We start from the raw sequence: 72089 nt of genomic DNA on the forward strand, positions 1-72089 counted from the left end.
TTTATTTGTTAATAGTAAATATTAACGTAAGATTATCCGTATTTGTAACGGATATTTTCCAATCCGTGTATTGATAATTGGCAGCCGGATAATGGTCTTCCCACCATGAAGTGCTTGCTCCACACACCATGAAGTGCTTGCTCCACAAACACTTAATGCTTGCTCCACCATGAAGGGTGGACGTTTTGGTCTTGCACTCCTTCTTGGTTGCTATATAAATGAGCAGCAATGTTGAAGGAAAAAAAAAACAAGAACTCAACATACAATTAGCTATACATTGCATTCCTTCCTCTCAGCATTTCCATTCGATTTTCTGAGTATCTCCTCCTTTGTTCTGCATTGTTTTTAAACTTCAAACAAAGCAACTGTAAGTGTGATTTGCTACCGAACTTTGTGTTCGCCGAAACACTGGGGTTTGAAGTACCGCTACACCAGTGTGTTATTCGTTCTATCCTGGGAGGAAATAATCCATTACCTTGGGTACTAGGAGGGGATTAAATTCCTTAAGGAAACACTGTGAATTCAGTGGGCTCGAATTCATTATTATTGTTTCATTACGTTAACTTATATTTTGCAGAATTAATATTTACAAATACAGGAATATTGACCGGGAATAACAATCTTAAGGAATTTAATATTTATTTCTGTATAACAATCTTAAGGAATTTAATATTTATTTCTGTACTTGTGTTATTCTTATTATTCTGCAAACTAAAACCTTTGTGGTTTTGTGTACTCCCGTTTTGGAGAGTAAAGCCTTCGTGGCGTTTTGTTGGATATTAAAATCTACGTGATTTTTACTCCAGTTTGAAAACGTGTATTAAACGTTTGTTTGTGTCATTCTTTTACAGAAAAGATGATGACTGAAAACGAAAACCAAGCTGTTCCGATGGCGACTGCCAACGCAACGACAAGCCGAACACCGGCGTTGGCACCGGCAGAAAAACCCGGAAAATTTTCCGGGATTGATTTCAAACGCTGGCAGCAGAAGATGTTCTTCTACTTAACTACGTTATGTTTACAGAAGTTCATCAAGGAAGATGTTCCTGATCTGCCGGATAAAACTCCAGATAATGAACGCTTTCTCGTGATTGAAGCGTGGAAGCATTCTGATTTTTTATGCAAGAATTATATTCTTAGCGGACTGGATGATAATCTGTATAATGTATACAGTAGCATGGAGACATCCAAAGAATTGTGGAATGCGCTTGAAAAGAAATATAAGACTGAAGATGCCGGGATGAAGAAATTCGTTGCTGCAAAATTTCTGGACTACAAAATGATAGATAGCAAGTCTGTTATTACTCAAGTCCAGGAATTGCAAGTGATTATTCATGATCTACTTGCTGAAGGTCTTGTAATCAACGAAGCATTCCAAGTAGCAGCAATGATTGAGAAGTTGCCTCCGTTGTGGAAGGACTTCAAAAATTATTTGAAACACAAACGAAAGGAAATGTCCCTTGAAGATCTCATTGTTCGGTTGAGAATCGAAGAGGACAATAAAGCTGCTGAAAGGAGAGGCCGTGGAAATTCAACAATAATGGGAGCAAATATTGTTGAAGCTAACAAAAAGAGGAAGAAGGCTTCTGGTCCGAAATACAACCCAAGCAAGAAGCGGTTCAGTGGAAACTGCTACAACTGTGGGAAATCCGGACACAAATCTACGGAGTGTCGTGCTCCGAAGAAAGACAAGAAAAGGGGTCAAGCAAACATGGTAGTAAACCATGATGATGTTGATAACTTGTGTGCCATGCTCTCTGAATGTAACTTGGTGGGAAATCCTAAACTGTGGTGGTTTGATTCAGGAGCCACTCGCCATGTTTGTGGAGTTAGAGAGGCTTTTGCTACCTATGCTCTTGCTGAACCCGGAGAGACAGTTTATATGGGAAATGCTTCAACAGCAAAAGTTGAAGGATATGGGAAGGTATTTCTAAAAATGACTTCTGGCAAGGTCATGACTTTGAACAATGTCCTTCATGTTCCCGAAATGAGAAAGAATTTAGTCTCTACTGGACTTCTTGTTAAGCACGGTTTTAAGTGCGTTTTTATATCCAACAAGGTTGTAATTAGTAAGAATGGAATATTTGTGGGAAAAGGTTACCTCACCGAGGGCCTTTTCAATCTCAATGTAATGGTTGTTGAAAATAATAATAATATTCCAGCTTCTTCTTACTTACTTGAGTCAAATGATTTATGGCATGTACGTTTGGGTCATGTCAATTATAAAACCTTGCGGAAAATGATTAACTTGGAAGTACTGCCCAAGTTTGAATGCGAAAAATCAAAATGTCAAATATGTGTGGAATGTAAGTATGTTAAACATCCTTATAAGTCAGTTGAAAGGAATTCGAATCCTTTAGACTTAATTCACACAGATATTTGTGACATGAAGTCAATACCATCTCGCGGTGGAAAGAAGTATTTCATAACTTTTATTGACGATGGTACTCGATATTGCTATGTTTACTTACTGAATAGTAAAGATGAAGCAATAGACGCATTCAGGCAATACAAAAATGAAGTTGAAACGCAACTTAACAAGAAAGTAAAAATGATAAGAAGTGATAGGGGTGGTGAATATGAATCTCCTTTTGAAGAAATATGTTTAGAATATGGAATTATTCATCAAACAACAGCCCCTTACACGCCCCAATCTAATGGGATTGCGGAAAGAAAGAATCGCACATTAAAGGAGATGATGAATGCGTTGTTGATAAGTTCTTGTTTGCCACAGAACTTGTGGGGGGAAGCCATTCTTACGGCTAATCGAATATTAAATCGAGTGCCCCATAGCAAAACACAATCCATTCCTTATGAACAATGGAAAGGAAGGAAGCCCAACTTGAATTATTTTAAAGTGTGGGGGTGTTTGGCAAAAGTGCAAGTTCCTAAACCCAAAAGGGTAAAGATAGGACCGAAAACCGTTGATTGTGTTTTCATAGGATATGCGACAAATAGTAAAGCATATCGATTTCTGGTTCATAAATCAGAAAATCCCGAGATTCATAATAATACGGTTATAGAATCAGATAATGCTGAGTTTTTTGAAAATATATATCCGTATAAAAAGGAATGTGAGTCGTTTGGTGAAGGATCTAAACGACCTCGGGAAGAAACAAAATAAAGTACATGTAATCAGGAGAATCCAAGACGTAGTAAACGTCAAAGAACGTCTACTTCATTTGGACCAGATTTTGTGACTTTCTTATTGGAGAATGAGCCTCAAACATTTAAAGAAGCTATGACTTCTTCGGAATCATTGTTTTGGAAAGAGGCAGTCAATAGTGAAATAGAATCCATATTGAACAACCATACCTGGGAATTGGTTGATCTTCCTCCTGGAAATAAACCTTTGGGTTCTAAATGGATTTTTAAGAGAAAAATCAAAGATGATGGCACTATTGATAAATTCAAGGCAAGGCTCGTAGTCAAAGGGTATAGACAACGAGAAGGTCTAGACTACTTTGATACATACTCTCCAGTTACAAGAATTACGTCCATACGGATGTTAGTAGCATTAGCTGCAGTGTATGGTCTTGAAATTCATCAAATGGATGTTAAGACGGCCTTCTTAAATGGAGAGTTGGAGGAAGAAATTTACATGGAACAACCCGAAGGGTTTGTGGTTCCAGGTAAAGAAAAGATGGTATGTAGACTTGTTAAGTCTCTTTACGGACTAAAACAAGCACCCAAACAATGGCATGCGAAATTTGACCAAACAATGTTGTCAAATGGTTTTAAGATAAATGAATGTGATAAATGCGTGTACATTAAAAATGTTCCAAATCACATAGTCATTGTTTGCCTATATGTGGATGATATGTTGATAATGAGTAATGACATTGCCAACATAAATGCTACTAAGCGTATGTTCAATAGCAAATTTGATATGAAAGACTTGGGAGTTGCTGATTTAATTCTGGGAATTAAGATCAATAAGACTCCTCAAGGTCTGGCATTGTCACAATCTCATTATATTAAGACAGTACTTGAAAAATTCAAGCACTTGGGCTTTAAAGTTGCAAAGACTCCAATTGACGTGAATCTTGCATTAGCAAAGAACAAAGGCCAAAGCATATCACAATTGGATTATGCTCGTGTATTGGGATGCTTAATGTATATCATGAATTGTACACGACCAGACATAGCTTGTGCTATAAGTAAACTGAGTCGATATACGAGCAATCCAGGCCAATCTCATTGGATGGCAATGAAACGAGTTTTGGGATATTTAGAACATACCCAGAACTTTGAATTGCACTACAGTAATTTCCCTGCGGTGATTGAGGGATACTGTGATGCAAATTGGATCACCGGTTCAACTGATTCTAAGTCCACGAGTGGATATGTTTTCACTATTGGTGGAGGAGCGGTATCTTGGAAGTCGTCCAAACAAACATGTATTGCCCGCTCTACAATGGAGGCTGAATTCATAGCCTTAGATAAAGCCGGTGAAGAAGCTGAATGGCTCCGGAATTTCTTGGAAGACATTCCATTTTGGCCCAAACCGTTGACATCAATATGCATACATTGTGATAGTCAAGCGGCAATTGGAAGGGCTGGGAGCGTCATGTATAACGGTAAATCTCGTCATATACGACGAAGACATAAAACCGTTAGGCAATTACTCTCTAGAGGAATTATCACAATTGACTATGTAAAGTCAAGTGATAATGTGTTGGATCCACTTACAAAAGGCCTAACTAGAGAGGTAGTTGAGAAATCATCAAGGGGAATGGGGCTATGGCCGAGAACAAGTCATTGTGGCGGTAACTCTACCTAGAAGACTGGAGATCCCAAGATCTAGGTTCAAAGAGATCAAACAAAGTCATTAATGACGGTTCAACATTGTCAAATAAAATTTTAGTCCATTCTCGTGATGAGACAATGTTCAGTACCAAGGATAAAGCATTAAGGCTTTTTAATGATTTCTAAATTTGATACGGGGTATATCAAATAGTGTATCTACAGGATGACACGTTTAGGAATCACCTATTTAAGTGTGAAGTGTGAGCCGCTTCAAGGAGAACTTTGTAAGGCCAGTTCTCTACGCACTTATGAACCAGGCGGTGTTCATGGCTGAAACGAACACAACAATGAGAACCAAAGACGGTTAAGGGTTGATTGTGTGACTTATGGTTGTCTAGGTATACACCAAAGATCGACGGTTCAAAGATATCAAATCTACCGATTGACCGAGTATATCCGGCATAAGTTTACTACGGAAAGTTCAAAGGGAAACCTACTTATCCAGATGCAATTAATCCTTGCTTGTAAATCACACAGTTTTTCATGCATACTTCCGTGATATAGCCATTCCCCATTCATGTGGGGGATTGTTGAGGTTTTATTTTAAGATGTAATATTCTTAAAATGAGGGTGAATGGGAAATGGAGGGAAAATAAAATTTTGAGTAAAATTTTAAGTTTCCCCTCTTAACAATAAGACATTGTCCCATATTGGAAGTGGAAGACATTTTTGGTGGGTATATATATGATTGCTCTTCTTGTAGCTCTTAAAGAGTTAAGAAGAAAGCAAGCCTCGCGCCGTCGTCGTCGCTCGCTCGCTCGGCTCGGCTTCGGCTACGGCTACGGCTACGGCTACGGCTACGGCTACGGCTACGGCTACGGCTACGGATTCGGATTCGGATTCGGATTCGGATTCGGATTCGGATTCGGATTCGGATTCGGATTCGGATTCGGATTCGGATTCGGATTCGGATTCGGATTTGGATTTGGATTTGGATTTGGTCAAATGATCGATTGATTGATTAATTTTTTGGACCAAATTTATTTGTTAATAGTAAATATTAACGTAAGATTATCCGTATTTGTAACGGATATTTTCCAATCCGTGTATTGATAATTGGCAGCCGGATAATGGTCTTCCCACCATGAAGTGCTTGCTCCACACACCATGAAGTGCTTGCTCCACAAACACTTAATGCTTGCTCCACCATGAAGGGTGGACGTTTTGGTCTTGCACTCCTTCTTGGTTGCTATATAAATGAGCAGCAATGTTGAAGGAAAAAAAAACAAGAACTCAACATACAATTAGCTATACATTGCATTCCTTCCTCTCAGCATTTCCATTCGATTTTCTGAGTATCTCCTCCTTTGTTCTGCATTGTTTTTAAACTTCAAACAAAGCAACTGTAAGTGTGATTTGCTACCGAACTTTGTGTTCGCCGAAACACTGGGGTTTGAAGTACCGCTACACCAGTGTGTTATTCGTTCTATCCTGGGAGGAAATAATCCATTACCTTGGGTACTAGGAGGGGATTAAATTCCTTAAGGAAACACTGTGAATTCAGTGGGCTCGAATTCATTATTATTGTTTCATTACGTTAACTTATATTTTGCAGAATTAATATTTACAAATACAGGAATATTGACCGGGAATAACAATCTTAAGGAATTTAATATTTATTTCTGTATAACAATTCCAAATAGTCAAAAAGCCAAGTTTTCAAGGTTGATACTTTTGGATTTACATTTCAGAATATGTCCTATTCAACTCCTGACAAAATTGGCAATGATTGTTTGGTCCAGTTCCTACTGAAAATTAAATCATAATGTAGTCATAAATTTCCAGGTAACTTCAAATTAGAATCCAAAGCCTTTAGTCTGCCGACATTTATCAAGCCTATCACTTTGTAAATTCATGTTCCTTTTTCTTGTTTTGTTATATATATATATATATATATATATATATATATATATATATATATATATATATATATATATATATATATATATATATATATATATATATATATATATATATATATATATATATATATATATATATATATTAAATGAACTTCTGCATAATTTTTCTAACTTTGACGGATATAATTTGTGACATGTATTTTTGAACTGTTACATTTATTCTTTGAAAATACTTTACCAATATGATACTTGTTCTATAGCATCAACGGCTTGGGGAATGACCTTTTATTTAATTTTACTCTATAACTTTAGTTCTAAATGAGGTTGAGATCATTCCTTCTTTTATTTTTTTATTAAAAAAAAAAAGAAGATGAATACCAGTGGGCCGGGGTTAATTGCATTAATGTCTTGGGTTGGAGCAATAGACAAGAAAGACCAATTTATAATACAAAAAATAAAGAAATAAAATCATGAAGAGACCCCTCAACCAAAAAAATTCAAATTCTGCCCAATACTCATTCACAGTGTGTGTGTGTGTGTGTTAAAACTGCGTAAATTTGTAATCCATGCCTTTGGACAACCTTTCAATAATCAATTTTGTTCATTTCCTTAATTTCCATGTTCGTATGATTCGAAAAGGGGTTATGGCAGAAATTGTAGCGGTTGTGAATTTCCCTCTTACCAAACAAAATTTAATTCGAAAAGAGTAGTCCTGTTTTTAACTTCTCTCCTTATTAGCTGTCACAATTGTGAATGATAGGAAAAAGTTAGTGAATTAATTATTTTTGTATCCAACAGTCAAAAGATTGCCATTAGAAGCCTTTCTCCGTTTTCAGATCCTTGAAAGCATATTTTTATATCAAATAGCTATCCAAAACACTTTAAATTTATAATTTGTCCTTATTTAACTGATTAAGAGAGTACACGGACTTCATAGAATTCCGGAGATATAGAATTTGCTAACATTTCTTTTCTTTTAGTGGCACCTTCTCATGTATCAGCTTTATTCTGAACAAATATTTACATTCAGATTATATGCCATGAAAATTTAACACCATAATAGTCTTGATTTTTCTATTCAAATAATTCCATTATATCTTTACTAATAAAACTTGTTCTAACTACTATGTCATACCTAGAAGCAACCAATGAAAAGTAAAATGATGGTTGTTAGTCCATCTTCCTGCAACAGTACAATTTAAATAAAGTGATTGCCTGCAAATATAGATAGATAATTTAACAAATAAAAGTATTACTATGTGACTGAAAAATTTCAGGGAAATTTGTCAGACTACATATTCAGATACCACCAAAATAGAATGATGTAATCCTGTCAAGCTATTTTCTAGTCTACAGAGTTTATTTTCACGATACTGTTTATTCTCTCAAAAAAAAAAAAGAGTAGAAGGTAAAAGTGAAGATGAAGATTCAATAAATTATTTACATAATTACAAGAGGACCATACAAGTCAAAACACCAAGTCATTAGTTCAATTACTATAAATGGAAAAGCATAGTACAACAAAAACAGAATACTACTAAAGCTTAAAAGTCATAGGAGAAGGAACTTTAAATGATAAACAATAGTAACTGTGTAAAAGGCCTATGTTAATGTACAATTTACTGTCATTCATCACACATAAGAATTCATAAGAATTGTCAAATTTCCCCATTTTATAGTACCCATCAATGAAAGCAGTATAGGTAGACCTTCGTGAATACTTTTAAAGGACATATTCAATTCTTGTTCTAATATCCTTTTTATTTTATTTTTGTGCCCGCATATTTCTCTTTGTTTCACAACTTTTTGTATGAAACTGATGAATATCTGGTGCTATAGGTCAGGTAACCAAAGCTCAGCTGTAGCACAACCATAGGATATTACTAATCGATTTGAAACTTTACCAAGGGGAATTAAGTTCCTAAAAATTTACTAAAAGATGTGTAACTATTAAAATAAAAATTAGCTGTCATGATTGTGAATGATATGAAAAAGTTAGTGAATTAATTGTTTTTTGATCCAATAGTCAAAAGAATGCCATTAGAAGAGTGACATAAGCTTAAAAAAAGATTGTGAATGATATGAAAAAGTTAGTGAATTAATTGTTTTTTGATCCAATAGTCAAAAGAATGCCATTAGAAGAGTGACATAAGCTTAAAAAAAGATTGTGAATGCATGATTGGAAATCTTCTTTCTTAAGTATAAAACGTAACTGTTAATACATGTATAGTGGACCCAATGGAAAAAACTTAGTTGTACCAATTGTTTACATTAAACTATACCAACTTATCATGATTAATTAAGTGATTTAATGAGGTGATAATGTATATTAATTAATTACAATTAAGCGAAATAAATCTACATACAAGCACATATCATATATTTATTAGTTTGATGTAAACGTTGAATACCGGTAAATTTGGACCAACCACGTGAGATCATTTATGTGTTCATTAGAGGGGAAGCTGGTAGAGCGCCCATGTATCAGTGGCGAAGCCACATGGTCACAAGGGTGGTCAGTTGATCATCCTTCGTTGAAAAATTGCACTGTGTATATAGGTAAAATATTATATTTTAGAGGTATATATAACACATATTGAATACCCTTTGTCGATTTTTTTTTTTTTTTACGTCTTTTAAATTTGAATACCCTTGGAAAAATTCCTACGTTTGCCGCTACCATGTATAACAAGTTACTTTCTTTAGACAAACATACTAATAGGTGAAGAAGAAATCACATATGTGACTTAATCTCTTCTAGCTAAACCCTAAAGGAAGTCATCCTAGATACCTTACCTAGAAACCCCTTCCATAAAAGGTTTTCCCGACTTTAAGTTTTCATCAAAATGTCTCTTGTTCTTTCTTTTTTTAAATTCAAAATTTAATATTCCGACTAATATGTTTGAGAGAAATTCAAAAATTAGCTTGACTTATAACGGCTGATTGAAAATTAATCATTTTACTATTAACTAAAATTTAGAAATTTTTTCATTCGAAAACAAAATCTAGATAAAAATACACATAGTTAAAATCTAAAAAAATTCTATCATAATATACTAGAGTTCGAATTTCTTACATATGAAATTCCAGCATAATATGCTTGAGTTTTATACGCATAAGTTCTATAATCCTAACATAATATGTTGGATTTTTTTCAGTGTTTTAGCTAAGGATATTTTTGTTCAAATTTTATTTCTGTATTAAATAGGGGCGATTTTTCAATTACTTTACTGATATATTTCAACAATCTAAAAAATGGTCTGCTCAAGCTATTTTGACAATCCGTTTTAGGTAAACTCACGGGGGGTTTCGGGGTGTAAAGTGTTACTACTCCTTATCAAGAGATTACATTTTAATACTCGAAATCGAGATCTCTAATTAATAAAATGTGGAGATCTCAATCATCTCGCTCCTCCTATACATGTTACTACTAGTCCAACTTTGTTCCTTTCCCGAGTTCTTTCACCAATAACAATAGCCTAGACTTTGATTGCTTGGTTGAGAGCCTTTTTTGGGGTAATCGTTGCTCATTTTCTTGCAAATTACGGTTAAGCTAAATTTAATTAGCTTGAATGTAGGAGCAGTTAAATCTATTTTAATTTTTTATTATCTACTTTTCCATTCTGAAAAAGAAAAAGTGTCCGAGGCAAAATCCAATTACTGAAGACAAGACCCAATGGCACGTCGAAGTAGAGACAAAGGCCATTTAGACATTTATTGTAGGAATTAACAAGTTTTACATACATATACTTTCTTGCCATGTGCTATTAGCCAGAGATTTTATGAATAAGTTCTTTTTACTCTTTTCTTCTGATTTCTTTACTTTTGTTTCTGACCTTGTCGTCTTGGTGGCATGAAAGTGACTAAACATAACTGATATCAAACCTTGTCTCAAGTAAAGACACCATTTATCTTTACTTCTTTGTAGTATAGTTTGTGATTTACTTTTTCACTTTGCTAACTTTCTTATTGTTTGTCTATGTTATTTTGCCCAATAGACGACAACGTACACCAAATGCTGTAGTTTCTAGATGAAAGTGTGAAATGAGTGCCAAATATCAGTTAATCAAATTGCTAATAATATCCTTTGTCTGAGTACCCAATTTCTGTGAGTAATATCTAGTCTAGTGTTACTAAGAAGAAAGGTGAAAGGTGCGCTAATCCTCTTCTTTTTCATTGGTAAGAGCAAAAGGTAACCAATTAGAAACGTTTTTATAGCTGTGATCTCTTTTCTTGAAAGGTGGAATAATGCTGAATTTGTTTAAACTCTTGTTGCTTATCTAATAAAGTACCTTGCGTATTTGCCACTATACCACAATATCAGCAATAATTCAAGGGTCTCAAAAGTAGGAAATCTAATAAATTAATATAGTAGTAGTAATAGTAACCATCACCAAAGATTTCTTGGAAAATGACCAAGAATACATTTATTGTCATATTTCTTTAACAATGCCTAATAAATTTCCATTGTCTAAACATATATAGAAACTCTGCTTCTAACTCAATTATTTCACTTGAGTGTATTTCATACGTTAATATCTAGAGTAGATGACTCGCTACTATAAACTGAAAACCAGAAAATTAAAGGAGAGTGACAAAAAGATCGAATAGAGCTCAAACACTTTATATACGTTTCTTATCTCACAACAAATAAAAGACAAATAAACTGTTTAAGTCCTAACAAAGGACTTCAACCAAAGAGAAAAAACAGTAAATCACTGAGACTCTAAAGTTCATTGAATCGCTAACTCCTATATATTGAAAGAGTCTTGATAATACACCCATGACCAAAAGTAAAGAATTTAGACTAGAATAACAAAAAAAAATCTGATTACAAAGTTGGCCCCTTTTGCCATATCTTGAGGTTATTCCACTCTCTCAGGTAAGCAGAGAGATACAATAAGCAAAAATGACTTACAAGCGAAAGAAATATAATGTCACACAACTAAAATGCACTCTAACAAGTAAAAAATATAATCTATCTATTGGCTAATCCGTCTGCTATTTTCTGCTTCAGCATCCGTTGCACCTTTAACAACTGATCCATTTTAAGTTGTCGTCGTCCCGAGTTTTCTGCCCAAAGATGGATGATTTTCTTGAATTTACCATCCAAATGGTTGCAGGGAAAGTACTTCATATAACTAATATTTCTGTGTAGACGAAAATAAACAATTGCTGGCGATAAAACTCTTGCCAGTAGTGGAAAAGCTGCTGCTGCTGCCGCTAAGAGGGGACTATAGTGCCAACATAGCCAAATCCGGCAATGGTAAAGGTAATGACTTGCAGGAACACATAGATAAAGTACACTCGCTTCCCATAAAGAACATCATATAAACCACAGAAGAAAAGGAACACTGCAAATCCCAATTCTTGTGGAAGAATCCTGTACAAATTATAACAAATTGACTGTTAAGATAGAGGCAGATTTAAAGGGGGCTATCGAAAATGTAAACATATAATAAGATCACATTCATTCTGAACCCCGCTGTAACGAGAGGACATATTACAACCATTTAGTGGTATTAAGGAGTGGAGTTTTCTCACCTGTCTCCAAATAGAGGTCCTCGAGCTTTCTTGGCTGGTTTAGACTTTTCTTTGTTCTTGAGAGTATCACCTAGTTTCTCAGTCACAACCCATTCGTTAGCCCTCTTTGCCTCGAGCAAACCAATGAATGTAGCCTTGGTTCGGTGGAAAGCCATCACGTTCTCGAAGAGAATCCAATAGAACAGTAAATGAATTGACCTGCAAATCCCATGAGCATATTAGAACATTGTGGCAGAGTTGGGGGAGAAAAGGGACAACTTGTTAGGATATGATGTTAATAGTAGACCTTGGAGTTCCGACAGAGTTGAGAGTGGTGATGATACAAGGGATGTAAATGGCACCCCATAGTGGGACTTCAACTTCAGGAACCAAAAGGGTCAATGGAAGGACAACACAGAAGAAGAAAAATGTAACCATGTGAGCTATGATCTTCCGGACGAAAAAGAAGCTGTAGATAACATAAAACTTCTTCCAAAAATTCACTCTCTGCAAACAGAAGACAAAAAAAGATTGTTCTTATCTTAGTCATGTTCCTTTGTTTCATATTAAATGTAATACTATATTAGACAGACAACTTACTGACCTTGTTCCTAACAATCTCCATCACCATTTTCCTGAACAAATTGGCAGGGCCACAAGACCAACGATGTTGCTGAAAACGGAAGGCTTTGAATGTACTGGGGAGTTCACTTTTCACCTAGAGTAAAAAACCAAAGAAAACACAAAGGAGTTTATTCAGATTATTCCCTCAAACTAGAAAGTTTTCAAGCATTGTGGTCCAGTGAGGAATTTTATCAAATACCTGGAGGTCACCAAGGTAAACAAACTTCCAGCCCTTAAGACTAGCTCTAACAGCAAGGTCCATATCCTCAACAGTTGTTCTGTCCTTCCATCCACCAGCTTCATTAATTGCTGCTATTCTCCATATCCCACCAGTCCCTGTAAAATATTGAATATTTTCTGGTTACACATTTGCCTAATGAACAAATGCATTACATAATGTGTCAAATTAAGATACTTAAGGCTAGATTTTGATTAATGTTTTTATAACGATAGTGTAATGGCCACTTTTGCGCACCTCAATTGTTTCATTAACTCCGCCCACCAAGATGTGCACCGATGGAAAAAAACACCTTGTATTTTTTTTTTTTACCTCTTCTCGGTATTAAACCATATTTTCCCATAACCTTGATTTCAATTCATCAATAATTAGGCTACACCCTTGAATGCTAGCTTGATTAGAGTTATCTAAAGCTATTCAAGAATATTCATATTTAAAAATTCTGACAGATACAGGTACTCATGATTAATTTTCTTATTAAAACAAATAGAAATGAATTTTAGCTTCTTATAGTTAAAAAAAAAAAAAGGAACAGTTTCCAATTCAATTGGTCATAATTACTTGGCATTAGAACATGTGTGACTACTGCTATGTTTCAATTAATAAGGGGGTCATTTATTAACTATAGATGGAAGTGAAGCATGTGGGTATCAGCTTGATTCTTGCTACAGCTGCAAATGAGTTTAATTAATTTACCCAACTCACTTTTGTTATTAAATTCAGTAGGTAGAATAGTATTGCCAACTGTGAAATATCATAAGGTAATTTTAAAAGCCAATAAAGTAATAGTAGTAATTCTTTTTCATCTCACCATTGAAACCAAAGAATGCATGAGTAGATGAGCCCACTTCTTGCTCCACTGTAAAATGGTAATCTAGTGACATCTCTTGCATTCTTGTCAATAAACACTCATTTGCATTCACTGCAATAGCCATAAAATTAAACAATAAGCTCAGTCCTTTTGTTAACATAACTAAGCAGAGCATTTACAAAGTTATTGAGCTTCGACAGTCCACTATAATTCTAATTATAACATCTTAATCGCTAATTATTTCAATTAGGAAGGTAAAAGACAGGCTCCGCATGTCTAATTAAACTTGTTACTTTGGACTCGAACTATATATATATTTTTCCCAAAAAAAACTTGATGCATAAATAAAAGGGAGTAAAATCTTACTACAAACGAATTAAAAAAAAAAGAGAGGGCTGTAAACAGCAAATAAAGTGTCGGTGAGAGCAGTAGAGTAAGGGAACTGAAAAGCCACGTGGAACTGACACAGTGGGAGTCCACGAAGTGGACCCTGAGGCTCTGAGCAGAGCATATTTGCACGTGGAGCCACTTTAAATGACGAATCTACCCCTCCTACTATCTCACCTCACTGTTGACCGTTACGCAAGTAAAATCCGATTTCGTCCACGTTGTTCAACAAAATGACAAACCTACCCCGGTTATCTAGCAATTCCTCGCCGCTAACTCCGGGAGACTTCGACAAACGGACAGGATAATAACGTCATTACACCACTGCTGATTTCGCCACCGATAAGGATGCTTCATTAAACTAGTATTTTCTTATTTCATTTTAGTATTTAGGCTTCTTAAATGCAAAAACCTTAATTTTGGTGAACATGCATATAATGCTGAACATGCATATAAAGTACTATTAGGAATCATGGGGTCCTCGCTTGGTACTACAAATCATCATCATGTAAGCTACAAAGGGTAGTCCGATACATAAAATATCGAGCAATTACCCAGGGTCAGGAAGGAACGTATTTCGAGGGCATGATGTAAACAATCTATCCCGATATAAACATTAATAACTAATTCCATGATTTAAACTCGCGACAGGTCATATAGAAATAAATTGACCGTTACTCCAAAACTTCAATTCATAATATAAACTATGGAACATACAATTCCAGTATTAATTTCATCATAACTAATTATGTCCTTATCTTTTTTTTTTTTTACCTCGACCATTACTAGAACAAATATCAAATAATTTGCGATTAAAAGCAATTAAAATTGTATATGTGAATTTGTTGGTCTAAGCCCGTGATGTACGGTATGTCAATGGAGAAAGTTAGCTATAAACGTCATCCCAACTCCCGTGACTAATGGAGTATTAATTGGACCCACAGAAAATATGCAGCAAATCTTTCCACGAAATATAGTAACAGTATAATTTACACTTTTTTTTTTAAATTTAGCGTCTTAAAATACATATGCTTAAACGTGCACTACTTAAATTAGCAACAGTGACACTGAACTAGGACCACCGACACTTTCCTATAGCAACAACAAAATGTAGTTAATGAACAACAATATCTCAATTTCAAGTTAGTCGAAATCAGCTTAAATGCAATTAACGGTAATTAGAAGATGGATTCAAGTCTTACCAAATCGCCATCGACCTTGAACGAGGGCGATTTCCCGGTTATGTACAAGAAACGGGATGGATCGACGGAGAAAATCGGGTTCGGGTCGGAAATCGGCGTCGAAAATTACGACGTACTCGCAATCTTTGACATAATTATGCTTTAATCCTTCTTTAAGAGCTCCAGCTTTGTAACCACCGCGGGATTCTCTTATTTGGTACGTTATGTTAAGTCCTTTGCTTGCCCACCTTAGGCATTCTGTCTCAACCATATCCTATCATAATAATAAATGTTCAATTAAGGAAAAATAAATCAATAATAATCATTATTAAATGAGTTACATATCTAGTGTAAGGAGACATTTAGGGGAAATAATGTCGGTTTTGGTAGGTGAATAATGTGTCATAAAAGGTCGATATTCTCAATTAAATGCTTTACAAAAGAAATGCCAAAATTCAACAGTTGTAAGAAATTAGAGGGTTGGAATATATAGGAAGAAGTGTAAACATTAAGTAAAGGTCAAAACTCCAGATCTTATATAAGGATTACATTACAATGATCAAGGTATCAAACTTGAAATCCAAGCATTTTCTTAAAAAAGCTGTGATTAAAAAATATTTTTCGATAAGTACACTGTTAAATGTAGTACCATGTGCATTGTTGCTTGTATTTCGCAATGATTATGATTTAAATTGTAAAAAAAAAAAGATGCTTACATAATTACATTGGAAATGCAGTTTTAAAGGACTGTTTGGATTACCTTAATGATAGGATCAGTAGAATCATCAAGAACTTGAATCACGAGACGATCCGACGGCCAAGAAAGGTTACACGCAGCTCCAATAGAGATCTTATACACCTAAAACAAACAAGCCACCAGGATTTCAACAACAAACAAATTAAACAAATTTCTACTTATTTTTAAGCTAATCGAGAAATGAAACACATACAAAATGATGAATTAAGTTACCTCTCTTTCATTAAACATGGGGATTTGAACAAGAACCTTAGGAAAATCAGCACTACCAATTTCCAAATCATCATCAGCCATTGGTTCCCATTTATACCTTTTATCTGGTTTTTTCATGAAAAGCTTAACAATAATAATTACTATTCCCATATAAAGCCTCTCAATAAAAAGCATTAACTCCATTACTAAACAAATGTACACAGCTGCCCTCAACAATGGCACTAACAATGGCGCCTTTAACACTTCCCACATCATCCCTATTTGCCCTGCTATATCAGAAGCAGTCGCCTGAAAAGTTGATTCCGCCATTTTTTCAAATACAGAAAAAAAAACCTCGATAAACAGATTAAATTATACTGATAATGTAATACTGCTCTGTTCGATTTATAAAACAGAGCAGTATTGTATCATTGTAGAGAAACAAAGGAGGCGAAGAGGAGAAGTGGAATAGTGTAGAGAGTGTGAGTGTGTAGTGAGTAATTGATAGAGAGAGAGTTGGGGGAGTTTTATAGTCAGTTTTTGGACTTAATTTGGACTTTTCTATCTCAAAATAATCCTCTCTACATGTTTTCCTTTTTTCTTTCTTTTAACAAGTGGATTTGCCATATATTGTTTTTAATTACTAAAAGAACCCAATGGAACATAACAATTCAAGATCCAATTATGGCGCAATTGGATCACTGTTCTAAATTGAAGAAATAAAAGGAAACTTTTTCACTATTCTAAGCTCCAATTATGGCGCAATTTAACTTTCTATTATTAGCAAATTTTATCAATTACAATTTGGTCAAGCTTAAGACAAGGCGATTGTTACAATTAATTGATGTATTTGAACATTTTTTACCGTTAAGTTCGTGATGATTGTTTAAACGATAAGTATTTCAAGTAGCTGTAAATTGTATTTAAACGAGTTAATATATCCGTTATACTTGTCGTTTTACATTATTTTTCACTAGATTCTATATGATAAATCGAAACATAAAATTTTGATGTTAAGATCATGACCTGATCTTGTACTTGTTGTTTTACATAAATTTTCACTAAATTCTCTATGATAAATCGGGACACGAAAATTTGATATGTTAAGATTATCACTTGATCTTACACTTAGAAAATTATAGTAATATATCTCATTTTCAATATGTTAAGATTATGACTTGATCTTACACTTAGTAAATTATAGTAATATATCTCATTTTCATTTTTTTTCCTCTTTTCATTCTTGCAAATATATCAATGCCAATAAATCAATAATCATTATTTTCACAGATATACATGATACAATTTGAAAAGAATATTCTTAGATGAGAAAAACAACCCAATGCCCAATAACCAAATATGGAATTCCATAATATAGATCTATGGCAAATGAGCTGTAGAGCTACTCTAACTATACAATGTGTTTAATTGGTCAATTATTGCATATGCCCCATAGATAGCATATCTTGATTTTTGCACCTTGGTCTCAAAGAAAACATAATATAAGTATTGTAAAAAGCAAAAATAAAAAGAGAACACTTATTTTAGTCACATAAAAGTTGTAATAAGAAGTTGAAGAGTTGTCAAATTAGAGCAAGATTCATGTGAGAAACAAACTGGAAAACTAAATGATTGACTCTTGGATTGACACGAAGGCAATGGAATATGATGTAATTGTTTTTGGAAAAATTTCAGAGAAATCCGTTGCCGCTACCCTTTGGGTGTGCACTGGGTAAATTGTTCATTGTATAATAACTCGCAAATTATATCGGAGATGTGAATCATAGTAGACAAATCCGATGCGGCGAACTCTGACTGAGAAAGCTGCTGGTGAAGGGTAATCGATCTCAGATCTCTCACGTAAAAAATCATTCACCCAACCAACTCAGTCAACGCCAAGGAGCTTATGATAGTTATTTGCCCCAATCTTAGTTGTTTAGCCATCACAAACTTCTCCTTTGATTTTGGTTCACAAACTTCTCCTTTGATTTTGGTGTGTGAGTATTTTTCTTTTGGGGCAGGGGATCTTTTTGTCGGTTGACGGTGATGTATATAATATTAGCTAAAATTTTGAGATGAAAGTAGCTGGAAAAATAATGTAACGTGAAGGTTACCAATTTTACCATTAGGTCTGATCTACTCAACTCTCTATTCATAGAAAAAATCATTATCCCAAAACAGTACCAATATTTACATGTATATTTGGATTTGAGTATTTTTCAATTTCTATTTTAACCTATATGCATTCATCATTATTGATACGACTAGGATAAGATTTATTTGCATCAAATCAAATAAATGAATACAAGACCTATTTTTTATATTACATTTTAAATTTCAACTTAATTAAGTAATATGTATTTTCAATTTTTATTTGTAACTCTTAAGGTTAAATTATTTGATTTGTTGCAAACATTGATAAGTGTTTTCTTAAAATAAGCTTAGTATCATTGATCTTGTTGATCGTAAACTTGATGATTGCAAATATATCACAGTGAACTATGATTGTCCAACGGAACGGGACGGGACGAGACGGGACAAAATTAACGGGACGAGACGGCACGGGACAATATTTAGCCGGGACAGTGGCGGGACGGGACGAAACAGTAGGCCCATCCCGTCCCGCTAACAAACGGGACGATACGGGACGGGACGATAGGCCCATCCCGTCCCGCTAACAAACGGGATGGGACGGAACGGGACGGGACGGGTTCGCGGGCTTTAAGTGCCGTTTTAAAAAATATATATTTAAGCATTGAGTTTGACAACGGCTATTCTTTTGACAATGACTAAGTTTTTAAAGTTTGCAACAACTAGTTTTTTGACTTATTTAATAAACTTAAAAATTAAATAAAAATTAGGAAAGTAAGTAAAGAATTATAAAATATTAAAACAAAAGACTTGTAATGAAATATTCTAGTAATTATAAATTTATAATAGAGTTACAATTTATTTAATATAATTTCAAGCCATTAAGTAACTAAGTAAGAGTGTAAGACAATTCATAAAAAAAAAATTAACGCTTATAGCCTTTTATTTAATTAATAGAACTTTCAAATCGCACGTACAAATATAATTCTTTTGAAGAACACCTAATCTACGCAGCCACCTTCTAGGAAGGGTTCTGTTTGAACTAAGCCTCTTAGTAGCCAATTACAAATTATCATACTAATATTTGTAAGCTCCTATATAACTTTGTTGTAACTTATCTATAATTTCTCTCGGACATTGTTCTGGAATTGGCAATGTTGATTGATGTTCCATGAGTTCCATGCCGTCATAGCTCCTAGTGTTAAGTATCTCATTGTATTCTTCTTCTTCTCTAGTTTCACCACTTGTTGTTTACATAGATTTATATTTATCAAACATTGATCTAACATAAGAATATATGTTAGCTTGGCAGTATTCGAGAGATGGTTGTTCATTTTCTTGAATTGCTAAAGTCTCATAAATTTTATGAACAAGTCCATTTGCACCTCTTAATTTTAAAGATGAGTTAAGTATAATAGAAATTAAATAAACTTGGGGAATATGAAAAATATACTTTTTAAATTTTGCAATCATTTCATTAATGGCCGATGCATAAGTTGGATTAATTTTACAATCATTTCATTAAGCTAGTTGCTGCAGTTGTGTTAGCACTTAGCAAAAGCATTATCTAAGGTGATAGTTAAAACTTTATCAATTAGTCCATAAAAATCAACAATTTGTAGAACAGTAGTTGCAATATATGTTCGAGTGTGTTTTGAATCAACAAATTTATAACCAATAATACGTTTTTGCATGTTCGAGTGATGATCAACCCAATGACATGTAACAGTTAAATAATCACAACCATTAGGACTACGACCTATATCATATGTGATAGATACTTTACAATCTAAGTGAAAAAATACAAAATGAATATACTGAATATTTTTCGATTTGAAATTTAAAAACATTATTTCTAACTCTGGTCTTAGGAAAACCTTGAAAAGCAGGATTATAAGTTTCTTGTATACAATGCATAAAAAAAAATAGGACCCGAAACGGGACGGGACGGGGCGGGACGAAACTGGACGGGACAAACGGGACGAAATGGACATCCCGTCCCATCCCGTGTCCCGTTTAACATGGGCCCATCCCGTTTAGAATTATACGGGACGGGACGTCTCGTCCCGTTGGACAGCCCGTCCCGTTGGACAGCCCGTCCCGTTGGACAGCCTTACAGTGACCCACAAAAAACACACAACAAACTTCACAAATTTATCGGGTTAATTTCACTCATGGTCATCCAACTTATCATTTATTTCACAAAAGTCACTTATCTATTTTTCATCACTTAAAAGTCACTCAACTTTACCTTTGTAACTTGAAAGTCAATCTAGTTCAAAACTTATAAAATATTCAATAAAAAATATAACATGACATTACATTTAATTAAAAAATCTAATAATAATGCCACATAATCTTAAATAGACCATATCTAAGTTAGACCTATTTTTTCCTTAGCCCGATTTCGGTCGGTTTTTGAATATTAGTTTTAATTTATTTTATATGAAAACCGATCGATTTCGGTCGGTTTCTTAAAAAATAAATTTCGCGGGATTCTAAGATAGTTTTTCACATTTTTGCGCCAAAAAAAATCCGACCGAAGTCGGTTGGTTTGTAAAACAAAATTAAAAAATAAAGTATTTTGGAAAACCGACCGACTTCAATCTCACATAGCATATAAATGTACCACTAACAAACAAGAACAACAAGCTAATAAGAACTTATTTTCACAAATTACTATTCCATTAAAGTCAAAATATTGGTAAGAAATACCTACTAAAAATTCGACCAAAACCGACCGCGTTGGTCGGTCAAAAAACCGACCGAAAAACTGATCGAAGTCGGTCGGTTTTCTAAAATATTTTATTTTTTAATTTATTTTTACGAAACCAACCGACTTCGGTCGGTTGTTTTGGCGCAAAAATACGGGAAACTATTTTAGAATCCCGCGAAATTTATTTTTTAAGAAACCGACCGAAATCAGTCGGTTTTTCATATAAAATAAATTAAAACTAATATTCAAAAAACCGACCGAAATCGGGCTGAGGAAGAAATGAGTCTAACTTAGATATGGTCTATTTAAGCTTATGTGACATTATTGTTAGATTTTTTAATTAAATATAATGCCATGTCATATTTTTTATTGGATATTTTATAGGTTTTGAACTAGAATGACTTTTAAGTTACAAAAATAAAATTGAGTGACTTTTAAGTGATGAAAAATAGGTAAGTGACTTTTGTAAAATAAATAATAAATTGGATGACTAAAACTAACCCCAAATTTATCCATTGGTTTGTGTTACCTATGAACTTCTGCTTTATCTTATATAACAATTCATTTTTCGTTCTTTCGATATGGGTTTTACCTAAGATGTCATATACGCTATTTCTTTAGAAGCTTTCCACCGTCGAAGTGAGCCAGTTCTTTTCCTCGATCCGCCATCATCAATGCACTCTATGTTATAGACGTCATAACATTGTAGAGCAATATCTACTTTAAAGTAAAAAAAATTTGCTTTACTTTTATTACTTGCAAATTATAAGGCTAAATGAAGTACGCTCAGTCATATATTTTATGCAGAGACGGATCTAGAATTTGAACCTTATAGGTTTCTACTTTCCAGCGATCTCAAATAATATACAATAATAACGGATCGGGACAAAAAATTTCAGCAAGTTTTTTAATTTGGATGGCCTCTTTTAATTTAACTTCACTTGTAGTGTTTCTTAAGAAGAAAATAGAAACAACACAAGTATATGCGGATGTTGTTTTGTGAAAAAACCAAAGGTGAAGTTAAAAAAACTGTCAAATATTGGATTCGAACCCTCGTCAACCAACTTACCAAAACATAGTCTAAGTAGGGTCCTCCTTTGCCACTGAAACAACAGTCGTTTCTAGTACTGGATTCCCAGCTAAAATTATTTATACTTTATAGTATTTCTCAATACAAATATAAGATTTGAACAAAAGTTACTTGATTCCCGAGAACCTGTATACGATACTGTAGATCCCGCCCCTGATTTTATGTTAGTGACTTACATGAGTAGTCAAAATATTACCAATCTTTTCTAGTTGTCACAAAAAAGAATCATTGTGGCAAAATACCAAGTGACATCTATGCAATGGGGCTAGTTAGCTAGTAAATTATCGGGGTCAATTGGGTTTTTAGCTATTTACAAACTTGTTTTTAGTTTTATGACCTTTCGTTCTACACATGAAAGATTCACATAAGAAATCTAAAAACGATCATTTTCTTAATTTTAAAATTATAAAGGTGGATGACGTACAAATAACACTAGTAAATCATTGCTCCATGCATATGTGCATTGCTTTGTTTAGGAAGGATCGTATTTGCTAATGCTTGTTACGTATAGCACCTGAATGAGCGCTTGTTGTGGGTTGCCATTTAAAATTACGGTGGTAGAGAAAATACTAAATTTGCACCTATGTACAGGACTAGTTAGTTAGACATTCAAATCTAATAATATGAAATAATTACTTACTCCCTCAGTATCAAATTATTTATCATATTTTTTTTACATGCCTCTTAAGAATATATTAATTAAAAGAGATTTTGGATTATTTTACTCTTATTTATATCTTAAAATATAGTCTCTCTTTATTGAATATTTACTCTATTTACGTGCTATCTTCATTTTCAACAATAATAACTATTAAGGGTAAAATAGAAAAAAAATTAATTTTCTCTTAAACTTCTAAAATGACAAATAATTTGAGATAACTATTTTTAAAAATTTCGATAGATAATTTAAAAGGAGAAAGTATATAATACCACGGCAGTACATAGAAGTTTAGTTTGGAATATTGATGTTTGGCTAAAAATCCATGTTTTTGCATGTAATTTGCCTTGCATTATACCTCGATCTTATTAATTTTTGTGTGAATGTTTGTGACTCGAGCTTAATAATGTTATTTATATGTGTAGGAGTCAATTGGAAGTGAATTGAAAAGTTTGCATGCGAAGTGAAGTAAAAACGGAAGAATCTTGAGAAAGTATAAGTTTGGTGCCCAGGTTCGCGCTAGGCACCAACCAAAACGCCAAGGGCAACAGAGCACAAAAGTCAAAAAAGTTTGGTGCCCAGGTTGGCATTAGGCACCAACCAAAATGCCATTGACAGAAGACCAAAAAGTTTGATGTCAAGTTCCGCGCCAGGCGCGAAGCGTGACGCCAAAGAGCGAATTTTGTACTAATTCGACTGAGACCTAGGGATTTCAAACTTACACGTCTCCAACATGTATAAAAGGGGTTCTGAACCTATTTTTGAGGAGGTGGACATTATTTGGAGGCAAGAACATCACATGGAACAACTTTTGGAGGGGAAATCATCGAGTTCTTCATTTCTTCATCTTTTCTTTGTAATTTGTTTATGCAAAATACATGAAAAATTATTACAACGAACATGAGTGGCTAAGCACTCTAGTTTTTAGGGTTGTGGTTGATATGATTATTAACGTTTACTAATTACATCTTCGTTAATTCGGATTATCATCTTGTAGTTGTTTCTTTAATTCTAGTTTTAACTTGTGACTTATTGTAGCTACCAATTCACCCTACTATTTATGCTATGCTTGGGAAAGCCGTGTTTATATTAGAGTAGAATTAAAAAGAGCTTGTTTCTGAACCGGTGGCTTGGGGAACGATTTCGCTGTTAGGATAGGAATATACCAAACAATCTTGCTCAGTTGAATACCGTATTATATTCGTTCATGATAGACTCATTACCATAGAAATATAGGATTGATATATTGTGGATAGGCGAGTAGTATTATGGGAACATGCTATTCATATAAACGATCTGGTCAATTAGCAACCACATATACTTTGGATTAACAAGTGTGCTTATTGAACTTAATATGAATGATAAACCGACCACAACCCTGGAATCTTCATCTTCTTTGAGTAAAATCCACAAACACATATTTGCATCGTTGATAAATTAGCTAATTACTTGTTTAATTTCTGCAAAAGTAGTTTAGTAGAAAAATAATATTTTTTATTATCTTGAACAGTTAATTGATTTTAGTTAGCTTAGTTAACGATTAATCTAAATTTCTATGAGTTCGACATCTGACTTTCGAGTTACTTTATTACTTGACGACCACATATACTTGCGTGTATTTGGAAATACACCACGACTTGGTGCCCAAATACATAGTCTTCCACATAATAACAAATTGCTAAATCCAAGGGTAAATTTTTAAGGCACCATGTGTCCTTTTGTTAATTCTAGAAAAAATATTGCTTAGTTTTCCGAGAGAAGCGATCACAAGGGGAGGCCGCACAACTTTGGGCGTATTTTAAGGATGGAGCTTTGGTGCATGTGTTTCCCTCGTACCATGCCACTTGTAAAAGTAAATGGGAAAAAAATGAAAGGATAATGTATTAGGAATATTAATTTTGTTTTATTTTGTAATTGGAACTGATTGACGCAGTGTGAGTATCAACTAGTAGCATAAAATTAATCCCTTCAAAATTTTATTTTATTTTTCGGATAAAAATTTAAGGTTATACTGATATAGCCGAAAAGACTGACCTTAATAATTTTTGCAATCAAACCTTAATTTAGGATCTACATATGAGTATGTTAGAGAGACTTTTTACTTTCAAGAACATCGATTATGGTGTATTTATTACATTAAATACTGGTAAAATTCAATAGTACTGCATATATTTTGTTCCTTCTTTTTACTATTATTTTATTGGAACCATTTGAGAATTTTTTATAATTGTACCATAAGTGTTGAGATTTGTGCTTAATTCTTAAAAGTAACAAGACAAGCTCGACTTAACAGTGTAATTTTGCATTAAGAGCTAGCTAGATAAATGCTATGTGCTTGAATAGGCAATTAGGCATACTTTTTGTAGTAGCATATATAAATTGTAATGATATTATCCATTCCATGGACATTAACGGTTACTTTATGCATTTAATAATGAAATATTAAAGAAAATGCAGACCAAATTTATTAATTCATCCTTCTTCTTTTTTTAAGTTTAGTGTGTTAAAATTAATATTACCAACAAGGAGAATAAGCTTGACCGACTTTACATCTGACTGGTCACTAAAGTAGTAGACCACCAAATATTGAAATATAAAAGATTGACGCTTTTCCAAAATCATTTCTTCATTCCCACGCACTTACTATTCCAAAAGGCATTCACATACAAAAATTAGACAACTGAAATTATGCAACAATTGATAGCATAATTTAGGGACTTTAAATTTTATTATTTAGTTCAAAAAGCGTCTTTACAGGTTAATTGTGGAGTCACCTTCTCATGAGAACTCTAAAATCTCATGTTACAAAGTATATTACAACAAAACCCTTTCAATTTTAATTACCAGCAGTCATTGGACTGACATAGAACTAGAATTATTTTTTCTTTTTTCATTATACTTTTTTGAGTCAAAAGAAGAAGCACAAGGACAAATGTCCAAATAAGTGTGAAGAAAGCGGGAAAATTGGCGTAATTTGCTGTAAGCTTTTGGAAAATTCAAAGAGGGAGTCATTTTCAGTTGGTAGTTATAAATTGCGTGCCAAAACCTGCCTAAGATTATTTGATAGTGTTCTTTATTTTGTTTTTATTGCCTTTAATCACTACTATAATTAGCTCTAAACTAACACTCTTCTTCTCTAGCTCGTTTTTCCAGCATCTTATCTTGAAGATTTTGTAATTTCAAATTTTATCTTCTTTCCACTATTGCGTTTTTGCTTATAAAAGCAAATAATCCATTATCAAGCCTGAATTTGTGGAATTTTGATTGCTAAACTTGCGCAACAAGAGCGTTGATATGGTCATTGAATCACTGAAATATTGTTTTTGTTTTCTATCTAGTTTTCGATATCTATATAGTTAAAAATTGAGGGATCCTATCCATTTCACCACAACTCTTTATGATAGAATGATTAAAGTTATTACATTTATGAGTATCATCGTTTTTAATGTATGTGTTAATTCAAATATTCATAAAAATTTTGAAATAAGATTTATATACTTAATAAAAGATACTATAGTCCGACAACATTGTGTGACTCGAATAAACTCTAAACTAACCGTTGAGTCCAAACCTCTGATACAAAGAACATCTTCGCTCAAACATCCTTGAAGATAAGTACTACGGTCAGATCCATATATAACAACAATCATATATAATAATCATTTACTATAAAAATTATATTTTTTTCGAACTAATTTTTATATTATGTTATAATTTATGTCTTTTATAACAATAATTCACTTTAACAACCAAAAAATATCGAAACAAATAATTCTGTTAATAAAAAGTTTGAATGCTTTGCATTTAAACTATACGGAAGAAATTTCATTAGTACATTCCCTCTTTGCTTGACAAACTTGTAGGTGAAGTAGGTTGTCATAATTGAACAATGTCTCGTGATCCATTTGTACTTTTGGATGGACACAAAGCTCCATTAAACTATCAAACCTAACTTTCTGCAAAAGTGAATGGAGGAAATGATTTTTTTTTTTGTTGCCAAAACCTTGATAGGGTTGCTCATAAGTACCAACTTTATTTCCATTTTTAGTCAAACTTTCAGATTAAGCATAACATTATTTAGTCTATTGTCTAGGAGAATTGCCACTCTTTAATGGAATATATAGGGTTAATTGACCATTGATGGCAAAGAGTTGACGATGTAAGCAACCGGTCAGCTCAATTGGGACCTTCAGTGAAAAGATTAATTTAAGATTTTATCCAAGAAGGTGCAGATATAATATTGAAAAATGACACTGTATAACCACTCTCAAAATAATAACTGAAAAAGTGTATATTTTTTGTATTAATATACATTATGTATGATATATACAAAAATTATATAAATTTTATACACTTTTTCGGTTATCGAATATAAACATGTGCAGAAAGTAGCATGAGTACACCACAATCGGTACCAAGTAAGTACCAAGCCTAACCTCGGTCGAGTAGTAACAAGGTCAGGTCAAGGCCCTACTGGTAAATATGTAATAAAACAATATAGAGTGTAATACCGCAATAAAATAAAGGCTGAAATTTAACAACAATGAAATCATAGAAGGTAACAACTTAGTACACAGAAAACACAACAGGGGATCTTCCGAGATACCGTCTCGTAGTCCCAAACGTAAATGTGCAGGGGAATCTCCGGGAATACCGTTCCGTAGTCCCAAAGTAAATGTGCAGGGGGGTCTCCCGGAATACCGTTCTATAGTCCCAAAGTAAATATGCAAGACAGAGGGATCTCCTGGAATACCGTCCCGTAGTCCCAAAGTAAATATGCAGTACAGGGGAATCTCGCGGAATACCGTTCCGTAGTCCCAAAGTAAATATGCAGCGCGAATAATAGAATACAACTACAACACGAAATTCTTACAATTTAGACTAAGTATCACTCAAGGAAGAAGCAGGAAATTTACTAAGCATGTTGCACATAATTCTCATAAATAATTAAGACACGTAGACATATTGTATTAGACTAAACATGATAGCTACACAAATTGGAATAACTCAATTAAGAATGAAAATAGATTAATACTCATTAAAATGGTATAACTCAAAATAACAGGCAAACATGTTGCTGCTCAATAAAAAAATCGGGTTTTACTACAACTAGCCCATGTACGTACTCGTCACCTCACATACACGGCGCTCACATATCATAATAGTTCCAAATCTTAAGGAAATTTTCCCCACACAAAGTTAGGCAAGCCACTTACCTCGAACCAAGCTCAATCAATCGGTCACAATGCCTTTCCCATGAATATCCGGCTCCGAATGGCCCAAATCTAGCCAAAAGCAATTACATATCATAAATAAAACAATAATAGACTCATCTAATTAATGACATAAACACTTTAACAAAAATCCTGAAATTAACTCAAAAATTTACCGTGGGACCCATGTCTCGGAATCGGGTAAAAGTTACAAAATAGGAACGCCCATTCCACCACGAGTCTAACCATACCAAAATTACTAAATTCCGATATCAAATGGTCCTCCAAATCCACAAATCAAACTTCCAAATCCCTAGCCTCCAATTTCGAATTTTCACCTTAAATACACACTAATTAGGTGGGAAAATACATGGAAAAGCAAGATTATTGATCAAAAATAAGCACAAGGGGCTTACCTCAAGAAATGCCTCAAAAATACTCTCAAAAATTGCCCTAAACCGAGTTTGCAAAGTCAAAAATGACAAAAATTATGAAGCCCTTCGGTTTTAACCACTGCCCAGGTATTTCTGCACTTGCGGGACCTGGGCTCGCACCTGCGGGTGCGCTTGTGCGAAAATTGTGTGCATTGGCGCAATTCACTTGCCCCCTGCCTTCGCACCTGCGAAGACCCCTAACGCATCTACGGCTATCGTAGATGCGGAAATCACCTCGCACCTGCGACCCCTGGCACTCCTCCATTTTCCCACTTCTGCGGCAATTTGCTTGCACCTGCGGGCAGCCTTGCGCAGGTGCGATTACAACAGAACCAGCAAAAGCACCAGATTTTCCTAAGTCCAATTTCATTCCGTCAAGGATCAGAAACACACCCGAGGCCCCCGGGATCTCAACCAAACCTACCAACCAATCCTATAAAACCATGCGAACTTAGTCGAGCCTTCAAACCATATCGAACAACACCAAAAATTATGAATTAAGCACGGATTCAAGCCTAAGAACTTAGAATTTTCTAAATTCTACAAACGACGCTGAACCAAGTCAAATCTAGTCCGAATTACCTTAAATTTTACACACAGATCACAAATGACACTACGAACTTACATCCACTTTCGAAAATCCATTCCGAGCTCGATATCAAAATTTTCGCTATCGGCCGAAATCGCCAAAATCTAACTTTCGCCAATTCGAGCCTAAATCTACTACAGACCTCCAAAACATATTCAGGACGCGCTCCTAATCTCAAAATCACTCAACGGAGCTAACGGGGTCGATGGGATTCCATTCCGGATCTGTCTTCACACAGTTCCGACTACGGTCCAAATTCTAAAACTTAAGCTCTTATTTAGGGAGTAAGTGTCCCAAAACACTCCGAAACTCAAAATCAATCATCACAGCAAGTCACAATAGCATAAATAGATATGGAAAAAGTAGTTAATAGGGGTGAAAAGATGAGGATAATGACTGCGCATATCCTGCTCAGTCTCCCAAGTCGCCTCCTCGACTGGCTGTCCCCTCCAATGAACGTTCACGGAAGCAATGTTCTTTGATATTAGCTTTTTGACCCGACTGTATAAAATAGCCATTGGTTCCTCAACATAGGATAGATCCTTGACTAATTGAACTGATCTGAAATCCAAAATATAGGACAGATCGCCGTGATATTTTCGGAGCATAGAAACATGGAATACCGGATGAACTCCTGCTAGACTGGGAGGCAAGGCAAGCTCATAAGCAACCTCCCCAACTCGACGCAACAAATCAAATGGACCAATGAACCTTTGGCTCAGCTTGCCCTTCTTTCCAAACCTCATAATGCCCTTCATAGGCGAAACCCGGAGCAAGACTAGCTCTCTAACCATGAATGCCATATCGCGAACCTTTCGGTCCGCATAACTCTTCTATCTAGACGGGGCTGTGCGAAGTCTTCCTGAATCACCTTCACTTTTTCCAAGGCATCCTGAACCAAGTCCGTACCCAATAATCTAGCCTCACCGGGTTCGAACCAACCCACTGGGGATTGACACCGCCTACCGTACAGAGCCTCATACGGTGCCATCTGAATATTGGACTGATAACTGTTATTGTAAGCAAACTTCGCAAGTGGCAATAACTGGTCCCAAGAACCCCCAAAATCTATCACACACGCATGGAACATATCCTCTAATATATGAATAGTGCGCTCGGGCTGCCCGTCCGTCTGAGGGTGAAATATTGTGATCAACTCAACCCTAGTACCCAACTCATGTTTTACAACTCTCCAGAACCATGACGTAAACTGCGTACCCCGGTCAGAGATAATAGATACCGGTACGCCATGAAGTCTGACGATCACACAGATGTAGATTCGAGCTAGCTGCTCGGAAGAATAGGTAGTCATCACAGGAATGAAATGAGCCGACTTGGTCAACCTATCCACAATCACCCAAACTGCATCAAACCTCCATTGTGTCCGTAGGAGTCCAACAAAGAAATCCATAGTGATCCGCTCCCATTTCCACTCCAGAATCTCTAACTTCTGAAGCAATCCACCTGGTCGCTTCTGCTCATATTTTACCTGCTGGCAATTTAGACATAGAGCCACATACTCTACTATGTTCTTCTTCATTCTCCTCCACCAGAAATGTCGTTTAAAGTCATGATACATCTTTGCGGTACCTAGATGAATAGAGTACCGCGAACTGTGAGCCTCCTGAAGAATCAACTCACGCAAACCATCTACATTGGGAACACATAGCCTGCCTTGCATCCTGAATGCACTATCATCTCCAATAGTAACCTCCTTAGCATCACCATGCTGGACCGTGCCCTTTAGGACAAGCAGATGGGGGTCATCATACTGACGCCCCCTGATACGATCATAAAGAGAAGACCGAGAGACCACACAAGCCAATACTCGATTTGGCTCAGAAATATCCAATCTCACAAACTGGCTGGCTAAGGCCTGAACATCCAACGCCAGTGGCCTCTCTACTACTGGTAGATATGCTAAACTCCCCAAACTCTCTGCCCGGCGACTCAAAGCATCGGCCACCAAATTGTCCTTCCTAGGGTGGTATAAAATAGTGATATCATAATCCTTAAGTAGCTCCAACCACCTCTGCTGACGTAAGTTAAGATCTTTTTGCTTAAACAGATGCTGCAAACTCCGATGATCGGTGTACATCTCACTAGGAACACCGTACAAATATTGCCGCCATATCTTCAAGGCATGAACAATAACTGCTAACTCAAGATCGTGGATAAGATAGTTCTTTTCGTGCACCTTCAGCTGTCTGGACGCGTAGGCAATCACCCTACCATCCTGCATCAACACCGCGCCGAGACGAATCTGCGATGCATCATAATATACAATATAAGACCCAGAACCTGTAGGTAATACCAATACTGGGGCTGCAGTCAAAGTTGTCTTGAGCTTCTGAAAGCTCTCCTCGCATTCCTCTGTCCACCTGAACGGAGCACCCTTCTGGGTCAGCCTGGTCATAGGTGCTGCAATAAATGAGAATCCCTTTACAAAGCGACGGTAATATCCCGCCAAACCAAGAAAACTCCGGATCTCTGTAGCTGAGGACGGCCTGGGCCACCTCTGCACTGCTTCAATCTTCTTCGATCCACCTGGATCCCCTCACTCGATACTATATGACCCAAGAATGCCATTGAGTCTAACCAAAACTCACACTTTGAAAAATTTGCATATAACTTCTTTTCTCTCAAGGTCTGAAGTGCAGTCCTCAGGTGTTGATCATGATCCTCCCAACTCCAGGAGTATACCAGAATGTCGTCAATAAACACAATGACGAATAAGTCAAGATAAGGTCGGAACACACTGTGCATAAAGTGCATAAAAGCTGATGGGGCATTGGTTAGCCCAAAAGACATAACAAGAAACTCATAGTGACTATATCTGGTCCTGAAAACAGTCTTCGGGATATCTGGCTCCCGAATCTTTAACTGATGATAACCTGAACGTAAGTAAATCTTGGTAAACACTCTGGCACCGTGTAGCTGATCAAATAAGTCATCAATACGAGGCAATGGGTACCTGTTCTTCACTGTGACTTTGTTCAACTGGCGGTAATCAATACACATCCACATAGAACCATCCTTCTTCTTCACAAATAAGACGGGAGCACCCCCAAGGTGACACACTGGGCCGAATGAAGCCTTTATCAAGCAATTCTTGTAACTCCTCTTTCAACTCTTTCAATTCAGGAGGAGCCATACGATATGGAGAAATAGAGATGGGCTGAGTGCCCTGCAATAAATCAATGCCAAAATCAATATTTCTGTCGGGCAGCATGCCCGGAAGATCAGCTAGAAACACATCTGGAAAGTTCCTCACTACTGGAACTGACTCCACTGTAGGGGTATCAATACTGACGTCTATCACATAAGCTAGATACGCGTCACACCCCTTCTCAACCATTCGTTGAGCTTTAAGAAATGAAATAACTCTGGTGGGAGTATACTCTAAGGTACCTATCCACTCTAACCGCAGTAAACCTGGCATAGCCATCGTTACGATTTTAGCGTGACAATCAAGAATAGTATAATGGGGAGACAACCAGTCCATGCCCAAAATAATATCAAAGTCCACTATGTTGAGCAATAATAAATCGGCTCTGGTCTCAAAACCACTAAGAGCAATCAAACACGACCGATGCACGCAGTCTACAGTAAGAGAATCTCCCACAAGAGTAGATACACAAATAGGGGAACTCAAAGAATCCCGAGATACGTCCAAATACGGAGCAAAATAAGATGACACATAAGAATATATAGAGCCTGGATCAAATAATACTGACGTATCTCTATGACAGACCGGAACAATACCTGTAATGACAGAATCAGAGGCAACTGCCTATGTACGAGCAGGAAGTGCATAATATCTGGCCTGGCCTCCTCCTCTAGGGCGACCTCTATCTTCCCTACCTCCACCTCGAGCTGGTTGAGCAGGTGGGGGTTGCAGCTGGTGCTATAATCATAGCCTGAGGACTCGGTGGAGCACGATGTGACTGAAGAGTCTGTGGAGGTGCACCCCTCCTAATCCTTGGGCAATCCCTCACCATGTGGCGAGTGTCGCCACACTCAAAACAAGCTCTGGGAGGGCGTGGCTACTGTGACTGGTTCGGGCTAGGTCTGCTGGATTGGTCGCTAGGAACACCCCGTGCATGAGGCACACTAGATACTGGCGGTACATAATAAGGCTCTTGGGGTCTAGAAGGGCCTGGAATACCGCTGGAGGTTGGAAGAGCTGAATGAACGGGGCGGCTCACATAACCCCTACCATGGCGAGCTGCTGGGGCACGAGCTCCCGAATAATAACCAGCCTCTCGAGACCTCTTGATCTCCCTCTCCTCTCTATCCCGGGCAAACATGCCCTCGAATCTCCTGGCAATACCCATAAGCTGTTGATAAGAAATATCCATCTCCAATTACCTAGCCATACTACTCCGGATGCTAGGATGGAGGCCCTCAATAAACCGTCGAACCCTCTCTCGAACTGTGAAAACTAAAGTCGGTGCATGTCGGGCCAAATCACTGAAGCGAACTGCGTACTCTAACACACTCATAGCACCCTGGCGCAACTGCTCAAACTCCGCGCGCCATAAGTCCCTGAGGCTCTGAGGGACATACTCTCTCAAAAACATGTTCGAGAACTGAGTCTATGTAAGTGAAGCTGCCTCATCCGGACTACTCAACTCATAAGCACGCCACCACTGATAGGCTGCTCCTCTAAGATGGAATATGGTAAAAGAAATCTCGCTCGTCTCCGCTATGCCCATAGTACAGAGAATACGATGACATTCCTTCAAAAAGCCCTGAGCATCATATGTAGCCAATTTGTTGAAAGTAGGTGGGTGGTACTTCTTGTGTCTCTCAAGTCTGAGCTGCTCCACCTCAGAAGCTGATGCCCTAATCTCGGGCTGAGCTGGAGTACCGGCGATGGGAGTCTGTGCTCCTCCCCCGGCCTGAGATGTAGCAGGAGCAAGTGGAATTAATCCAACCTCAGCTAAGGTGCCGAACATGCTCAGAAACTGGGCTACAGTCTCCTGGAGGGCTGGTGCAGCAACAGGTATCTCAGGTGTCTGCCCTCCAGCTTGAGCTACTGGGGGCTCCTCTGTAGCAGCTCGTGCGGGTGCTCTGGCTGCACCACGTGGACGTCCTCACCATCTGTGAGAGAATAGAATACAGAAATTTAGAATCTCTGAAGTCAACAATTTTCGCACGATAAGGAATCAAAGTAGTGAAATTTTTCCTAACAGTTCCATAGCCTCTCGAAGATAAGTACAGAGGTCTCTGTACCGATCCGCGAGACTATAATAAACCGGTTTGTAATTCACGATACCTACTAACCTAGAGCTCTGATACCAACTTGTCACGACCCAATTGCCCCTCTGTGTGACGTCGTGACGATACTTAGTCTCTACAACTAGGTAGGCCTAACATTTTGCAGAATAATGAAATAAAAATATAAATTTAACCAACTATTCATAAATACACAACAAATCCCAAAACCTAGAACATCGTGAATCACAAATTATAGAAAGAAAAATCTAGTGTCTCTATACATTAGAGTCTAACAAGGAAAAATACAAAAGATAATGGACATGAGAAAGAGTAGAAGGGGACTCCAAGGTTTGCAAACGCGACAGATATACCTTGAAGTATCCAAAGTTGTCCCGACTTACTGATAGTGCGGCTGATAAGCTACACCTGGATCTGCACACAAAAAACATGTGCACAGAGTAGCATGAGTATACCAGAATTGGTACTTAGTAAGTGCCATGCCTAACCTCAATCGACTAGTGACGAGGTCAGGTCAAGGCCCTATTGGTAAATATATAATAAAATAATATAGAGTGTAATACCGCAATAAAATAAATGTTGAAATTTAACAACAATAAAATCATAGAAGGTAACAGCTTAGTACACAGAAAACACAATACGGGGTCTCCCGAGATACCGTCTCGTAGTCCCAACCATAAATGTGTAGGAGGATCTCCCGGAATACCGTTCCGTAGTCCCAAAGTAAATATGCAGGGGGATTTCCCAGAATATCGTTTTGTAGTCCCAAAGTAAATATGCAAGACAGGGGGATCTCCCGGAATACCGTCTCATAGTCCCAAAGTAAATATGCAGTACAGGGGGATCTCCCGGAATACCGTTTCGTAGTCCCAAAGTAAATATGCAGCGCGAATGATAGAAATACAACTACATCACAAAATCCTTTCAATTTAGACTAAGTACTAGTTAGGTAAGAAGCAGAAAATTCACTAAGCATGTTGCACATAATTCTCATAAACAATTAAGACACGTAGACATTTTGTATTAGACTAAACATGATAGCTACACAAATTGGAATAACTCAATTAAGAATGAAAATAAATTAGTACTCATTAAAAATGGTATAACTCAAGATAACCGGCAAACATGTTGCTGCTCAGTAAGAAAATCAGGTTTTACCATAACTAACCCGTATACGTACTCGAAACCTCACGTATACGACGCTCACATATCACAATAATTCCAAATCTTAAGGGGATTCCCCTTCCCCCCACCCACCCCAAAGTTAGGCAAACCACTTACCTCGAACCAAGCTCAATCAATCGGTCACTATGCCTTTCCCATGAATATCCGGCTTCGAATGGCCCAAATCTAGCTAAAAGCAATTAATATCATAAATACAACAATAATAGACTCATCTAATTAATGAAATCAACACTTTAACAAAAATCCCGAAATTAACTCAAAAATTGCCCGTGGGGCCCACGTCTCGGAATCAGGTAAACGTTACAAAATAGGAACGCCCATTCCCCCCATGAGTCTAACCATACCAAAATTACTAAATTTCGATACCAAATGTCCTCCAAATCCACAAATCAAACTTCCAAATCCCTAGCCTCTAACTTTCAATTTTCACCTTAAATACAGACTAACTAGGTGGGAAAATATATGACAAAGCAAGATTATTGATCAAAAATAAGCACAAGGGACTTACCTCAAGAAATGCCTCGAAAATACTCTCAAAAATTGCCCTAAACCGAGTTTGCAAAGTCAAAAATGACAAAAATCACGAAGCCCTTCGGTTTTAACCACTGCCCAGGTATTTCCGCACATGCGGAACCTAGGCTTGCACCTGCGGGTGCGCTAGTGCGAAAATTGTGCGCATCTGCGCAATTCACTTGCCCCCTGCCTTCGCACCTGCGAAGACCCCTAACGCATCAGCGGTGCCCACTGATGCGGAAATCACCTCGCACCTGCGACCTCTGGCACTCCTCCATTTTCCCGCTTCTGCGCCAATTTACTCGCACCTGCGGGCAGCCTTGCGCAAGTGTGATTACAGCAAAACCAGCAAAAGCACCAGATTTTCTTAAGTCCAATTTCATTCCATTAAGCATCCGAAACAGACCCGAGGTCCCCGGGACATCAACAAAACCTACCAACCAATCCTATAACACCATACGAACTTAGTCGAGCCTTCAAACCACATCGAACAACACCAAAAATCATGAATTAAGCACGGAAAATTCTACAAACGACACCGAACCACGTCAAAACTAGTCCGAATTACCTCAAATTTTACACTATGAACCTACAACCACTTTCGAAAATCCATTCCGAGCTCGATATCAAAATTCCCACTATCGGCCGAAATCGCTGAAAATCTAACTTTCGCCAATTCGAGCCTAAATCTACTACAGACCTCTAAAACACATTCTGGATGCGCTCCTAAGCTCAAAATTACTCAACGGAGCTAACCGAGTCGACGGGGTTCCATTCCAGATCCGTCTTCACATATTTCCGACTACGGTCCAAATTCTAAAACTTAAGCTCTCATTTAGGGACTAAGTGTCTCAAAACACTCAAAAACTCAAAATTAATTATCCCGACAAGTCACAATAGCAGAAATAGATATGAAAAAGTTAATAGGGATTCAGGGCTCTAACTCTCAAAATGACCGGCCGGGTCGTTATATCAACACCCCCTAGCCTAGGGGCTCAACATCGGTAACAATAAAGTGGGACGGTCCTGACACTGATATCATGATAAATGGACCTTGAGTCTAACTTGGCCCCAAAACCTAGTTTGTAAGGTGAGAGTTGTTCAAAACTATAAAAGAAGTCCTGGTAATTCACCTCCCACTGATGTGGGACTCAACAATATTAGATTATGGAAAATTGTATGTTTAATAAAATTAGATTGACCTTGTTTTTACCTTTGTTTCTATATTTTTTTTCATAAATAAAAAAATGGCTTATCCATAAACAAAACACATGAACTTTACATAAAGTCATTCCCTGTCTATTCAAATGGTGACTTGTATGGGTTAAAATCTGTCTTTAGAATATTTAAGCCAAGATAACACCGAGGGAAGAGATCCCAAGTAGTCATTGGTCGAGATGGCCTAAGAAGCAGCAAAGTCTGTGGTCGAAGAGTCAACGAGAGCCATTGTCGAGGTGTCAACAAGGTCGAGGTCGAGGTCGAGTACCGTTGACAAAGCTGTAACAACTAGTTTTCAAGATAGGATATTAAAGAGGATATTCTAGTGGATATTCTTTACACTTGTACCATTAGGGTTTCTTAGAAACATGTCCCATATAAATAGAAAAAAAGGACAATGATAGAGACATGTAAAACTTATTTGTAAAAGCACACACTTTGACTTGAGAAAGAATATCATATCTCATTTGCTAAGATACAACCATCACCTTTTCAGTGAGATTCACATTCATACTTTTCTACCTGATCCAAGAATAATTCGAATATTCAAGGGATTGTCTATCATTCACCATTGTCAGGAGGAATATCCACTTATTTCATCCTTTATTGGGTAAATCATTCCTCCTATTTACTTAAATACCATTTATTGTTGTTCATTATTATTGAATGCTATATTGTTGCTCATAATTTCTAGAATATTTATTATATGTTGTTGTCACTGTCCTACCAGACCCACACGATATCTATTGCTTCTTTTAAAAAACACATCTAAGGATATTATTATTAGGTGAGATTAACCCTTATTTACATAAATTTAATTATTTGATGCGATCATACTAGTACTAATGCATCGGATCCCATCAGAACTTCGAAGTTAAACGTACCTGGGCGAGAGTAGTACTATGATGGGTTACCCCCTGGGGAGTCCTCGTGTTGCATCCCTGAAACCACCACGACCTGCACACTCGCTCTATTGTTTCGGCCACAACGAACAAAATTCGCTCATCGAACCCGCCTGAAGCCGATCTTAATAAGCGAAGGGACTAACTGTATAGGTCAAAATCTATCTTTAGAATATTTAACCCAAGATAAAACTGAGGGAAGAGTCCCCAAGTCGTCATTTGTCGAGATGGCCCAAGAAGCATCAAAGTTTGTGGTCGAAGAGTCAACGAGAGCCGTAGTTGTGGTGTCAACAAGGGTCGAGGTCGAGTAACGTTGACAGGGCTATAACAGCTAGTTTTCAAGATAGGATATTAAAGAGAATATTCTAGTGGATATTCTCTGCACTTGTACTATAGAGGCATGTGAAACTCATTTGTAAAAGCACACACTTTGACTTGAGAAAGAATATTAGATCTCAATTGCTAAGATACAAATATCACCTTTTCACTGAGATTCTCATTCATACTTCTCCAGTCGATCCGAGAATAATTCAAATATTCAAGAGATTGTCTATCATTCACCGTTGTGAGGAGGAACATCCACTTATTCCATCCTTTATTGAGTAAATCATTCCTCTTATTTACTTAAATGACATTTATTGTTGTTCATTATTATTGAACGGTACATTGTTGCTCCTGATTTCTAGAACATTTATTATATGTTGTTGCCACTGTCCTACCAGACCCACACGATATCTATTGCTTCTTTAAAAACCATATCTAAGGATATTATTGTTAGTTATGATTAACCCTTATTTACATAAACTTAATTATTTGATTCAAGATATATATTTTTTCGTCATATATGACTGTCATGAAAAATTATTTCCTCCTGGAACCAAATCCATGACTGATTAGGGTCAGATTAGGTAAATAATTAACAAAAATGTAAAACTCCACTTACCTTCTTCTTTTGGCAAAGTTAAATCATTGGCTCAAATCTTTTTCACCAGGTGGAATAGTGTAGGCTAAAAAGAGTTGTACGACCCCACAAATGTCTTTTAGGTTACCCCTTCTCTCTCTTTCCTTCTCTAGGTTTTGGTTAATAAGATGCTTTTCTTGTCTAAAAAATAAATAAATAAATCATCACAAACAAACTCAAAAAGAAAAAATAAAAATAAAAATAAAGCATTGACAAAACAATAAGTGGCACAAGATCCTAGATTAACAGTAAAAAATATATAGTAGTAATTAAGAAAAAACAAAGTTGGCTATTTCGTGAAGCTTCTATATATCCAATCCAACGAAACAAAGACTTGCTCAAATTTTCTAATTTTGTTTTCTTCTGAACTAATACTAATTAGTAAAAGCCACACACCTCTAATCTGTCAAAGATTTGTACTCATTCGTGAATTATAGGGTTCTTTCTTCCTATCTTTGGATTCTCCTATCCTTGTTTTCTTTTTGATTCTTCTTCTAGGAATCTAGGTTATAGTAACGAAAGGACTTTCGATATTTTCATTGATATGATATTTTTGAGTATTCGTTTAATAAATTATTTCTTATCAACGATTTCTTTCGTAAAAAAAAAAACTAAGTGCTATTTGACGGACAAACAGTCAGAAACTTTCTATGACATATTATTCCAACAACAATGTAGCCAATGTAATTTCGCAATTAAGATATGGGAATGATAGTGTATACGCAAACCTTACTTTTACCTTGTGAAAGTAGATCGACTGTTTTCGATAGACCATCGACTCAAAAAAACCATACGATATATTATTCCGCGTCCCAATGTATGTCATACTTTTCACTTCTCGTGATTCAAACTATGTAAACTTTGACTAATACCTTGAAATATATTTTCTTAGAAAACTTATAACTTAGGGGGTCGTTTGGTATGGAGGTATAAGAAGGTATAGTGCTGGTATAAAAATTTAATACCACATTAATACTTTGTTTGGTTAGCAAACCTGAGATAAGTTATCCTGAGATTATAATTAGTACCAGAAAAACTAATACCTTGTAGAGGATGGAGTAATTAATGCAGGGATAACTTATACATTCTTCTTAGAAATTATGCAATTGTCATTTTTAATACAATATATCAAACAGTGGATAAAAAACAATATAAGGATAACTAATATCAGCATAACTTATCCCGGCATAAGCCGTATTCAAATCAAACGACCCCTTATAGTACTTTTAACATAGTTTTTGAATGTCTAAATTTTAATTTTTTAAATATTGAATCGATCTAATCTAATTTAATTAGTTTCTAAGATTAGTCAAATTGATTTTTGAGAAGCAAAACTTATCACATTCGTTGAGATGGAAGGAATAATATTATTTTTTTTAAAAATTCATATTTTTGTACTTTGTACGGATTGATCTGTTCTTCCATCTTTGGATTGTGCTAACTGCTAAGTGCTAACCTCTTTCCTTTTGATTCTTCTTTAGGTAAATGCTGAGTTCTTTTCTTGCATACCATAAGACCAAATATTGCTGAAAATATAGAGTATAGAGAGATGAGAGAACTATAATTAATTAACAAACTTTTCACTAGTTAGTTTGAATTTAATTGTTCTAGGTTTTTCCCATATGAACAGAATGCGACGTGGACAGCCTAAATAATAATAATAGAAGGGAGTTGTATAATTAATACTCCCTTGCTAGTATAATCTGGGATAGCATGTACACCAAGAAAAAGATTTTATTTAAGGATATTTATACATATAAAGTCTTGATTTTGACACCAAACAAGAATATATTACACTTGCATAAATAGCCTTTTTAGGTTTTCCTCAAAAATAGTACTATAGTGCAACGACTTGTCTTTATTGTTTCTTAATGGCAGAGTTTTAAATTTTTTTCCTGTATTGGATGAAGTCACAGACTGAATAACTAGAGTTAATCTTTATTATATGCGTACTACTAGAAACTTAAAATTGTTAACTGCCCTCCTTCCTCGTCGCTTAAGAGTCCATTACTCAAATGATCACCCAATTATTCAAAATTATTGATTAAAGTTACTTTTCTTTCATTTGTAAAAGAAAAATACTCAACTATTTCTATTGCACATAAATGGCCACTCAACCAAAATTATCAAATTTTCCGGTGAAAAAAAGTGACGTGACAATCCATATGAAATTTTTATATTTTTAGACCAAATAAAACAATTAACGCCCAAACAAAACATAGACAATCTACCCACATCCAACCTAACCCGCTATTAATAAAAATCCACCACAAAATAAAACCAAACGCTAAAATGCATTCCTGTTGTAAATACATCTCTTTCTTTTTTTTTTCTTTTTCTTCTTCTTCTTCTTCTAAAAAGCATATTTCTTCTTTTTTTCATGATTTTCTCTAGTTTTATAAAATAATAATGGGTACGGGGTTAAGGACTAAGGACTAGAGTGACCCGTGTTCTTCTTTTCTCAATAACCTATATTCTTCTTTTCACGGATTTTCTTCTACTTTATATATATAAAATAACAATCGATGCGAGATTAAGGACTGGAGTGAAACCATAAAAAATTTCCTGCTTTTTATAAGAAGAAGAGATGCATTTACAATTATAATGACCCGACCGGTCGTTTTGAGTTCTAGCACGTCATTCAGCGGTTTGTGACCCTGAGCAGCTTCACTTTAGGTATTATGACTTGTACGCGTGGTCGAAATTTAATTTCGGGAAGTTCGGAGTTGATTTGGAAAGAAAATTCTAATTTTGGAAGCCTTAAGTTGGAGAAATTGACTAAAGTATGATTTTTAAGTAGACGACCTCGGAATCGGGATTTGAAGGTTCCAACAGGTTCGTATGATGATTTTGGACTTAGGCGTATGTCCGGATCAAGGTTTGGATGACCCGGGAGCGTTTCGACGCCTATTGTGGAAGGTTGGCGTTTTGGAAGAATTTCATAAATTTGAATTGAAGTGTATTTCAATGATATCGACGTCAGTTTGGGATTTCGAATCTGAAAATAGCTCCGTATGATAATACCGGTCTTAGGAGCGTGTCCGGAAGTGGATTTGGAGGTCCGTAGGTCATTTTCGGGTCATTTGGGCGAAAGTTGAAAATTTGGATAATTTTAAGAAGTTTGACTGGGAGTGGACCTTTTGATATCGAGGACGGATTCCGATTCCGAAAGTTGAAATAGGTCCGTAATATCGAATGTTATGTGCGAATTTTGAGGTCAATCGGACGTGATTTGATAGGTTTCGGCATCGATTGTAGAAGTTTGAAGTTTCAAAGTTCATTAAGCTTGAATTTGGGGTGTGATTCATGATTTCGATGTTATTTGATGTGATTTGAGCCTTCGAGCAGGTCCGTGTTATATTATTGGATTGATTGGTGTGATTGGACCGGGGTCCGGGGGGACTCTGGCGAGTTTCAAAATAGATTCCTCGTTTAGTGGGTCTTCATTTATTTTTAAAACCTATAGATAAATGCTATTAGTGTAAAAAAATCTTCCATTTATGTAATAAGTAAACATTACTAATATTTTCTTAAATATTCTTTAAAAAGTGCTTAGCCACATATATTTCTCATGAGTTAAAAGAATTTATCAAATTTAAAGACCGTAATCAAGGGATATTCAATTAATATCAATTTGTATGTAATTAGTAAACTGTTTATCAAATCTTAATTAAGTTAAAATCTCTCTAATGAGAGTAGTAAGTTTTAAATATAGTATAGTTAGATAAAAATTATTTTTTATTAAGGAGTGAAGTCGCTTTCTAGGCGAATTCAAAATTTAAAATTTATCAGTTTTGGGTTCTACTATGACGATTTCAAATTTTAATAATTGGATTCTAAATTAAAATTTATAAATTTTTATTTGAATTTTATAACAAAAATACATCGTTCAAGACAAATCTACTTGGGTTCGACCGGAGAGAAGTAGATCCAGGACTTAAGCTGTACGAGTTTTACCTTTAAAATTTTTAGCACTATACTTATTATATTTTAAAGTTTTTAGGTTCATATATATATATATATCTACAGTTTATTACATTTTTAGTGAATTTTATAAATTTTTGATTCGCGTTAAAAGTAGTGGATTGAGATGAATTTCGTTTCTAATACATTACATCCACCTCTACAGCCGAACCCATAAGTTGCCTTCTAGCTTCCCCAAGCTTGCTTGTTATCAATATATCTGCTTAAATAATGTATTTTATAAAATAGTCAGTGACTTTTTGCTTTGGGATGTTATCATATAGGCATTTAATATCATATTTGGCCTATCGGCTTATTTCAAGAATTTTTTTTCTCAAAAGTATTTTTGGTGAAAAACAGTTTGTGTTTGACTAATTAATTTAAAAATTATTTTTAAGCAACAATTAGAGATTGATCAAGTTTTTAAAAAGTATTTTTAATGTATTTTTCTAAAACTCAAAAGTACTTTAAAAAAATATATTTTTTTTTGTTTCTTCAAAACTGTTTCTATTTCTACTTTAAAATATTTTTTTCTTCTAAAAGTTTTCCCAAATACTTTAACTTCAAAAAAAAAAATGTTTTTGACTCTGAAAAAGCTCGGTCAAACATACTATAGGTCCATAAATATAGAACATCCTTTTTCTTTTTCAGAAAAATGATTCTGAAATGTACCTTAACCAACTATTCACTCGTTCAATCACATGATGCAAAGAATATCAATACATGAAAATTAATTAGTAGTAACACGTACATTTGCTTTATTTTGGTTTCTCTTTTTTGTTTGCTCTATTTTTTTGTTTAACTTTTTTCTTTTGGGGGTAGGGGAGGGGAGATGTCAATTGTGTTCTCTGCCGACAGTTTGATTATCATCCATTCCCATTCCTTTACTCTCACCGATAAATAAAATAAAGTAAGTTTAAAACATGTTATAACAAAGTCAGAAATTCATCAATTTCTGATTTTTATATTTTTTTTTCACTCGATGTTCATTATTTGTATTGGGGTTCAATTAAATTCAGATTAGTATCAAAAAATTCCATACCGAAGGATAAAGTGCATCTTGACTAGTGTTTTAAAAAGCGTGGGTGTAAGGCGAGACATTTTACATATGCCTCAGTAAGGCGTAAGCCCCGAGGCACGTGGCGTAAGCCCCATATGTATTTAATTTTTAATATTTTATAAAATAATATACTTACAGTAAATATTTATAAATAGGTAACATATGCCTAAGTGAGGCGTAAGCCCCGAGGCACGGGGCGTAAGACCCATAGCTATTTAATTTTTAATATTTTATAAAATAATATAGTTACAGTAAATATTTATAAACAGATAAAATTGCATAAAAATTAAGAAAGACGATAAATATGTGAAAAATATATATATAAATATGCTCCATCCCCACAAAAAACTAGTCAAAACAATCTATTATACGCTACTTAGAAGCACAAGTAACTTGAATCGAAAAGAATAAAGTTTTCTACATGAAGGAACAAAAATGATGACTAACCGGCAATTTGAACTTTGAACTTGCTGCTATGAAAGAGAATGAATTTCTCTTTGTATTAGTAATTTTTGTTTTGAATATTTGTTGCTTTTGAAAAATATTAACTGACTAGCGGACAAGATAAAGAATTAGGAAAGACCATGAATTAAGGTTTCAATCAATAAAAAGGTCTTGAATTTTAAATTTAATAAATTTAAGTTCCTTTTTAAGACTTTTGAGTAATTACCAAGATGACTTTTGAGAATTTGGGTATAATATGGACTTATTCAACAAAATTTGTTTTAATTTGAAAAAATCTCTAGGGCTTACGCCTCACTTAAAAAACACGCCTCAAACGTCCGGAACGCCCGAGCGTACGTCCCCAATTGCTGGGTGTATGCCTCTTGAGTTTTTCGACCCACACTATCGCCTCGGGACGTTTTTGGTACGTCTCGCCCCAGGGCTCGTTCCGAAAACGCCTTTTAAAACACTGTTCTTGGACGAACACGACTACACATCTAGAGTTCTAATCTGAAACCTCTCTTTAAAAATACAAAAATACTTATTATTCTTCCACAAGCGTTGTTGGTGATCTTTATGTTTCTTGCAAGAGTACCCAAAGCCCATATAACATTTACTTTTTCTGTGGGTGAAAGTGTGATAGGATATTCTTCTTAAATATTCTCATTCTGAAACATACTTTTTTTTTGGTTGGTGTAAAGGGTGTAATTAAGAGTGCAGAAACAAGTTGCACTAACAATTTTTATTGGCAGTGCTAACTATATTAATAAAAATTTGACAAAATTAATTCCATCTAGAATTATATAGCGTGTATCAAAATCTATATAAATTTTTTATCTGATATGCGCAGTTGTCCACGTTATGAATCAGTAATACGTGTTAAACAACAGATGGTCAGGACAGTTTTAACAATTTCTATAAGTATAATGTTCTTTTATAGAAATTTAAGAAATCAACTATTCATTCTATTTACCAAGAATATAAAAATAAGGAAAAAAGAAAATATATAATTTAAATGGTAGGCCAATAGGATGTCAAAAACATGTTGGAAATGCATAGAAATTTGTGAAAATTGTCGGCTATATATATGTTGAACTATTTGTGGTAAGACTTCGTGTAAGCGAGAAATGCGGGAGAGATTAATTCAATCTTAAGAAATTTAAGTCGTTTTAATTAATTAATAAACTACTTAAGTCAAAATTCTAATAATATAGGAGACTTTTCTTGATTAGAGAAAAAGTTACATGTCCAGATTTAATTGCTGTGTTAATTAAGTACTATACTGTTAGAAACATAGCAAATGTGGACAGACAAACCTAACACATTTTGATTGGATTTTTCTTTCGTGAAATAAGAAAAAGAATTCTTATGCATGACGTAAATAGGGGTGAGCATGTTATTCTAGAGGATGAGCATATGCTAACACATGATTTTTGGAAATTATATTAAAGAAACTAACAAGGAAATAATTTCCAGGTTATATTTTAACTTGTAGTAGGACAGGCCATTTTCTTTTTCTCTCTTCTAGGGTAGCCATGACAATAGGGAACATTTACCCAACAAGAGTTGTGGTGGAACCGTATACTCATTCCTTCTTGACTAAAGGTCTCGGGTTTAAATCCTGAATATGGAGTCGTTTTTGTTAGAAAGTACTTTTCTCCTAATTTGAAACTGTACGAATATGAATTTAGTCGAATCATAATGCAGATACCGAATACCGAATGAGAAAAAAAAAAAGATAATTGGATATATTTGGCATGCCCTTGTTGTGCCAAGAGTAAAGAGAGGTCACATGATCCAAACAACAAAGTTACATAACCACATGTTTTTTTCTTCCTTATAGCAGAATTTGGATGGATTTACTATCAACTCTTTGGAGTTCAGTAATATGTTTCATATGTATTGGTTGGACCTACTTGATCCACAACCTCATGTCTTTATTTAATATGCATAATTTGGATGGCTTGCTATCAATTCATTTGGGATTTACTGTTCAACATGTTTCTTATGTAGTATTTGGAACTAGGGGCGGATACAGTATTCTAGTGACGGGTTCAATTAAATTCATAACTTTCAACGCTGAGTATAAATTTGGGTAAAAATTCACTAAAATTGTAAAAAAGGTAAATTTGTACCCATTATGTTACAAGTTTGCTAACCACAATGCACAAAAAAATTTTATGGTGTGCATCACACAAGTGACACTAGTTGTGTGATGCCTCTTTTTATTTCGCAAACTTGTGGACCAATATCTTATATTTTTGGGCCCACAAATATATGAGACAAAAAAAAAAGTTCACACAACTAGTGTCAGCTGTATGATAAACAAAATTAAAAAAAAACACAATGCACTCTCTTGAAATACAAAGTTTAGACACAAAATTGGATCAAATTGATTTCTGTATAATGAGTCTTTTATGTGTGCATATTCAGGCTTTCTAATAAAGTTGAAGTAGCAAACCAAAATACATTGTAGTTCTATTTCTTTTAGGACTATGCCAATAAGTAAATTATAGATGGTTTACAAATTTTTTAATATTAGAGGCTGAAACTTTTGACTTAGAATTTGGGGGACAAAAAAAAAGGAAAGAAAGAGAGAGAACCTTTGGATTTGGGCCAGACATTCTTTTGTGAACTGATACTTTTGACTAGAGCACTTATAAATTCCATTATCTAGTTATCTGAAATTGTACTAGTACTATTTTACGTTAATTCTTTGGTTTAACTTTCTTCTTTCTAGCTTTGATCAAATTATGGTTATTTACACCAGTTGAAGTATTTGTGCCCTTGTATTTAGAACTTTTTCAAAATTTGACCAGTGATATATATTATTTTTGATCCTTACAGTTCAGATTGGGTTGCTACTTTTGAAGCTCACACCGATGGTCTAACTTTGAAAAAGTGGCCAACTTCTAAATACAAGGCACAAAAGTGGATGGTGGTTATTTACGCCAGCCGATCACCTTTGTCATTGTTTGGTGGCCTGTCCGAAATCTGGTTGACAAGTCTTTTCACCTTCAATTACTTTATTTGATAAAATCAGCCCAATACCATAATTTGAAAGTATTGGCTGGAGTGAAATTCAAAAATAGTCATATTTACAAGTGGTAATTGAAAAATAGCCACAGTTTCAAAAGTAATCAAAATTTAGCCACTTTTTATTGGAGTTCCAGTATATTATGCTGGAACCATAGTATATAATGATCGAGTTCCAGTATAAATATACTGAAACTCCATCATAATATACTGGAGTTCCATCATAGTATACTGGTCCAGCATAATATGCTGGAAGTTCATACACAGGTGCTCCAATCTCCAGTATATTATGCTGGAACTTTTCGTGTGCTGGAGTTCCAGCATGATATGCTGGAGGTTCATACACAGATGCACCAATCTCCAGTATATTATGGTGGAACTTTTCGTGTTGCAGCAAAATAATAGCAATTTTTTAATGACTTTGCAAACACTGATTATTTTTCAATTACCAGTCCGAAAACTTGATAGCCCGTGCTATTTTTACCTTAAAAGAAGGCTTTTAATCTGGTTTGGCCCGCTTTGCATATATGCAACTTTTGTGCAAGTCACACATTTTTTTGATTTATTTTTTGCATTATATTACCCAAAAAATAATAACCACGAAATAGTACATGTCACATCTCCTTTTTCCCGATGGGATAAGGGATAGGGAGTTTTTCCAATTTAAGTAACATTATTCGAAATGGGATTATTTATTTATTCAGAGTCGCCACTTGGAATAATTTATGGTGTCCCAAGTCACCGATTTATTTTAAAATCCCAAATCAAGGAAATTGACTTTATTTATGGTCCGCGAACACAGAAGACCAGGTAAGGAATTCTGTTAACCCGGGAGAAGGTGTGAGGCACTTCCGAGTTCCGTGGTTTTAGCACGGTCGCTTAACAATTAATACTTGGCCTAATTATCTGATTTTTTAAATTATTTTTTTTACTTTTTAATTATCTGATTTATTACCTGTTTTAAACCTATTGTGCATTTTACCTTTGACCGCTTTTAATTATGTATTTAAATCGATTTTTAGTATTTATGGAGTTATTTCTTGAACAAGTTACGATGTCGTACACTTGTCGTTTGGTACACATTGCAAACCGCGTCACGTGAAACGCACCTGCGATTTACAATATGTTATTATTTGAAGTTATGGTCAAGTCGCGTGAAACGCGCACTCGAATTGGGATTTGCGTATCGTGACCATGCCGCGGGAACCGTACCCATGGCCACGATAATTTATTAATCGTGCCTAAAGCAAGCTACGAAGTTTATAAATTATTTGTCTTAAACTAATTTGAGATTTGTAAAGCCATAAGAGTATGTCATTGTAGAAAAGCATGAAATAGATTAAATTAATTATTCAAGAACTACAAAAGGGGGCCATTGTATGAGATTAATGGGCCTAGCAGATTTCAAGTTTTGGCCCAAAAATAAAATAACTTTCTTCATTAGTTTATAGTAACCTCACAACTCCACTTCCTTCAACAACCCATGTGTCTAGACCCAAACATTGGATCTTCACGAGTGACATAATTCTATTTAAACTTGTTTAACAACTTAACTCTATACTTTAGACAATTGCCAGCTTAATTTAAAACAAAGTTGGAACTACTAAAGCTCATTTATTAACACATGAATGACTAAATAACCAAATAGAGACATAACATTGCTTGAGCTTCCATTTCAATAAGAATTTTTTTTTTTAATAAACAATCATAACTCACTTATTAATTAGCAAATTTTATTAAACCATTCATGGATGAACCCTTTTTAAGAGAACATGCTAATGAACTAAAGTAAATATACAAAGAGGAAGCTCAAAAATTGGCATGTTTAACAGAGAATAATTTCATTCATTCAAGATATAAATGAACACCAAAAGAAAAAGAAGCAACTCATATCATTAATCAAAACAAGATAAGAAGTGGGCCTCAAAAGTTGAATCTGAAACTTTATGGTTTTACAACTTTGAATCTTAAACTCATTCAGACCGCACGCAAGACCTCAAACGGAGCATCGAAACTCGTTGACGACCTCAACTAAAAACCTCACTGTTTCAACTGAGTTTGGATGGTAGTTTATGGTATTAAAAGGGTTGTTCTATGGAGGTTTAAAGGTTATTTTTGGGTGGTGAAGTTGCTGGTTTTTTCGAAAGAAAGACGAAGAAAGAATGACACAAGTGAGAAATTCCCTTATCCTCTCTCCCTTTTTTTTCTCACATTTCTCTTCTATTTATAGAAATATTTTCGGAATTTTCAGATTTTCTTTATATATATATATATATATATATATATATATATATATATATATATATATATTTTATTTTTAATTAAAAAGAATTTTCACTTCACATTTTTCTTATTTTTTTTAAAAAATAATTCCCCACTTTTCTTTACTTTTAGTTTTTAATTTCTTACTTTTTTTACTTTTATTATATTTAAATTCCCACTTTTATACTTTTTTTTTATTTCCCACTTATTTTACTTTTCTTTTTTTTAATTTTCACTTAATTTTACTTTTTTTTTTAAAAAAAATCAGCTACCCTTACTTTTACTTTTTAATTCCAACTTTCTTTTACTTTTTACTTTTATAAATTTCCACATTCTTTTACTTTTATTTTTTAAAATTTTTCACTTTCTTTTACTTTTTTATTAAATAATTTTCACCTACTTTTACTTTTATTTTTTCATTTTATATTTCTAATTTTACTATTTTTTAATTCCCATCCGTAATTTTTTTAAAATAAAATAATAATTATTAAGTTTTATTTATTTTCGGGTTTTTTAATTCATTTTATTTAAAAATAAAGAAATATAATAATTATAAAAATAATACTAATACTAATAATTGACCTTTTAAATTATTATTAATTTTTACCCTATATAAAAAAATATAACAAAGCTAAAAAAATATATATTAAATTTCTGAAAATATTTACATAGTAGAAGGTGATAAAAATTCAAATATAGTCAAAAATTAGGTGCTCACAGTACCAAGAAAATAAAACAATTTTTATGAAATATAGTTCAAAGTAACAATATAGAACAAGGAAAAACAAGCTAAGAGATATAGAGAGAAAGATGAGAGAATCTTATTTCTTCTTCAATTGTGTGTATTTTTCTATCTATTACAAGGCCTTTATATAGGCATGAAAAGTGAAGAAAAATATGTCATTGAACATGTCATTAAGCATTTGAGATGAAGATCATGGAGGAAGAGTAGACATCCACCTTAATTTGATTTTTCTTTTAGCACTTCCCCTTGGATGTCCATAGATAATGTGCATCGTTAAAACCTTATTAGAAAAAATCCTCTTAAAAATCCCAGTGAAGGAAAAAGAGTACACATGTTTATAAATACGCCTTTTGGTTGCTTCGTTAAAAACCTTCATGAAAAACCCAGTGGGACAAAACCTTGTAAGGGAAAAAGAGTACAACGCGTATTAACTCCCCCCAATGAGATCATCAATTCACATCCCAATCTTGTACACTAGTTTCTTGAAGGTTGACGTCAGTAGAGATTTGGTGAACAAATCAGCCATATTATCACTTGAACGAATATGCTGCACATTGATATCACCATTCTTTTGAAGATCATGTGTGAAAAATAACTTTGGTGAAATATGTTTTGTCATATCTCCTTTTATGAATCCTCCCTTCAATTGGGCTATGCATGTTGCATTGTATTCATACAAAATTGTGGGTAGTTTGTCACACTTCAAACCATATTTATCTCTAATAAGATGTATTATATACCTCAACCATACACATTCTCGACTTGCTTCATGAATTGCAATTATCTCAGCAGATTAGATGAAGTAGCCACGATTAATTGCTTAGTCGATCGCCAAGATATGGCAGTGCCTCCATATGTAAACACATAGCCTGTTTGAGATCGAGCCTTGTGTGGGTCAGATAAATACCCAGCTTCGGCATAACCAACAAGATCGGGATTGCAATCATTGCTATAAAATAAGCCCATATCGATAGTGCCTTTTAGATACCGTAATATGTGTTTGATTCCATTGCAATGCCTCCTTGTAGGAGCAGAGCTATATCTTGCTAAGACATTAACTGAAAAAGTTATGTCAGGCCTTGTAGTGTTAGCAAGATACATTAGTGCACCAATCGCACTGAGATATGGTACTTCAGGACCAAAAAGTTCTTCATTATTTTCATGAGGTCGGAATGGATCTTTATTTATATCGCGTGATCTCACAACCATCAGGTTACTCACTGGATGTTCTTTATCCATATAGAATCTCTTTAAAATCTTTTTAGTGTATGCTGATTGATGGACAAAAATTCCATCTTTCATATACTCAATTTGTAGACCAAGACAAAATTTTATCTTTCTAAGATATTTCATTTCAAATTCTTTCTTTAAACACTCTACTGCTTTAGGAAGCTCCCCAGGAGTACCAATGATATTTAAAACATCAACATATACGACGATTATAACAAATTCAGATCCAGATCTTTTTATAAAGACACAAGGACAAATTGAATCATTCTTGTACCCTTCTTTCAACAGGTACTCACTCGGGCGATTATACCACATGTGCCCTGATTGTTTCAATCTGTATAAGGATTTTTGAAGCTTTATTTAATAAATTTCTTGGAAACCTTAATATTCTTCAGAACAATTTAAATCCTTCAATGATTTTCATAATACGCATATCAAGTTTTTCATGTATTGCCAGATTAAAACCTGAAATGACTACATCCACCACAGGAGAACATGTCTCTATATAATCAATTCCAGGATATTTACAAATCTTCTTGTGAAACAAGTCATCTTTATGTCTATCGATTTGACCTTTTTTCCACATAAGAACACATTTATACCTCCACTGGCTTTATACTTTCTGTTACACCCCATATTTTCATACGTAAGTGTACATTGAAAGACAATTGATGTAAGCTCAAAAATGAGATCATATTTGAAAGTACATATGGTAAGTTAATCATGTTACCTTGAAGGTTACAAATCTTTAAGATCATAGATAAAAAGTACCAAGAGGGTTTAAAGACTTAGAAGCTAAGCAAACTGAAAAAAACAAGTTTCGTCGAAAGTCGACAAGTTAGGAATATTATAACATGTAATCTTGGGATAAGAATAATGTGATTAACATAAGAGAGAGGTTATGTTATGAGTTATTTTAGGATTATGATACTCGTGTGTTACGTTTTTAAGTCAAGGGAGTTGTGGAACAAAAGTTGGCAAAGGTTATCACAAGTTACATTCACAAATGTGCTGAATATTAGGTCAAATGTAGTGGAGCTTTTATCCCAATATACTTGGAATTATGAGATAATCCACATAAAAAATTGAAGATCTACGAGTCTATTTTCTAACACATTAAACCGTTTGTTGATACGACATTAGATTAAAGATATATTTTCAGTTTTGCGAGACTGCGCAGACTGCATAAGTGACAAGTAAGTGTGTCACTGAAGCTTTTTAGCAATACATTTCGTGTGTTATATGACGTCTTTTTAGGACATATTATATACCAAATTTAAGGTATTGGAATGTAATTTCTAACGCTTTTAACCGTTCTCTTATACGACATCTAAATAAAAAGATATAAGCGTCGGAAGAAGGGCCAATGATAGGGTGACAAGCTAGCACCTCTTTGACTTTTCAATAGTTGATATATTAAGGTCTTAGGCGTATTTATCTTCATTTTTCCATAGAGAACGACCATAGAACGCCCATAAACATATCATTAAGCTTTTTTCTAGGGTTTCAAAGGATATTAACATCCAGGGTACGAAATCAACAAGCGATAACATTAGAACGATCCCTACGACGTAAGTATCGCTATATCGCCTCTCTTTTTCTTTGTAGTTTGAGTTTTGGAAGGTACTTCATAGTTAATAAAACGTGTAATGTCTGTATTTTTGCTTTTAAATATCAAGGAAGGTTGATAAATTTATTTTCTAATATTTAGAACTCATGGGACGGTGATCGGAAGCCGTGAGTTCGATTTATTTCACTTTAGTGGACTGTTTTATAGTCCACTCGTGTTGGCCTATTGTGCTGCTGATTTATGGAGTTTGGAAGGATGAAGGGAATGGAGAATCTCCACATGTGGTAGGATAGTAAGCTGGTCACTCGTCGTTGCAATTTCAGGTTAATTGATAACTTATTGATTGGGTGTGTTATGGTAAATTTTGGGGTTTTATTGTATTGAAGGTCCCAAATTGTAGTTGGGTTGTTTTTAGTTGCTGATTGTATTGTGTTTGTATATCGCCTATAGTAGGCTTGAGGGAGCAGTGAAATCAGGGGAAATGTTGTCCGTTTTATTTTAGAATCGAGTTATCATTTGAGATACGTGATATACTACCACCATCTAAGTTATACACGTATTTCTTTGTTATTGGGTTGGCACACTAGTTGTTATGAGCTCGTTGTTGAGTTGCATTGACGACTTGAGGTATGTTAAGGCTATCCCTTCTTTCCTTTTGACATGATCCATATGATACGACGAAACGAGCAAGCACGCAACTTTCACAAATGATCTATTCCTAGATGTACTAGGGTTGCCTATGTTCTTAATTCCCCATATGTCCTGCTATCATATCATCTGTTCATGGGTCTCATGACATTCCGAGATATCTTATTGACTTACTTCATTATGCATTGAATTCATTTATATATGTATATTTACCCATTACCAGATGGCATTATATACGCATATAGTATATGTATATGAGGTATGGGAAAAGGTTATGGCGTTATATACGCACCACCACCTGATCAACTGGCATACGTTGATGATTTCGCCCATAGTGGCTGAGATGATGTGATGAGATGCCCTCAAATGCTTGATGATGTTATGTACGCATATACCTATGTATGGTATGGCAATTATACGCACATGCATGACATTATAATTTTTTTATGATTCACAAATCTATTCAGAATTACAGGCTGAGTTCTTTACTCCATGTTTCTTTCATGTCTTTCTTATACTACTTTCATGCCTTACATGCTCGGTACTTTATTTGTACTGACGTCCATTTTACTTGGGGATGCTGCATTTCATACCCGCAGGTCCCATTAGACATGTTGAGAGTTCTCCTCGTCGGCTATCAGCTCAGCGGAAGGTGTTTGTGCTCTCCACTTGCTCCGGAGTTGCCTATTTGGTCAGTATGATTTGGACATGTACTGATTTGTTTGACGGGGCCCTATCCCGACCTTTATGACATTTATATACTTTTAGAGGCTTGTAGACAGATGTCATGTATATGGATATTTGTATGGCCTTATCGGCCTATGTTTGGAGTATACAAATGATCATGTCAGCCTTATTGGCCGTATGTTACATGTATAAGTTTCTATATCATGTTGGGTCGTCTGATGTCTAGTATTCCCTTATGTTTTATTCCCGTTATCTAATGATGTCCCTTATGGCCCACTTACCTATGATGGTATGATAAGAAATATATATTACGTTGGTACTCGGTTGTGTAAGGTACCGGGTGCCCGTTGCAGCCATGCGGTTTGGGTCATGACAAAAGTGGTATTAGAGAAGTTTTGTCCTAGGGAGTCTACAAGCCGCGTCTAGTAGTGTCTTATTTATGGGTGTGTTGTGCACCACACTTATAAGCAGGAGGCTACAAGGCATTTAGGGTTGTCACTCTTTCTTCTTATTCTAGATCGTGGGGTAGAGCTTAGTTGTAAGAAATTCAAACTCCTAAATTCTATTTTATTCGTTATACAATGACATATACATCCAGAAAGACAGTTGGTAAGAGATTGAATGTGACTGTGGAAGAGTTGAGTCAGAGGAACTCGATTTTGCATTATGCTTATGATGAGTAAATTTAAGGTCTTCAGTAGATTATGTGTGTACTATGACGTGTAAGCTTCTTGATAAGGAGTCCTAAGGTATGAATATCTATCCACCCCTATGGTAAAAAGCAACGAGAGAATCAAAAGGTATATACAAGTTTCAACAAGTAAAAGAAGTAAGGTGAAGAAGGATACGAGATACCCAGTTAGTGAAGATTATCGGTATTTACAATTTAGGCAGAAAAATATAAACATTCTGAGTTACTTTCAACAGTAACAGAGATATATACAATTGACCACACCAATCTCAATTATGTCATATGGGAGCTAACAGATATTGGTTAAGAGAAGGATGAGATATGAGGATCCAGCCGTGGTTAGAGTAACCCAATGGATTGTTATCATTAGCTCACATTTTCGAAGGATATTGTAAACGTGGTAATAATTCTCCTTGTGAGATACCCAGATAGTGCACTCTAGAATAGTACAGTCAGACATGAATACTAGAATGTTCAAAAATTTCAGAAGATTGGAATTGGAATCCTAGAAGGGATAAATATTTACTTTTATATGGCTCCCGTCCCTAGTAAAGAGAGAGTGTTAGGCGGCCCGAATAGCCAATGAGATGGAGCAAGGGGAGTTAAAAGTGAAAGAATCTTTTGTTAAAGTTTTCAGAATAAAGTAATAGACAAAAATATTAGCGGAAGAATAGGAAAAGAGTAAATGAAGCATTATGAATAAGATGTGATAAATGGATGATACAGGCAAACCAAAATATGACAGGATTATAGATTCTATAGTCAAGTGAAGGAAAAGACAAGAGGTGACGGGCCTTAAGACAATAAAAGCATATAAGCCATAAAGACATGTCCCCATTTCGAGAAATGAGTTGGTGACTCGTACGTGATTACCAGAAGAAAAAGTTAGACCCCCGGAGTAAAAGATATTAATATGGGATAGTGAATAAGATAAACTGAACATGAATTCAGGATGGAAGGATTTGATAATAGTCGACATCGCAAGAATTTCAGAGATTGCGTTACGACGATAATAGAATGGACAACAAAAGAATAAACTTTAAAGGTCATTCAGGAAGACGCTTCTCTAAAGCAAGAAATGTGAGCAGAGTTAAGCATAAGGGACTAAGTGAGCCAGTTACACTAGGTGTCACCTTCGTGCGCAAGAAATTCAGTTATCCATGGTACAGAAAGGTTACCACAAGGCAAGTAAAAGTCCGTCGAAATATGAAAAGACGCCAAAGACAACGAGGTAAAACATTTATAGGTAAATCTTCATAGCATTAAATGTTAGTACTCCCCTAAAGGGGGAATATGGTGTGATATGGTATTAAGTCGGAGTTATGTGATTGAGGTAACTATGGGATAGTAAAGGAAGAATGTGGTAGAAAGGCAAAAGGAATGAGATTGCATTTATTCAGATCCTACGGATATGATACGACCCCGGAACATTATGTAAGCATGACGAAGGGGAGAGGCAGTAAGAGTTCCATCACTAGATGTTATTGATAAATAAGTGCAAATGAACACTTGATACATAAGGAGCCAGAGTGCGGGGTAAGTTAAGACAAAGGATATAACCCAAAGAGATTACGCAGAATATATGTATGAGAATGGACTAACGAGTAGTTAGTAGTTGATTCAGGAAGAGCCTAGTCATGGTTAGACAAGAGGATACAGAAAAATCAGCAGATTGTGCAAGATAAACGTAGTGAACCCCAACATAGTGAATTCAGTCTCACAAATATGATGTCGTAACCCTTGAGAAATATTCAAATAGGAGTTGGGGTATCACGACCCAAATTAACCTTCCGTAAGGTGTCGTAATGGCACCTAGTCTTTACGACTAGGTAAGCCTACTATTGTGAAAAATATAAAGGAAACACGATATTTTAAGGATAAACAGCATATTATAAATAGCTAAGAGTAGTCCCACTCGGCATATACAAAATAATTTCTCAAGACCCGGAATATCACTAAGTCACAAGCTGCTATAATCTATGTAGCTCTATACAAAAGTCTGAATATAATAAGGAAAATCTCTAGACGAGGGAGTAGAAGGGCACTCCGAAGATCTGCGGACGCAAGCAGAGGTACCTTGAACTCTCCTAGAATCAGCAGCACGTACTAACCCCGAGGCCGATAGCTCGCACTGGATCTGTACATGAAAAACATGTGCAGGGAAGGGCATGAGTACACCACAATGGTACTCAGTAAGTGTCAAGCCTAACCTCGGTCGAGTAGTGATGAGGTCAGGTCAAGGCCCTACCAGAGTAAATATAATAAATTAAACAGTAAAAGATATAAGTAGAATTTACGGTAACACAGTTAAAGAAATTCTCGAAAACTTAACAGTTAAGGGAGCCCTGGGCTCAAAATAAGGTAAACATAGTGGGAAATCTCTCGGGATACCGTCCCATAGTTTTAAATGAATATGCAGTACAAGGGGATCTCCCGGAATACGCCCGTAGTCCCAAAGTAAATATGCAGTACAGGGGGATCTTCCAGAATACGTCCGTAGTCCCAAAGTAAATATGCAGTACAGGGGGATTTCCCGGAATACGTCCGTAGTCCCAAAGTAAATATGCAGTACAAGGGGATCTCCCGGAATACGTCCGTAGTCCCTATTTAAATATGTAATGCAAGATGAAATGGCAGGTATGGCATCGAGTTATACAGTTTATACTGGAAACAGATAAGGCAAATAAGGACTTAACTAAACATGACGCACAGAATGTCAATTAGGCAGTTAAAATACGTAAGCATGCTTTTCTAGTCTAAACTACATAATTAAACATATTAGTACAATTAATAAGAGAAGCAATTTATGATTTAAAAAGGTTAAACATGGTTTTTGCAATAATATCCCGTGTACGTACTCGTCACCTCACGTACACGGCACCCACACACCAAATAATATCAAGATATCTTAAGGGGAAAGTCCCCAACACAAGGTTAGGCAAGCCACTTACCTCGAACCGCTCAAATCAACCTGATATTATGTTCTTGCCACGAGTATCCGACTCCAAATGGCCCGAATCTATTCAAAACAGTACAATACCATCAATACGCGCTAATGGAATGAATCCCACAAGAAAAACTACAAAAATTAGGCCAAAATCCGAAATTGGCTCAAACCCGGCCCCCGGGGCCCACATCTCGAAACCCGACAAAATTCACGAAACTAGAAAGCTTATTCACTCACGAGTCTAACCATATCAAATTTACTAAAATCCGACACCAAATGGTCCTCCAATCCACAATTCAAACTCCCAAATCCCTAGTCTCCAACTTCCAATTTCCACCTTAAATATACATTAACTAGGTGGGAAAATATATGGCAAGGCAAGATTATTGACCAAAAATAAGCACAAGGAACTTACCTCAATAAATGCCTAGAAAATGCTCTCAAAAATCGCCCCAACCCGAGTTTGCAAAGCCAAAAATGATAAAAATCGCGAAGCCCTTCGGTTTTAATCACTGCTCAGGTATTTCCGCACCTGCGAAAACTAGGCTTGCACCTGCGGGTGCGCTTATGCGGAAAAACGTGCGCATCTACGCAACTCACTTACCCCCTCTGCCTTCGCACCTGCGACGAAAGGGCCGCATCTGCGCCCCGTGCCTGCGGAGTCCCTTCAGCTTCTGCGCATCTTGCGAATGTGCGAACATCCTTGCACATTTGCGGGCTTCGCAGATGCAGAAACTTCCTCGCACCTGCGATCCCAGGCCAACTCTCGATTAATCACATCTGCGCTTCCATCTCCGCATGTGCGGCTCGCGCACTTGCGGTCTCTTTTACGCAGGTGCGAAAATACCAGAACCAACAAAGTTCAGAAATTCCTCTAAGTCCAAATTTTCACCCGTTAAGCATCAGAAACACACCCGAGGCCCCCGAGACCTCGACCAAACATACCAACCAATCCTAAAACACCATACAAACTTAGTCGAGCTCTCAAATCCCATCAAACAACGCTAAAATCACGAATCGCCCTCCAATTCAAACTTAAAGAACTTGAAACTTCAAAACTCTACAACCGATGTCGAAACCTATCAAATCACGTCCGATTGACCTCAAATTTTGCACACAAGTTATAATCAACATTACAGACCTACTCCAACTTCCGGAATCGGAAAACGACCCAGATATCAAAAATTCCACTACCGGCCCAAAACTCCAAAAATTTGACTTTCGCCATTTCAAGCCTAAATGAGCTACGAACCTCCAAAATACAATCCGGACACGCTCCTAAACCTAAAATTATCTAACAAAGCTAACGGAACTGACATAATTCCATTCTAGAGTCATCTTCACATAGTTCCGACTACGGTTCAAATCCTAGGGCTTAAGCTCTCATTTGGGAACTAATTGTCCCAAAATACTCCGAAACTCAAAACCAATCATCCCGGCAAGTCACAATAGCAGAAAAACATTTGGGGAAAGCAGTTAATAGAGGATCGGGACTATTACTCTTAAAATTACCGGCCGGGTCATTACATGGGGTAATTATTGGTACCGTATAAGTATTATGGAAATAAAAGAAAGTGCCACTAGGAAGACAGTCAAAAATTTCAGTTTAGAAGCAACTCTACGAGCACCAAGGCGCGGAGGTAAGTAACGAAGGATAATTATAGGCGAGTAAGAATATCAAAAATTCTTTCGAGTACACGATTTAATAAGCTTGCAGCTTTACAGGAGTCAAAGGGTCGCCCCTAAGTTTACAAAGAAAGACTAGCTGATGAAATAAGGAAGAAGGCTTCAACTTAAGGATAGTGACATAAAGAAAAAAATAGTCTTGTAACAACAGTCTCACTACAACATTGTATGCGCTTCATAAGAAAGTGGCACCTATCGTGGCTAATGAACGGGAAGAAGAAAAGAAAATCAAAAGCTGATATTTGAGATCATATGAGTTACAGGAAATTCCAGTATTTCTAGCCAATGAGATAAGCCATGCATTCATGCAACAAGTGCCAGAACGACCATGAAAAGTAATTGATTATGTTTAAAGACAACTGAGAAGTCACAAAATGAAATCTATGGTGCTAACAGTTTAAAGAAAAATTATGAGTAATATGAATAGATATGTGTAGGTTGCAAGCTAAAGTATCGTAGAGCGACAAAGGTTTAGGTAAATAGGAGTAAGGATAAGAAAAGATAAGTGAGAAAGTGACAAGAATAGGTAAGGCCTCGAGATTAAGCCCATCAAAACAAGAGAGCTGATAGTCTCCTTAAGTTATAGAAAGTTCAGTATAGCTTGAATTAACTCGGAGGAGTCTAAGACTAGGTACATTTAGAAGAGATGGAAATGCTTCATTGGTAGTAGAATAAGGGTGTAATTGTGATAGATAAGAGGATGACGCTTAGGCCTTTGTTCGAGTAATGATTTAAAGAAAAGGTATTTCATGAATTGCAGGGGATTAGAATACCCCCATAAGATGAATCACATTGGGATGCTATGAAATACGATTATTGAAGTATAGTATTGTCCCTATGTGGATCAGGCAAATAACTTCAGATGTTCCACGATGAGACGTGAGCCCTAGTGATAATGTATTACGTAAGAGATTTCAAGTGATCAGTGGTAAAATATAAATCAACGTTGAGGTGAATCACCAATATATGGATAAAAGTATAAAGTATGAGATAAGACTAGACCGTCATTCTTAAGATGAAAAGTAATGAGGAAGCACTAAAGAACTTAGATTTATACATATAGATAAGCAGCGAGAGAGTAACCTTGACATGCCCCGAACCTGGGAGCGAGACCGGCAACCGGTGCCTCACCTAACCTAGCGTACCAAATTGCAAATATGGGACTCTGAACATATAATGTCATAATTTGGCCATGGGGCCACATTGCAAGACACTTTGTGAAGCAAAATATAAAACTGAACGGAAATTAGCGCTGATCAAACATCAATATAAAGCTGGGCTGACAAGGCCATCATAACAACTACAGCTGACAAACCACCAAAATATATATACCAGGCCTACAAGCCCAACATACTGCACTAACTGACATGATATGTCTACAAGCCTTTACTGATGGATGTATTACGATCAGAACAGGGCCCCGACCTACCCATAACATATATACATACATACAAAAGATGTACACGAAACCTTAGACCCGTTAACTCCGAAGGACATGGAGCTTACCGATCAGGCTGAACTCGGGGAACACCTACTGAGGAGGTCTACCCGTCTGTCTATCTGAACCTGGGTAGCACACCTCAATATTAATAAATCGAAGTAAGAGTTATGGTATAATATGGCCTACCTATTTGTAGTAAAGCCATAACCATAAATAACCGAGACTATGAAACAAGATATAGCAATAGGCGTAAGTTCGATAAAGTACCGAGTGAAGAACTTTAATACATCTATAGATTCTTAGAGGGGCACCTTGTCATAGTTCTGTATATGTTCACAAAGTGAGGCCTAGAGATTGGTTAAAAGCTGGACGAAAAATGAGAGAAGAGTCGCATAGGCGCACATACAAGGACAAAGTCATACAGGCTGCAAGATAGGAGGTAGCAACAATTAAGAGATTCGAAGAATTCCGATCACAAGTTATGGTATGAGAAAAAGGCCTAAAGGGGGGAATGCCTTGGTATTTGAATTTATTCACAGAACAATTGCCTAGATGGAAAGGACAATATTAAAGTATTCTCAAGAGCAATAGGTTATGAGACGGATAAGCACATCAGTCAACATTCGAGGACGAATGTTCCCAATGGGGGAATGATGTTACACTCCATATTTTCGTAAGTAAGGGTACGTTGTAAGACAATTGATGTAAGCTTAGAAATGAGATTATTTTTGGAAGTACATATGGTAAGTTAATCATGTTACCTTGGATGTTACAAATCTTGAAGATCATATATAAAAAGTACCAAGAGGGTTTAAAGACTTAGAAGCTAAGCAAACTGAAGAAAATAAGTTTAGTCAAAAGTTGACAAGTTGGGAATATTATAACATATAATCTTGGGATAAGAATAGTGTGATTAAAATGGGAAGAAGGTTATGTTATGAATTATTTTAGGCTTATGATAGTCGTGTGTTACGTTTTTAAGTCAAAGGAGTTGTGGGCAAAGGTCATCACAAGTTGCATTCATAAATATACTGAGCATTAGGTCAAATGTTGCAGAGCTTTTCTCCCAATACACTTGGAATTACGGGATGATACATATAAAAAATTGAAGATCTATGATTCTATTTTCTAACACATTAAAACGTTTGTTGATACGACATTGGATTAGAGAGATATTTTCAGTTTTGCGAGACTGCATATGTGACAAGTAGGTGTGTCACTGAAGCCTTTTGAACAATACATTTCGTGTGTTATATGACGTCTTTTTGGGAAATATTATATACCAAATTTAATTTCTTGGAATGTAATTTCCATCTCTTTTAACCGTTCGCTTATACGATATCCATATAAAAATATATAAGCGTCAGAAGAAGGGCCAATGATATGGTGCCAAGCTAGCACCTCTTTGACTTTTCAAAAGTTGATATATTAAGGTCTTAGGTCGTCTTTATCTTCATTTTTCCATAGAACACCCATAAACATATCCTTAATCTCTCTTCTAGGGTTTCAAAAGAGATTAACATCCGGGGTATGAAATCAAGAAGCGATAATATTAGAACGATCCCTATGACGTAAGTATCGCTATATCGCCTCTTTGTTTCTTTGTAGTTTGATATTTGGAAGGTAATGAATAGTTAATCAAATGTATACTTTCTGTATTTATGCTTTTAAATATCAAGGAAGGTTGATAAATTCATTTCCTAATATTTAGAACTCACGGGACGGCGATAGGAAGCCGTGAGTTCGATTTATTTCACTTTTAGTGGATTGTTTTGTCGTCCACTCATGTTGACCTATTGCGCTACTGATTTATGGAGTTTGGAAGTATGAATGGCATGGAGAAACTCCACATGTGGTAGGATAGTAGTCTGGTCGCTCGTCATTGCAATTTCAGGTTAATTGATAACTTATTGATTGGGTATGTTATGGTATATTTGGGGGTTTTGTTGTATTGAAGGTCCCAAATTGTAGTTGGGTTATTTTTGAGTTGTTGATTGTATTGTGTTTATATCTCACCTATAGTAGGCTTGATGGAGCAGTGAAATCAGGGGAAATGCTGCATGTTTTATTTTAGAATGGAGTTATCATTTGAAATACGTGATATACTACCGTCATCTAAGTTGTACACACATTTCTTTGTTATAGGGTTGGCGCGCTAGTTTTCATAAGCTTTTTATTGAGTTGCATTGACGAATTAAGGTATGTTAAGGCTATACATTCGTTCTTTTTGGCATGATCCATATGATACGACGAAACAAGCAAGCACGCAACTTTCACAAATGATTCTATTCCTAGAAGTACAAGGGTTGCCTATGTTCTTAATTCCCCATATGTCCTGCTATCATATCATCTGTTCATGGGGCTGATGACATTCCGAGATATCTAATTGACTTACTTTATTATGCATTGCATTCATTTATACATGTATATTTACCCATTACCAGATGGCGTTATATTCACATATAGTATATGTATATAAGGTAAAGGGAAAGGTTATGGCGTTATATACGCACCACCACCTGATCAGCTGGTATACGTTGATGATTTCGCCCACAGTGGCTGAGATGATATGATGGGATACCCTTAGAGGCTTGATGATGTTATGTACGCATATACCTATGTATGGTATGGCATTTATACGAACATGCATGACATTATAATTGTTTTATGATTCATAGAGCTATTCAAAATTACATGTTGAGTTCTTTACTCCATGTTTCTTTCATGTCTTTTATATACTACTTTTATACCTTACATACTCGATACTTTATTTGTACTGACGTGCATTTTGCCTGGGGACGCTGCATTTCATGCCCACAGGTCCCGTTAGACAGGTTGAGAGTTCTCCTCGTCGGCTATCAGCTCAGCGGAAGGTGTTTGTGCACTCCACTTGCTCCAGAGTTGCCTATTTGGTCAGTATGATTTGGACATGTATTGATTGGTTTGGCGGGGCTCTGTCCCGACCTTTATGGTATTTATGTACTCATGGAGGCTTGTAGACATATGTCATGTATATGGATACGTGTATGGCCTTATCGTCCTATGTTTTGAGTATACAAATGATTATGTCGGCCTTATAGGCCCATATGTCACATGTATAAGTTTCTATATCATGTTGGGTCGTACTATGTCTAGTATTCCCTTATGTTTTACTCCCGTTATCTCATGAAGGCCCTTCTGGGCCACTTACCCATGACGAAATGATAAGAAAGATATGTTACGTTGGTATCAGTTGTGTAAGGCACCAGGTGCCCGTCGTGGCCTTGTGGTTTGGGTCGTGACACTTTCAGGTGTTGGGACTATCTGTCCAACTTTATATTTTTTTTAGATAAAATCAATTTTCATTGCGTATTTTTCATTTGGCCAATCATTTATCTGTTCAAATTTCATGACAGATTTGAGCTAAAAATCCTCATCAATATTAATAATATTGAGTGTTACATTATACTAACAATATCGTCGACAATCATTTTATATTGGTTCTATTATTACCTAATAAAGACATAACTTATTTAGATCTCTTTATCTCATTATTTTCAGGTACCTAAGCCTCTACTGTGAGGTCTTATGAAGTGTTATATTATGGTGCTCTTCTAGAGCACTTGCCTCCTTATTATGACAATCTTGAACATTTGCTCCTCTCCTTCTTCAAGGAGTTTTATCTTTGGAACCAATAAGTCTATTATGCTTCATGCATGCCATAGACTCAATTCATTATGAACCTTATTTTATTTGGATCATTAGCAGCTGGAATATGATATTTAGCTTTGGGTCAGCAAATACGCATGATAATATTTTGTAAATGAATCATCACTTGAACTTCAAGTTCACCTTTTCTCGTACGAGAATGTAAATGTATTCATAATAATTCATTACATGCATTACTTTTTCAGCTGCCAATTTTCTCCCCCTATTGTTGGGATCACCAACACATATCCCTAGCCTTATTTGGGGATCCATCTTTGTGCATTGTGGTGGAACAATTAAATCATATAGCACATTCATATTTCTAGATGGAAATTATTTGGTTCCTGACCCTGAACCGATTGTGATAGGGAGAACTTATCATAACTTGGCTAGATGCGTACAAGTGTTGTTGTATATTAAATAATACATCACATACCAAATTTTATTTTGGCAGTTTTATTCTCATAACCAATGATTTAGCTATAATTGGAGGCATACAATTTCTGTTAAACCAACTTGGATTTAAACCAGCATTATCAAGATAAATCATCATAATTTATATTCTGGAACTATGCTCTAATAATTTGAGCACTCAATCTTGCAAAAGCCAAACTGCAAGTTGATAACAAATGCACATGTGACCATAGAATAGATGCATCTATTAAAATCATATAGTAAACGGTCCACATGGCAGGTGACTGGGCCCATATATTTATCACATTTTATTCGTTCCAGAAATAAAGGGATTCAATCTCATCCTTAACTGGTATATCATCAGAATAAGCAGGACAAGAAAATTCTTGAAGAATCTTCTATTTCTTCAATATATGCCAATGTAATTCTCAATTAATTTTTCGTATCATAATTGTACCGGGATAGTCAATCGGTCATGCCAACTAATATTTGTTTCAGTAAATCTCTAGTTTACTTGTGACATATGATTCCATGATCATGCTTATATTTGTGTAGTACAAATAGAAAGAAAATCGGGTAACCTTTTACATTTACCCGTTATGATTATAGAAATATAAAGATATTCAATATGCCTTTCATTTATAGTCTCAATATGCCAACCACTTTGACATATACATTTGAAACTCAGAAAGTGTCTTTTGAGACTTTACAATATCAATGTCGTGAATAATTTTATTCATGCGGGTATTAACATATTAATTTTTCTGGAACTCGTAACAACTTTTGTACTACAAGATCTTTTGCCATATCATTCATATGGTAAATATCTCCTTCACGGAAAAAATTACATCATAATAAATTGTCATAATCAAAATCATCATAAGCAAAATTATTTTTTGCTTTAATTTTTCCTTTAATAACCTTTTATAAGGCACAACAAAATATTTTTTGGCGTATCACATGTACGTAACCAATGACATATTCATGTAACTACACAATAATATTTATTCTCTTTATTTCAATCAAACCTCCCTTAGAGGTGAGTTGTATGATATAAATCTAATCATGCATTGCATGTCTTTATTCATTACTTTTATCATATATTACCACATTCACATTTAGGAATGGGTCTGCATTCTCAATGCTTATCACAAGGAATGGATCATAATCAACAATGTGCTTTACTATTTTTCATACCAATTTGATGGTAAACACTGCCTTTACATTTTGAAGGACTATTTTGAGAACCCTTATTGTTCTCCTTTTATAATCATAGTGATGATTATTATTATTTTGATCTTTGGAACGCCCACGTTCATTTTTCAACCACTTGTCTTCATTTAGACTTATTATGCGCCGCTACTACATTCACTTCAAGAATGGAGCAAATTAAGTGGGACAATATTCATGCCTTTTCATGAAAAACATATTATTTTTCTTTAGTCATCATTATATCATCAATATGGTATAGTGTGATTCAAACCCAATATCTTACCAATATAAAGGCATGTTAGGCCATAATGAATTGGGACTTAAACCCAACTCTTATCATCATGGAGCATCAGGACTTGATCCCGATGTCTTACCCTCATGGTGCATTGCGACTTGAACTCATTGAAGTTGATATCATTAATAGCAAAGGACAAAAATAATTTCAAATACGAAGAAAATGCTTACCTCTTGAGTTAAACTATTCATAATGTCATTTGGATATAATTCTCAACAATAGACTTTCGTTTACTCAAATCAGCTAAGTAAGTAGTGTCAAACTGATATATGAAAATATAAAATAATATTAAAAATTCACATGTGGTCTTTGCTGCAATAAACTTACTTCAAGATGAAAGTGATATGACCAGAACATTAAGGAAAAATGATGTATCAAACAGAATAATAGTACTACTAGTTACCATACACTTTTGTGAAAACTAAGTATTAAGCTCTCTAAAAAAACAAAAAGATATAGCAGAACATTTAAGTCAATCAGGGTATCAAAAAAAATAGTGGACAAATCTCTGTCTACTATCTACTACTATATGTTTTCCGTATAGAAATGATTCAACGTGTTAATTTGATAAGAACTATCATCAATGAAAAATTTGATGCAGTACATACTTCTTGTACTAATATTTTATCCTATCAAAATAAAATAGTTACAAATATTATTATTAATATTATATTATATTTGACAGTAAACTAATGTATAATCATTATACTAGGCATACTAAAATCATATTATAAGGTAAAACCATAAGCATACATAATAAAGTATAATTTTAATTTTGTAGATTATTTAGTATACCGCATGCCACCTATTATTTAGTTCATAAAAATTTAACAAGGTGACATCCTTAGCAGCCACATAAATATTAATTTTCTAATAATCAGACCACTGCTTATTCCAAATAGTGGTATAAACTTATCTGGTTTAAAGCTCGGACTTGTTGTTGTAGCAGAAAGACGTGCATGTAACACTACATACCTTTCTGAATAAAATCTGGATTTAATTTGTGAATATGACTCAATAACATATAGACTATAATGGTAGTATTAATGTCCCAATCCATGTGTTAACACATGTACATATATGTTAAGTTAGAGTGTTAAGACTATCAGATATAGGATCACTTTAATCTATTTAACATATAGTTGTTTAATCCACCGATTCAAAAACAAAAATTATCTGATATGTTATTCTAGAAAATTTTGTCTTATTGATAGGGTACTCCACATTACCAATACATCTATTTGATCTAAGGAATTAACTAACATGTTTTCAGGTACAGTGATGTAACTTGATAGGTATATCTGATATCAAAATCTAAAAGAATTATTAGGCTTGATAATTTTGACAATAGATCATCGAGATATACCTTACCAAAAGTGGAATTCAACCTTGAGGTTAGAGACTTCGTGCTGATAACGTGTTATGAAATATAGCTCAAAGTAACAATAAAGAACAAGGAAAAACAAGCTAAGAGATATAGAGAGAAAGAGAAGAGAGATTCTTATTTCTTCTTCAATTATGTGTATTTTCCTATCTATTACAAGGCATTTATGTAGGCATAAAAAGTGAAGAAAAATATGTCACTGAATATGTCATTACGCATTTGAGATGAATATCATGGAGGAAGAGTAGACATCCACCATAATTTAATTTTTTTTATAACAACGATAGATTGAAAATATATGTTGAATTTTTGTAATTTCTATTATGGCATAATAAAATAATAGCAAGTCATACTGAAAAAAAGAACGAAAAGGAAGAAAAAGAGTCAATTAAGACGTTATTATTCAATAACGGAGCGAGATCGGTGCACAATCTCATTCAATAATAGCCGAATATATTTTTTGTATTCATATACATATTGTATGTTATAAACAAAAATTATATAAATTTTATACACTTTTTCGGCTATCGAATATAAATAGTTTCTGGTGCGAGCTAAAATTTGAAAAAGTCCTAATATCTTGTATCTTCATTGGATGGGTGACCGCCGAAATTGCATGTGTTATATTTAGTTTTTTCAAAGTATTTAACTTATAGTCAATGTTGGCAATCTTTTAAAAAAATGGTTTACTCCTCCTTCAGAAATAAAAAAAAAAAAAAAATACACTAGCGATCTTTTGATCTTGAAAAAGATGTTGGATGACTTTGAGATAGTCAAGTAAACGAATAAACCAACCTTTAACAACATGGTTCTATCAATCTCCATTTTTGCTTCTCTATAGAATGGTTCTCCAGATAATATCAATTGCAAAGAGAGTGAAATTTATCAAAGAAAAAGTTGAGAATGGGTTAGTAATGCCAAGTTTTATTGGTTATGACAACTTCATACATGTATATGTATGTCTTAAGTTTGGAACTCCACATCCGAAATTTTCAATTTCAAGTTGATTCTAAAGCAGCTTCACATAAATACGTTGTAGTTTTCGACCCCAAAAAATAATAAACAACAACATAAAGAATTTAACTTATGGGAGACAGATAATACTTGACAATTGAGTTGGCTAAACGAAAAAACTAGTTAAAACTTAGCCACCGAACAATTTATTTCACCTTAATTTGTTCTAAAAATGGAAAATGGAAACACCGACTAAAGAAGTTAATGGAGAATTAAGATTAAAAATAAGAGGAAAAAAGATATCTTTGCATCAGACAGTGGAGAATCCATCATTTCATTAGATTACTGTATTTACGAGAGCTCTTGTTGAGTTGTATTTGACCTAGGAAAAAGCGCACAATCTTTTATCGTTTTGGAAATCACGTTTCCTAGATGATTATGTAGTTAATAACGTACTTAAAGGCAACTACTCTTTCCGTTTACTTTTACTTGTTCAATATTGACTTTGCACACCTCCTTAAGAAATATAGATAAAATACATAATTTACCGTGATATTCATACTAATTAGTGTATAGTCTTAATGAATTTGAAAATTAGAAAATGATTTGGAATGAGTAATTAATGCTAAGGGAAAAACAAAAAAAAAAATAAATTATTTTTCTCTTGATATGAGAAAGTGGACAAATAAAAGTGAATATCTATTTTTAGAATAGTAGACAAGTAAAAGTGAACGGAAGGAGTAATTATCAATGAACAACAAATACCAAATTCTCCCGTTAATTGACAAAATGTGGAATGTACTTATCGTCCGTTGCTTGTCAACAAATAAAGCATAAGTTGTTTGGCTAAAAATTCATATTTTTGCATGTAATTATTCTTGCATTATGCCTCGATCTTGTTAATTGTGGTGTGAATATTTGTGACTCGAGCTAAATTATGGTATTTATATGTGTAGGAGTCAATTGGAAGTGATTTGAAAAGTTTGCATGTAAAGTGAAATAAAAATCGAAGAATCTAGAGGAAGTATTAGTTTGGTGCCCAGGTCCCACACATGATTATTAACGTTTATTAATTACATCTTCGTTAATTCGGATTATCATCTTGTGGTTGTTTCTTTAATTCTAGTTTTAACTTGTGAATTGTTGTAGCTACCAATTCATCATACTATCTATGTTATGCTTGGGAAAGCTGTGTTTAGATTAGAGTAGAATTAAAGAGAGCTTGTTTATGAACCCGTGGCTCGGGGAACGATTTCGCGGTTAGGATAGGAATATACCTATCAGTCTTGCTTAGTTAAATACCATATTATATTCGTTCATGATAGACTCAATACCATAGGAATATATGATTGATATATTATGGATAGACGAGTAGTATTGTGGGAACATGCTATTCATATAAACGATCCGGTCAATTAGCAACCATTGATAATCTGGATTAACAAGTGTGGTTATTGAATTTAATAGGATTGATAAACCGACCACAACCCTAGAATCTTCACCTCCTCTGAGTAAAATCAAAACACATACATTTGCATCCCTGATAAATTAGCTAATTACTTGTTGAATTTTTACAAAAGTAGTTTAGTCAAAAAATAATTTCTTTGATTATTTTGGACAGTTAATTGATTTTAGTTAGCTTAGTTAATAATTAATCTAAGTCTCTATGGGTTCGACATTCGACTTTCGAGTCACTTTATTATTTGACGACCACGTATACTTGCGTGTACTTGGGAACCAACAAGTTTTTAGCGCCATTGCCGAGGACTTAGTTGTTGATTGTTTATCTAAGTTAAGCTTTAATTAATTTTTGTTCAAGTTATTAATTTTCTTATTTAGTTAGTATTAAAAAAAAAATTACATGGCATCTTGGAATGAAAATAGTTTGAATGATGGTTATTCTTACTTTGATGATTCTTGTCCATATTATGGAGGACCCCACTGGTGGAACAATTGTCAACATATTCCTAGGAGCGAGATCGGTGCATATTCTCATTTCTTTGAGTGGAATATTTATAATATGTGTGGTGGTCAAGGTGGCAATTGGGATGGCTGTCCTAATTCTTTTTATCCTTCTTCGAGCCCTTATTATGATGTTTCTGATAATTTTTATGAGTTTTATAGGAACAAAGTGGAGATTGTGAAATACGATGCTCAGGCTATGGACCTGTTGAGGCAACTGCTGAACGCCGAAAAGACTTTGAAAATATCAAGGCAACAATCAAGAGAATGGAGGCTAAAATGAGTGAAATGGCTGAGCCGTGTACGGTCCAACAGTCAATTGTAGAGGATAGTGGTCACGATATTTTTGAAGATGAAGACGAATTTGAGAGCCGATCTGTGGTGCAAGTAGAATTCTAAGAAGTACAGGATATCGAACGTGATGCATGTATTAGGGATATATTGAATCAAGTAGCAGAGCAATAGGATGAGCTCAAGGAAACTATGAAAAGAATGATTACATCAATCACTAGAATGAAGGCCAATGCAAAAGACTTTGCTGAGGAGAGCGAGTTCCACCAAGACCAAAATTTTGAA

The 72089-nt window shown here is 35.2% G+C and overlaps 1 protein-coding gene and 1 non-coding gene across 2 annotated transcripts; one reads left to right on the forward strand and one right to left on the reverse strand.

Moving 5' to 3' along the window:
• Positions 1–11403: 11403 nt before the first annotated feature.
• Positions 11404–16964, reverse strand: LOC107794352 (glucomannan 4-beta-mannosyltransferase 2). Its single transcript, XM_016616831.2, has 9 exons — positions 16406–16964; positions 16196–16294; positions 15457–15709; positions 13868–13978; positions 13018–13154; positions 12799–12912; positions 12502–12701; positions 12216–12413; positions 11404–12054 (listed from the first exon to the last, which is right to left on the reverse strand). The coding sequence occupies exons 1-9, from the start codon at positions 16712–16714 to the stop codon at positions 11895–11897; spliced, it is 1581 nt and encodes a 526-aa protein (XP_016472317.1). The 5' UTR covers positions 16715–16964; the 3' UTR covers positions 11404–11894.
• Positions 16965–38155: 21191 nt separating this feature from the next.
• Positions 38156–38274, forward strand: LOC142164506 (5S ribosomal RNA). The gene has a single exon (XR_012695272.1). It is a non-coding gene; the product is annotated as a 5S ribosomal RNA (ribosomal RNA).
• Positions 38275–72089: the final 33815 nt, after the last annotated feature.

The sequence above is a fragment of the Nicotiana tabacum genome, chromosome 9, assembly GCF_000715075.1.
Source record: "Nicotiana tabacum cultivar K326 chromosome 9, ASM71507v2, whole genome shotgun sequence".
NCBI classification, from domain to species: Eukaryota; Viridiplantae; Streptophyta; class Magnoliopsida; order Solanales; family Solanaceae; genus Nicotiana; species Nicotiana tabacum.

What these genes read in the sequence shown, in the direction of transcription:
- LOC107794352 (XM_016616831.2), bottom strand. Translation starts at nt 16,714, where the DNA reads ATGGCGGAATCAACTTTTCAGGCGACTGCTTCTGATATAGCAGGGCAA. An exon ending in CCATGTTTAATGAAAGAGAG is followed by an intron (nt 16,295 to 16,405) that starts GTAACTTAATTC and finishes TGTTTGTTTTAG; the next exon opens with GTGTATAAGATCTCTATTGG. An exon ending in CTACTGATCCTATCATTAAG is followed by an intron (nt 15,710 to 16,195) that starts GTAATCCAAACA and finishes TTATTATGATAG; the next exon opens with GATATGGTTGAGACAGAATG.